The sequence below is a fragment of the Anopheles cruzii genome, chromosome 2, assembly GCF_943734635.1.
Source record: "Anopheles cruzii chromosome 2, idAnoCruzAS_RS32_06, whole genome shotgun sequence".
In the NCBI taxonomy this organism is placed as follows: Eukaryota; Metazoa; Arthropoda; class Insecta; order Diptera; family Culicidae; genus Anopheles; species Anopheles cruzii.
This window is the reverse complement of record NC_069144.1, coordinates 25,403,334-25,464,281: the sequence shown is the minus strand read 5'-3', so window position 1 is coordinate 25,464,281 and position 60,948 is coordinate 25,403,334. Positions and strand designations below refer to the sequence as shown.

The 60,948-nt window shown below is 49.9% G+C and overlaps 4 protein-coding genes across 4 annotated transcripts; 3 read left to right on the top strand and 1 right to left on the bottom strand.

Moving 5' to 3' along the window:
• Positions 1 to 22,677: 22,677 nt before the first annotated feature.
• On the top strand, positions 22,678 to 25,998 carry LOC128268058 (splicing regulator ARVCF). Its single transcript, XM_053005063.1, has 3 exons — positions 22,678 to 24,868; positions 24,961 to 25,818; positions 25,911 to 25,998. The coding sequence occupies exons 1-3, from the start codon at positions 22,678 to 22,680 to the stop codon at positions 25,916 to 25,918; spliced, it is 3,057 nt and encodes a 1,018-aa protein (XP_052861023.1). The 3' UTR covers positions 25,919 to 25,998.
• Positions 25,999 to 31,219: 5,221 nt separating this feature from the next.
• LOC128267587 (phosphatidylinositol N-acetylglucosaminyltransferase subunit A) lies at positions 31,220 to 33,123 on the top strand. The gene is made up of 6 exons (XM_053004464.1): positions 31,220 to 31,234; positions 31,310 to 31,646; positions 31,716 to 31,833; positions 31,901 to 32,023; positions 32,110 to 32,761; positions 32,823 to 33,123. The coding sequence occupies exons 1-6, from the start codon at positions 31,224 to 31,226 to the stop codon at positions 33,085 to 33,087; spliced, it is 1,506 nt and encodes a 501-aa protein (XP_052860424.1). The 5' UTR covers positions 31,220 to 31,223; the 3' UTR covers positions 33,088 to 33,123.
• Positions 33,124 to 33,340: 217 nt separating this feature from the next.
• On the top strand, positions 33,341 to 39,997 carry LOC128278740 (protein split ends). Its single transcript, XM_053017469.1, has 6 exons — positions 33,341 to 33,354; positions 33,848 to 33,927; positions 34,037 to 35,665; positions 35,751 to 36,286; positions 36,356 to 36,499; positions 36,588 to 39,997. Exons 1-6 carry the CDS (start codon positions 33,341 to 33,343, stop codon positions 37,365 to 37,367), a joined length of 3,183 nt encoding a protein of 1,060 aa, XP_052873429.1. The 3' UTR covers positions 37,368 to 39,997.
• Positions 39,998 to 40,737: 740 nt separating this feature from the next.
• Positions 40,738 to 52,031, bottom strand: LOC128268702 (uncharacterized). The gene is made up of 7 exons (XM_053005894.1): positions 50,246 to 52,031; positions 43,121 to 43,563; positions 42,441 to 43,050; positions 42,239 to 42,349; positions 41,940 to 42,170; positions 41,692 to 41,794; positions 40,738 to 41,605 (listed from the first exon to the last, which is right to left on the bottom strand). The coding sequence occupies exons 1-7, from the start codon at positions 51,950 to 51,952 to the stop codon at positions 41,256 to 41,258; spliced, it is 3,555 nt and encodes a 1,184-aa protein (XP_052861854.1). The 5' UTR covers positions 51,953 to 52,031; the 3' UTR covers positions 40,738 to 41,255.
• Positions 52,032 to 60,948: the final 8,917 nt, after the last annotated feature.

The following is a 60,948-nucleotide window of genomic DNA, read 5'->3' as shown; positions in this document are numbered from 1 at the left end:
CTAAATATTTACCTATCCGTTCGGTTGAGCAACGCACGTGAAGCGGCTTCCGGCGCGCGCGTGTCGTGTTTTATGCAAAAGGCTATGCTCTTTTTGAGACGTAATGTTTTAAAACAAAGACACAGACGCGCTGTTGCGTTTCTTGCGTATTAAAAAAACAATGAGGCTAATCACTGGACATTTTTTTACAGACAAATCACTTTGTTAATGTCCCTCTGTCTTGCTAGCATGCAGTTTGTTGTGATTTACTTGGTTTACTGCGCCCACTGACCAAGGGCAAAAGGGCACTGGGAGTCGGCAGTGTCTGGGTCGCTTCCGAATCGATAAGGCCCCGGCCGCTCGGCCTTAATAATTCCGGCCAAGTTCCGTTCGAAGTTCATCACTTTCGTCATTACCGGCCAATCTAATGGATAATTATGCCACCAAAGACGATTAATGCCGTACAGCGTTCGGTGCAAAATCTTTGCTGCTTGTTGCCGAGTTTTACTCTTCGTAACAAGCTTCCGTGTACGGCGACGGACGGGGTATGGTTTCGAGGGCAGAGCCATCCATCCTTTTAATTTTAACAACCACCGTAAACGGTACGAGTAAATCCTCACACACACGGCGTTCCGGCGTTCCGGCGTTCCAAGTTTTCTTTTCCCGCCGATGCAGCCTTCCATTTTGGGGTGGGGTCGGGGCAGGCACTGTGGCTCCAAATGAGATAAACCAGTTACCCGGGATGTCGCATCGTCTCCAACCAGAATGATACCGACGAGCTTCCACTCCTGTGCTGCGAAATAAGCGAATAAAACACCTGATAATAAGATAATCTTTGTCCCTGCTCGGTGCGCTCGCCCTGCTTCCGGTTGCCATCGGTTCGGGGTGTCCTGTGATATTTTGTGTGTGTGCATTTTTCCTCTGCACGGCGCAAGCGGTTGTCGGTCGGGCAGGAAGAAAAAGGGCGCGCGCAAGCAAGGCGCAAGCAAGGCGAACAAGGTCCCTTTCGTTCTGGGTTCGTCCCACGTGCCGTTCGTCGTGCCGCTGTTGGGAAAAATAAGGATCGAGCTTTTTTCGGTGTGTTCCCGTTCGGGGCGAGCGAAAGTTACGCAAGGAAAAACGGCTTGAAACTCGTTGGGATGATGATGGCGCAATGCTGCTCCTGCTCCCAGGACACATCACGTTAATCTTATGAACCGTGAAAGGTAACAAAGTGCACTTGCGCTCTACTACGCCCTTCTTGCGTTCTGCTTTTTCGATTATTTCCGAGAATTGGTCTTATCGTTCTGGTGGCCGGCTCTTATTTTTTTTGCGAAGTTTTGGTCCCTATCAGCGGGGAGCGAACTCATCAGCATCTGTGAGGCAGTGATCATCTATAGCCGACGATAAATCTACCTTCGCGTGACTGGCGGTGCCCTCTGCACGACGATTACGCTGGATCACTACCACCGCCAGACGGTAACCGGTGGTTTTTTGCTTGGAAAATATAGTAAAAATTTAATCTTCTGTTTTCGGGCTCCGAGCACCGGGATCCTCAATATCCCTAGGACCTTGGCGGGGTGTATCCATTGCTATCGCCAATGGAGCTGAACAAAAAGCTCTCTTTCTCTCTCTCTCTCTCTCTACAAAAGTCTCGTCTCGGGCCAACCATTGGGAAAACATGCCGGTGCCAGAACTCCAGTGTCTACGACGACCTAATGGGGGAACGGCTTCGTTTTGGATGGAACACGCTGCTGATGTCCTTCGGGGCAAGCAGTGGCGTCCGAAGAGCGGCCGCTCACCGAGAGACAGAGGGTGGCAATCGTTTGCCTTAACTTCGTTTGCTGGCCCGTGCGGGGAATTATCTCCTACGAGGAATTAGTTAGCTTTCGCTTGGCGGACCGAGGAACATTACGGGCGATCTGGGAAGATAGGGCAAGGAAAAATCGGTCGGTCTCCCCTCAGCAGCTCAGATGGCGGATGGCGGTGGTGTGTTTACCTTCACAGGCGATTTTGTTTTCTCTGTCTCTCACACTCTGTTGTCTTTCGGTTGCCCCGGTTCACTAGCCCGGCAAAGTTCCGGTCGATCGTCGTCAATCCTTCTGTGGCAATCTCTGGCCGGAAGCGAATGGATGAAACATAATTTGCAATCAGGTAATTTGTTAAATAGGATTGTTTAATGGACTTAATAGGATTGAGCGAGAGAGAGAAACGCGGAGAGAGTGAAGGTGGTTCCGACAAAAGTGGGCGAGAGTATGGTAATGCTTTGCGGGATGCACTTCCTGTGATAAATCAATGCAAGGATGTGCTCGGCTGAAAAAAGCTCTGGCGACTCGGGGTTAGTGTGGTACTTTGTTTGATCAATGCTTGAACAGAGGCAACGCATGGCATGGGAGGAGCCTGACTCTATTGGCTATTGATGGCAGTACGTAAATTCAATTATCGGAATTCGGACTCGGTAATCGAATTTAATGCTCGATCGGAAACTGTTGCAATATTTTTGCAACTCAAGACATTGCAATTATAGTTTGAATGGTTTTAGTCTGGTTCGAGTTTTGGTCAAATGTGCACCATTTTGTCCGATACCGCAGGTATCTTTAATTGGATCTTGGATCTTGGAACTAGCTGATCCCGACAACTTCGCTCCAACGTGTATCCTTGGTTTGGAATTATCCTTATCCTTATTATTTGGAGTATCCTTGGAGTGAAATAGGACACAGTTTAACCTACAAAATTAGCAATAAGTGTAGAAAATCATTATATTAGGTAGGTTAAAAAGAAATCCATTATTTTCTCGGTAGATGCCCTTAGTGATCGATATCTCGTAAAGTATCGATCGTACAGTTTCAAGTTTGGGCTCGTTTTAAAGCTGATACTTTACACTTGAAAAAATGCTTCCATTGTTTTTCGTTTGTTACATTCGTTTGTGAGTTACAGGGTGTTAACAATGGAGATCAACGAAGAACAAATTCGGTATATTTTACAGTTTTTGTACGACTAGCCCTTCTACAGGAGAGACATTATTAAGGTATTTTTATAAAGACAACAAATTTTCAACAAAACGGTGGGTATTTGACGCAAATCGAATAATTGAAAGCATCTTTAATAATTTTTTAAAGCATACGCAAAAACTTGATTTCTTTTTAGACTACCTAATATTTTAGAAAAACCAATCGTTATAGTTCAACTACCTACATCAACTTCATATGCAATAAACATAATTCACTTGATTGTGTTTTCCCAGAGACTTGAACTAATCCTTCCCATAAGGTTCACCGTTGCTCTAGAGGCCTCTTAGTTTAAGCAACGTTTCGAGGGCATACTTTCCGGGATATGATTTCAGTGTGTTCACAAATCAGAAAATCAGTCAGATTTTCAAAAATCCAAACATCGCACAGCTCCCTGTTGTGTCCAGAGAGAGAGAGAGAGAGAGTCCAACCACTCGCGTGCGCGTTGCTGGTAATAACTTTACGCAAGAATGATGTATACATTTTCTTCCGCCCGAGAACGTCCGAGCCGGTGGGGTTCCGGTCCGGTCCCGATTCGGCGGTCGGCATGTCTGCTACATATTTCTTCTCGCCCCTAAGCCAGGCTATTAGCACATTGCACAGCACAAAACCATCCCCCCCACGGTGACGGTAGAACGGTGCTTCAAGATTGGCCGTGTAGCGCACATACTCACCACGCTCCCGAAGGACCGGAGGCCCGCGCAGAAACAATGAGAAGAGTGAAACACGGTGGCAACAGCAATAATAAATTAATCAAGAAAATGGACCAACAATGGCAGAACGAACGGGGTGGCGCCCCACGAGGGCGCTCGCGCGCGCACCCCGAAGAAGATGAGCAGATGAGTTACACTTTGCTCGGTTAAATTGTTCCTGGCACATGGCAAGGCAATGGAGTGATTAATGGATGGCGCTGGGCGGCCGCCCGTCTGGCCTTCCATACCCGCGGTGCCTTCGCGGTGATCGCGTTTCATCAGGATCTCCTCTAGGAACCCAAACAAACGCCGTCGGGTGCCGTGCAAAATTGGCCGCAAAACCGTGTGCCTATAGTCGCGAGCGGTGTGTAACAATTTGTGGCAACATAACACACAAAACTGCGCACCGCAATAGTTTTGTTTTCCTCTTTAGATGAGCAAATGCGGCGCCAGACACACCACACATGCGGATGCGCGCGTTGCCCAGGGGCTGAACGCGAAATTGAATGTGGTGTGTGCTTCCGCGGCCGTAGCAGAACGGTGGGATCAACATTAATCCTCTCGCTGGTACACCCCGGGACGGCCTTTTTTTCAATTGCTCGCCACATTCGGCGAAAAGATTGATTGTGTATCATTTAATTATCGGTCTAGCGATTATGGGTGCAACTTAATCACTGCGGCCCGTCATCATACACACACACACGGCCGTCCGCGGCTGCCGCAAATATGTTGGTGGAGTAGCCCGCAGACCAATGGTGGGGAGTGTCCATTTTTCATGTTGTGTCGATATTTTCAATTATTAAATTGTGGTGCATTCCAACTCCAGTTGAAAGCCGGTTACGAAAGGCATCACTCTGGCTGTGCCCGCGGTGGTAGGAACTTAAAGTGCTGCAAGAGTCGCGCTGGTCCACACTGAAAAAAGCCGGACTTCCGGTGTCACGCTTTCTGTGATTAGATTTTCCCTAATGGACAGAGTTATAACTAAACTCCGTGCTCGTTGCAGGCGCATTTCTTCGTCGCCAGACCGCGTCAGGATCAGCGGAAGGAAAGCAATGGCCCGTGTGCCCCGCGAGTTAGCGACATTGCCAATCGAAACTCACCAAGGGCTGGTGCCGGATCAAGTGGGATGCTGGGAGCGTACCAGTCCAGACTCCCTATTTAGTGCAGAGCTTATGATCTTGTTTTCGCTTTTCAGACCATGTTCCGTGTCGGTGACTATCGAGCACGGTTTCTCGACCCGATCCTAATGTGTATGTGTGCGGGGCTGTGGTGGATAGATTCCTAACATCCTGTTTGAAGGGCGCTCGTGTCACTCAAGGCCGAGAAGTACCAGAGAATTGCTGCGTGATGAACGTGTGTCCTGATGCGATACAATGGAAAACGGAACGGCTTGCGAGCGCTGGCTGGCGAACATTGATAAGAAAAGTCAAAGACACCGAACAAGGGACGGATCCCGGCTTTGAATGTGTTCGAACGCCGATGAAGGAGGATGTCGAACTCCGAGGATGCTCCTTTTATTCGAAGCATCTACCAGCCAGGGTCGTCTTCAGTGGCCGTCGTCATTGCCGAGCACATCCGTAGTGGGTTTTTGTGTGGGTCGTCCCGAACAATTGATCCGCACACAGCGCGGAAACCGGCCTGGCGCAAGGATTCACCCGGTCCGTCGAGAAAATGGTGTGCAACCGGGTGGGGGGTAAGACACGACGAGAGTGCGCACGCACGGAAACGTGTCACTGGCATTGGCGTGTTCGGTTCAGTCCACTGCTGTACTCTTTTCCGCCGCTGGACCAGTTCCGGAAGGCACTTCCTTCCCGTCCCGTGTGCCGTACTAGAAACAATGGTGTGTTTCGGGCAAGGTTTCGATTTTTTGCCGCGCACTCTCACTGGCATCATCGGACAAGCAGAAGCAAGGCTCCCGCTTTTCGGTGGACCAATGGTCCGGCGGAGGTGGTTTCGCAAAAGAAGGATGACTTCCGATTCGTTGTCCCTTTTGTGCTATTACTGGCTGCGGAAAAACGAGTTTCTTCTTGTGTGTTGGAGGGTTTCATTTTAAAGGAGTTTCGTTCAGCAAGTTTTCCAACTTTCAATCGCCTTAACCGGCACTAATTGGAAACAATTGTCTATTGTCCGGCGTGTTGTCCGGCTCTTCCACTTGAGCTTAAGGATTAATGCGTTCGAAAACACTTTGGCAATTCGGCCTCATAAAATCGTTTTAAATCGTCGTTCACCGTCGCCGGCATCATCCGCCGGCCGTGTACGGGTCCTTCGGGAATCGGGGAATTAGACTCGCCAGACTTGGCCTCGCGTGTGGAAAAATCGATCTCCATTCCCCTCCGATCTTGTGGGGCTGGTGGTGGTGGTGGTGGGATGCTCCAAGTACGCGCCCCCTGACCCGCGGCCACGATGTCACCATCCGCACCGGGGAACCCCGGAAAAGAGGCAATCCCTCCGTCGGGACTAATTCAAAGACAATATCCGCGCCAACAATCGACATCAGTAACACAAACGCCGGCAAACGAATGGGACGCGACAAGAGACGAAACTTCACCGAAGTGTCGGTCCCCGGGGTGGGACCTGAAATATGCTTCCGACCGACGCCGGAGACAACGACGATGTTTGAGGTTCCTAAAGGTGTGTGTGTGTGTGTGTGCGGCTGTGGGAGGTTTGATTGCTTTTGGAGGAGCCACCCAGCCGTGCGACCGCCGGAGTCTCGCCAGATTCTTTTCGAGCTTTCATTTTTCACCTTCCCCGTTCGAGTCACATCCTTGGAATCGCATCTGTGGGAGGGCCTTTTTAAATGATGTTGCAGTGCGCGGGGGGATTCCCGGGATCCACGGATATTGAATGTTCCTAATTAATTTCTCGAGCAGATGCAGTTTCGAGGGACCATTTATCACATCGTTCAAAAAGTCCCGGGACTAACTATGAAAACAACATTTTATCGGCAAAATTCTTTATTAGTCATCAACATAATCTTCTTAAAGTGTAATACAACCATTCCACACTTCTCTATTTTTTCAATTCCATGTTTGTAGCACGATTTGTTTTTTGTCTCAAAATGAGCCTCAGTAGCAGCGATCAGCTCCTTATTCGAGCCATATCTTTTTCCCTGGAGCATCTTTTTGAGATCCGTAAAGAGCCAGTAGTCGCTAGGCGAGTACGGAGGATGAGGAAGCAGTTGAAAGCCTAATTCGTTGAAGTTAATCATCGTTTTGATTGAACTGTGCTATGATGGCTTTTGTTCCAATGTGCGCAAACGCGGCACCCATTTGAAAAAAACCTTTTTCATATCCAATTTTTGGTGCAAAATAATAAATGCACTACCAGTTGATTGTTCATCATCTTAGCTATCTCGTGCACTTTCATTTTGCGGTCACCCATCACGATTTTCAATACTTACTTGATGTTTTCGGGAGTTACTGCCTCATTTGGCCGCCCCGAACGTTCCGCATCATTTTTATCAGCACGACCGCATAGAAGTCAGCATACCTCCGAAAAATGGTTGGTTTCGACGGAGTAGAGTCCGAATAACGTTTTTCAAGCCATTGCTGAGCTTAAACAGGGTTTTCTCCCCATTAGAAAACAATGTTTTATCAACCCACGAAACTCGCTTTGGTCCATTTTTTCAGGATTGCAAAAGTAGCGTCACTTTAACCACCATAGCTTTCTTGGTTATGCTTCGAATTACACCAAATTTTGACACACCTCATCTGAAGGTTGGTACTTCCGAACCCTGGTATATGAATTGCATTATTAGCGCCATCTCTATGGTAGTCCCGGGACTTTTTGAACGATGTGATAGTGGCGGGCCCTGTAACTCTAACAAGCCCGACCCCGATTGGGAATCTGCGGGTGCGGGTCGGGCACAATTTAATTTGGTTTGCGTGAAGCTTTCGGATATCAGTGTTGGCCCCATCGTTCGCACTTTGCACACGATGGCTGGTGTTTTGAGGAGCGCGAGCGATAAATTTGCCACCATTTTAATAACGTAAGTTTTGTTATGTTTTGTAGCTTCGGCCACATTCAACACCATTAAACTCGCGCGCTTGGGCCTGGAAGCATGCCAGAAATGATGGGAGCTGCCGGGTGCCGAATCCCCCCCGACTTGAAGCTGTCACATAAAAATGTCATAATTTGCCCGATGTCCCAGCGAATAAAGCTGTCGAAAGCCCCGGCGTCGTGGTGGTCCGGACGGCCGCCGTTCTCAATGAGATGGACTCCACTTCCGGTTGACGAGGCGCGCGCGCGCGCCCAGCTTCACTGGAAGCTGGCGAGCGTGGTCATCCATAATCGTTACCGTCGACAAAAAAGGCAGAGCTAGAGAAGACACATAAACGGGGGCAAGATTTATGATTTCTCTATCCCCCCCGCGTGGCACCCGCGTGCCTGCGTGCGGTCGGTCGGACGAATGCGGACGAGCAGCAGCAGCAGCAGCAATGTACGATTTGCATACGAATGGCGGAATGACTGATGACTTCCATGTCGCGCCCATTTGTCACGTGGCACACGATGAATGCATCGGAATTTTCGGTGTGCACTTCAGTTGTTGCATCGTCCGTGTCTCCTCGAGTGTTTGATTCGGAGCCGGATTCAGGAGTGACACAACACCACAACGCGCCTCACCGCGCATTGTTTCTTATTTGGGTTTTTTTTCTCATCTTCCGGTTCACGCGCAATATTCCCATCCGAAGCCACCGGATAAGGGCCAAGAGCAGTCGTGTGGACCACGCTAACTTTTCGAAACGTTGCAATAAATTAAATATAATCAATCCGCTCGAGCCCGGGCGGACAGTGGGAAGCCGCGCGTTGATCGTTAGCCCGATTCGTGCCCGATTGCTTTTTTGCTTTCACTCTCCTTTCCACGAACACAACAGTGACAACAATCGAGGAAAATCAAACTAATTGGTGCGCCACCCCCAGCCTTCGGGTTCGCCAGAAAGTGATGGTTTTCTTCCGTGAGAATTGCGGGTTGTTGTGAGCGCGTAGATGGACGTTTCGTTTGCAGCGAAGGCGGCGGTTGATGGCGTAACGATGTACTGGCAGTTCCAAGAAGCAGGGCCTCCAACTCCTCCGAAAATCGGGTGTGTAATGGTTTCAGCTGAAACCATTCACAGTTATCGCGAATGATTGTGTTTGGAATTGATCAATAGCCGAAAAGATCGAACCGCGTGTAATTAATCTCTGGCGTTTGCACCATTCCCCAGGTAGAGAGAGACTTATTTTGAAGGACAGAAATTTCTCACTCGTTTTTTGTGTTTTGTAGATTGATTGCCACACAGCATACGGTTCGGCTATATTCGAAAGCGCGCGAGAGGTTCCGATCTTTGTGCCCGGTGTTTGCATAGCTATGCGCGCAATGGACGATAAACACAGCCGAATCCGGTGCTGGCGCTGCGATGATAAGACACTACCCACCACAGCTGGGTTTTCGCTTCCCAGCTCGAGCATAAACCGAGCGCCACCCGAGCCCTGGACCGTTTGCGAACTGTTGTTTGCTGTGCCTTCTGTGTCCTGTCTCCTCCGGCCGTTTTTTCCGGGGCTCCCGGGTTTGGATGATGTCCAGCCCGGCGGGGGCGCTTCAGTAACGAAGTAAATTCCGCCGGAACAACAATCAGCCGCGCGGCGCCTTTCGCAGGCGGCTTTTTGTTGCCACTTTCGGTGGCCGTGTTTGGTACGGGTTTTAGGTTGCAGTTCGCACAAGGCACCGCCACCGAGAGCCCAGCGCACCGAGCGGTTTTTGTGGTCCGAGTTTCCGGAAAGTTGCCTCAAAAAATCGCTGGACCACTGGCAGTCGAACATCACACGGCCTGTTTTTTGCGCGCCACGAAATTTAATATTACCGAAACGAGCAATAACGACGGGCTACTATACCGTGTGGGTGGTGTGAACGGGTCCCGCCCCACCGCACACAACACCCACTGCAAATCCGCTTCGGGGTTTGTTTTGGGGGTTTTATCGATTGTTATCAGCGCCGTTTGCCAGCTTTTCGCGCCGCGCCCGGTGTGGCGGATTTTTTGGTCACACCAAAGGGCTACTTCGCACCAAATACCCAACAAACCGACCTGGATCCGACAAACGGTGGTGTGGCGATGTACATATGCGCGGGGTGTTGGCTGCTGCCGACACCAGCAACCAAAGTGTCCTGATGTTATTTTGTTTTTCGGCTATCAAAGCGAAGCAAATTAAGTGCGCACTTCCTTTGGATCCCGCCCGCCTGTCTGTGCGGATGCGATAGGATGAAAATGAATGGAAGTAAAGCATATTAAAGAAGTAAAGCCACACGAGTCCGCACCTTTTGGAACTGAGTTTGATAATAAATAAAGTAAATGGCGTTTGCAGTTCGGCCGTTGTTCAATCGACCACACCACATCGATTGATCAGTTCTAATGAGAAAGACGACGTTTCGAACCTTAACCACGCAACTACTTGACTGAGGAAATTTATGTCCATTATATCAAGGTTTTATTTGTTTTTCGTATTGAGTAAACTATAATAGTAAAATAAGGTAAATGGAGCCAATTACTAACAGTAAACTGTTTATTGGTCCAGATCACCTAGTATAGTCACCAAAATAGTAGAAATTCTACCAGAAGATGCGTCAATTTCGGATGGAAAGTTAAGACGCAACGTAAGGGAATCATTTAAATCAATATTTTCCTTACTAAATTCAAGTGGCCACTAACATTTGGTTCTGCATAGTACACACATATCACTGTGGCCAAAAAAGTAACAAGAATTTGCCTGTAACTCAAAAACTGTTTATTTATTCGTCTAAATTCATTTTATCTCCCTCAAAGTAGTCCCCCCGCGGTTGCATTAAACTTATGCCAACTTGTTTCTTTTCCCAGTTTTCAAAACCTTCCTAAACGTTTCGGTTTCTATCTCTTCTATTGATTCGAAACGGTGCGGCCCGGAGGGTAATTGTGGAAAGATATCGGACGAGTTTGGGGAGAACGTCATGTTTTTGGCACCAATCAACATTTAACTTTTCTGAGGTCCAAATGGTTGCTCAACATGAATTTCACTGATCCTTTCGATATTCCAACAAGGTCATCAGGGTCTGAAAGTGTCAATCAAAGATTTGGGATCACTAATTCTTAGATTTTATTGACGAGCCACATTCATCAGGTGGTGTTGATGGTCGCCCTGGTCGTGTCTCTTTTTTCGACGTTTTTCCGACCCTGTTTGAACATTTTGTACCACTTATAAACTCTTGTTTTCATCAGAGTTTGCTCACCAAAAGCCTTCTGCCACATTTTCAATAATTTTAACAGCAGGAGTTGTTGAATAATTTCTTGATATTATGAAAAATGATGAACAAAATTTTAACTGTTTGCAAAAGGACCCCTAGCGCAAACACTAATTAGAGTTTTGACGTGTAATTTGAAACATTTGCCCCTATTGAAATCACAAAAAAGTGCAAATCAAAATTCTCGTTATTTTTCGGCCACTGTGTTATGTCTTTAAGCACACATAACACCCATTACTCGCTTAATTCCAGCATACAGCTCGCTCGTTGGTTCGTAGTTATGACATATCCCTAGAGAACGCTTTCGGATGGAAACATCATTACCATTTGCGTTTGCCGCTCTTCAAACCGTCCCAGTGCGCGCGGTGAACCGGTTCATATTACTACGATATTACTTTGATATCACTATCGACTGGGCCAGGGGTTCCTAATGCAGTCCTCTATGTGTGTGTGTGTATTTTGGTCGAAATGGATATTTTCACGATTGACTGCTGGCGGCGGCCCTCCCGGACCGGCAGTGCGGCCTCCTGCGGATGAGATTGCTCCCCGACGGTATGCTACGACAAATTGCGTTAAAGTCCCTTTTATGGCACGGTTGAGTACTACTATCAGCGAAAACTCCGCGCCAAACCCACAAGGATGCTCGCCGTGCCGTGTGCTCGTTGGCATGGAGCCACATCGGGGACGGAAGACCTCGAGCGAGCCGGTGGTGCAGCAGGATATTTTTCCATTGCCCCGGAACCGGCCACCGAACCCCAACCGCCGGGCGGGAGAGCGAAACCGCGCTCGGCAGGTATTTTTCTCCGGCACAGACCGTGAGTTGATTGCCACCGAGAGGGGGGGCGGCATATGCTAAGCGGATCGAGCAGAGGCCGTCGATGCTTTTTGATAAACCAAAATATGGCCCCAATTTACGGCCGCAACCGTTACAGCTGCAGTTGGTCAATTTAACAATTCGCGTCGGTAATAGACCAGAAGGACGGTCCAGAAAAGGGGTTTTTCGCTCGCTCGGCTGTGTCACTACTCTCGGGATGTTTCGGTCTATTTACTCTTTTCATCGGGTGGCTGGCAATGAAGCAACCGCAGAAAGTGGATACCCATGACACCCAGCAGACCTCCGCTCGCGTCGTGCATGAAGTCGTCCTGTGCGGTTCCCGCTGGGGAAATTCCAGCAAGAGCCCGCCCCGTTCGAGTTTATTAAAATGGTACAGAATTTATTAACAATGGTCAAAGATTTTATTGCAACGTCCTTCCGCCGGTCCGACCAGCGAAATACGCGTGTGTTGCTCGGAAAGGATAAGAATCTTACTACCTACAATACTCTCCACCCCCCGGCCCGGCGTAGTGTGTCACCTTTTTTATGAGCAACACCGACATAAAGCGAACGCGCTCCGGGGGCATTGTTGTAAACATCATAAAACCACATTTTATTCCCAAAGCCGTTCCCGGGCCGCGCACATAAAACCAGACACCCGGCCAAAAGGGAGGAAAATCATTTCCATCTAGTGGCTGCCACAGTCGGCCTCTTGGTTTTCTGTTTTCGGCCGATAAGTTCCGCGGAACGGGCCGGGAGACACCGCGAAAGCGGGGGACAAAAAGAAGTGCCATTTGTGTGTTATTTTTGTGGATTGTTTTTTCACTCAGTTTCCTTTATTTTGTCGCCTGCCGGCCGCCGGTCCGGTTCGGAAAAATAGGAAAACAATGAATATTTCATGCTCTCCAGTCAATTATGCGCTACTCAAGCAGAGATGGACCATCTCCCGGTCGCGCAGGCGGGACAAAAAGGACATTTGGTGCGAGTGAATAAACCGGAGGCAAAACAGACAACACACCCAGCCACTGCTGCGCGTGCTCCTCGTGCTCCGTGTCGCTGATCCTTGCGATGGATGCCACGGAACAACGCCATTGTGTCCGATGTGGTGATGGTTGCACGTCCATCAGCGGAAGTCATTTATCAAGTCACTCCTGGTCACCCATCGGCTCAAAGGGGTCGGAGTAGGAACGCGGCGGGGGTTGGCGAGGGGTCTATTGGTTTCTGCTACACCTTGTTTCTGGGGGCTGGCAGTGGACCCAGAGCGCACCAGACGAAGATGTCGATGTAGAGTGACTCAAAAAGTCGTTTGGTCTTGGGAGTCAAAGCTTGGGATTTACATTGTTTTGATGCCTGCATCATTCTCTTCCCTTCTTATATTTGTGCCAAACTTCGTCATAGTGCCTACATTTCTGCAATACTTACGCTCGTATTTTGTAAGAGATCGAAAGAGAGTTTTTAATGTTTATAATGACCATGGCTGGGCTCTCGTGAAAAGGTTTGAAGACGAGGAATTCGAGAAGTTGTTGGAACAACTTGGATAAGGATAAGTATAGGATAAGGATAGTGGATAAGTACTACAAAAGCGGGATACTGAAGAGTTAATGCGAAACGATCCCAGAAGAACAATTTTCGTTCTTTCAAGTTCCCGATCCCATTTAGCAAAAAAAAAGAACAATGTTTTAATTATAACCGGAAGAGTGTCTCTATATTTGTTGCGCATAGTAGTGGGCTCTACTGAATTTGCCTGAATATTGTTCAAGTACTTGACAATTTGTAGTATCTTTTTTCCTCTCACTAAAGTACGCCTGGTTTTGCATTAAATTATTATTTGTTCCAAACTTTATGTGCCAACCCAATCGCCTCGCTACGGACTGTGCGGTTCCTCACGCCGTTCACTCGAACTTTCTTCCCGTTTGTGTTTTCCTATTTGGCTTCCAGTGCAAGTCCTGTTCTGTTGACGCTCCTAGACCGTCGGGGGCGGGATATCGCAAGAGGAAACCCGTAAGCTCCCTACCCGTGTTGTGGGGTGTTTGGGAAAGTGATTTCAATCCAGTGGACTCCAGCCAGAGTTCATGTAAGTGAATAGATAGAGTCACAAATAGGGCACCGACAGTGTCCGTTTCTCCTGTCGCTGCACATAGGTGGCGCGCAGTCTGCAGGATTCCTCCGCTACTCTCCGCTCGTCGCTGTGTATCGGCACTGACTAATGTTGTGGATCGGTGGCGCAGCAGCACAATGGCCAAATGCAATAATTTATGGCAGATGTCTTTCACAACGATTGTAGCCGTTCGTCTATTGTTCGTTTGCACAACTTCTTACCGATTGGACGTTGTACGCGGGAAGTGGTAGAGGGATGCCTTTATGCGATTGGACGAAGCCACCCGTAAGTTATGTGAACGGATGTTGCTTCCATGTTGCTTCCATTTGCCATCGGTATGAGCCTCTTCCGGTTCAATTCGTACTTATTGGGGTAGTATCTTGAGAAATGACTGGTCAGTCAATATGTCCTATGCACTTCGGAGCTTGATATAAAACATTCAAATAATATTCAGCGCGATCGACATTATGACTGACTGTCTGAAGGAAGCAAGCTTCCATGTGCCAAGGAAGCTTCGGTTGGTCAAAGGTCAGGGGTTTATACTTCTGCCGATTTTCAACCCACATTCGCTAGCCCTAGCTCGTTTAGGAGTGTGGAGTGTCCTGCTGGCGAGGCTCTTGGTAGGTATTCCATTTCCAAGGGTCTCGGGAGTTTGCCCGCGATCCTAGCGCCGTGCGCAAACGGCCCCTGTTGGATGAGGTTTTAAATTGTTTTATCCTTGCCCGCCAGCAGCCGGCCTCGGCCACGAAAGTTCAACAAGTCCGCCCGGACGCGCAGTATCTGGGGCAACGGGGTGGTGTAGACCTTGCCACCGATACTTACTGTTCCACTGCTTTGCCCATATCTATGCAAATGTCGTCGTCGACGTCGCGTCCCGAACTTGGACAGGGAGTGTTTCCGGTTGCGCGCCAACCGACGGAAGGGGAACCTGATATTAACTGATGGTTGGACATTTCAATAGGAATCCTCTCCACCGCGCCACTGCGGGGGACGGGGCCACCCCACGCTATCAGACGACGGAAGTGCCGGGCTCTCCGGGCACAGAGTGTCAGCTTTCTGCGATGCGATGGAAATGAAATTCAGATAAACTTTTCCAAACACAATTTCAATTCAAATATATATATATCTGGTGGAGCTCTCTCCGCACACAGGGCCTAGGCTGGCTGGTACCGGCCAGAAGCCGGCGAAGGATGCGCTCTGAAGAACGATGCGCAAGGTAGCAATGAAAATCAAATTTCAATAAGGTCAGATTGCCATGTCCTGCTTCATCACTAGCAGCCTGAGAGCCCGGTTCCCGGTTTCATGGCGGTGGTGTGTTGTATCGACCACCACCACCGCCCGATCGGAGGGCGGGTCGTGTCGAGCTCGTGGCGGAAGCCCAGCCGGTAGCCGGCTTCAACTTGGCCAGTTTCTTCCGGGTTGTTTGCCGTGTTTTGCTTTACATCATGCCCGATGACGGCCGCTACCGCGCGTATGGTATTCATGGCGCGCCCTGTTTGCCTGATTTTAATATTGTTTTGAACTTTTCCTAAAACATTCGATGGCCCGGAAACTGTGTCACAGAGCCGGCAAAGTGTAATAACTTTGGAGAGTTTTCGTCCCGCGAACTGCGTCCCAGGGCTGTTCCTTCGACCGGGACGTGCCGGCTAAGTCCATCACGCGTTCGTCGGATTTCAGGTTGGTTTGATTCAACTTTGATCGGACTTTGTGGAGCAAAAGTAATTTTACAGGAAGCAATTTTGGTTGCACACCAGACACGCATCGAATTTTGCGTTTTTAATTTTACACCACCAACGTGAATAAATATGTCGTTACAAACAACCATCCTCCGGGTTGGCAGGTTCTTTGTCGAGACTCACCGTGGGTACCCCATAAAATCGGCCAATTCCGGAGCGGTTTTGCTTTGCGAATTCCACCGCCACACGAGTGTCCTATGCGAAGGGCACCGGGCGGCGACATTCATGTCCTTTTTCGCGCGGTAATTTACGACGCCGCAGTGTCACCGGGTGGCCACCGGTGTGCGTTATGACGACGATGGCTGGGGCGTGCCGTGGCGATCGATGTGACTTTGGGCACATCGAAACAAACAAACAAACAAAACACACGTGCGCTCCGGTGCTCGTCTGGTCTGCGACCCCTTTCCGGGAGGGTCGGTTCTGGTCTGGTGCGAGTTGTGGTTGGCATTTGGGAGCTCCTTAGCGCGTGCCGGGGGCCGCGGTAGGGACCCCAAGATGGTGCTGGGACATAAAATAAAGGTTCCACCAGGGGTGTGTTTCTGTCTCCTTCCGGACATCCCCAGACCCAGACCCACAAAAAGCCCTCTCGCTCGTCGCTCGTCGCTTGCGGTCAGGAATAAATGCTTCGTATCTTTTGTACCACCCCGTGATGTGCCATTTTGTGTCGGTCGTCGTCGTCGTCGCTTGGTCGGTGCCGATGTGATGTACCCTTCGTGGGTCCCTCTCCCGCCCCCCTCCCCGGGGGAATTGCGGTCATGCAATAAATGGTTAACAACGAGACACATTGACCAAAGGGACCCCACGGTCTTCATTTAACGCTGAGGAACCGCAAAACACACCCACGTGCTCTGGTCCGTCCCCCCGCCGGACGCTTCCGTTCGAAGCTCGCGTGCCCCCAATTGAATAGCAAGGTGGTTGTGGTGTGGGTCCCATATAAAGAAGCGAGTTAAGTGTCTGGTCAACCGACACAAATCGTTTTCGTTTAAATCGAGGGCCGGTGAAGCGCGCTTGCGCCTTCGCGTGGTATGGCGTCTGTGCTCTAAACCTTACCTTTTGCATCGAAAGGCGCGCAAGGATAACGAACACGAACGATTTTTATTACACCTATCACAGTCCATTTCATGTTTATTGTTGGAGGAGTATGGAGGCAAGAGGTGGGTTCATTTTACGTAATTGAATTCCACCTTCTTGGCTGTTGATGTTGGATGCCGATCAAATAAGGTCTCTTGTTTTAAAACTGTAATTCATATGACTTTAGTTTTTCTTTTGCAACAGTCACGGGGGGAAATTAGGTCTGAGGTTATAGGTCCTTGGATATAGGTCATAAATCTACCTTACGTATTAAAATTATTTATTTATTTATTTATTTATTTATTTATTTATTTATTTATTTATTTATTTATTTATTTATTTAAAAAACAGTCAACGGGCAACTTAGCCTAATTGGCAATAAATATATTATACGACTTCTGTGATCTCGCTGTTTGAGCTTATGTTTGATTATGAAACAACTATTAAAAATGTCCATTAATTCTTCTATCCTTGTACTTTAAGATTTTAATATGGTGGGACAGAGCTCAGAGCTTTGTTTCGCGACTTGAAATGGTGAACAACCATTAATGCAATGCCGCATGTCGGGCAACCAAATGTAGGATTAGCCATTCGAGATTTCAGAGCGCTTTTCTAGGCGGAACTAGAGAATATTAAGAAGATACAAATCTGTTAGGAATTCACGAATATTCACCGACTTTTGACCGGCATTTTCTAAGCACCAACGAGAGCCCCCAAGCAGCATATTGTAGCAGGTTAGACTGGCCAAAAAAACCTATTTGTACGTGGCCTAGATTTGACCTGGACATCGTTAGTTATGTGTGCATTCGTGATAGCACCGAATTGTACAAAAAGAACCCAACAGCGCTTTGTTCATGGTTTGAAGAAGTCTTGGAGAACTTCAGCCCAGTTTATTGTTTCTGTGCGCACTGGTATTATAATGTTGCGGCATGTTTTAATTCAGATTTATGCTTCAAACGCCCAAATAATTTTTTGAGATGTCACACAATTTTTTCTGTCACAAACTGAAAGCGATCGTCTTGCGATCAATCATTGAGTTTTTAAACGATTTGTTTTCTCTTGCGCCCGGAACAAGAATGTTGCTGCCTTCAGTCAGTGGCGGCCAAATGCCAGCCTTGTCGCGGAACATTGCGCGCACGCGGGCTAATGTACACGCATTTTTTATGGTCCGCGCCCTGTCATTGGATAATCTGTCATTGGTTTGATTTCACAAAACCGCATCAACCGTCGAACGCATCCGGTTTTTGCTGTGTCTCTGTGTGTGTCACCTTCAAACCGTCGGGCGATTAGAGAGCTAGAATTCAATCGAATGCGACATTCCAACGAATTTACGAACCGTTTCAACATTCAGAGCCCGGGCCGACCACGAGATTGCCGTCGGGCCCGTGTCGTGCTCCGTTTTAACCACAGCCAGCAGCATGTGTAGCAAACAGAGTTTTATTTTCCCATTTTTTTTTAACAGCGGAAAGTGCGTCCGGTGCTGCGTCCACCGGAGTATATTTGAAGTGTGCTTCCGGTTTGCGTGATGCGCCATCGCCATGCCGAATCAGCTGTGTATTATTTATCTTTTGCCGCGTTGGCCGAGTGGCAGCGAGAAGAAAAAGGGAAATCGCGAATGCTGAGGCCCAAGGCGGCGCTGCTGAAATGGTCTGGAGCCAGGCCCGGCCCATTGTTCATTAATCGGAAGTGCAAAGTACGGTCGGCGAGACCGGCGGCGGCCAGTTAAGCCACCCGGTCGGTCACCCAGTTAGTAGCCTTCCTATGGAGCGGCGGCGAGAGAGCATAAACGACATAAATCACCCACAAACCGTCACAAATTCAAACGCGCACCCGTCGCACACCCAGGCCGGGACCCAGGTCGGGCGGAATGGGATATGCAGTTATGCTCGAATTCAACGACATGTACGCCACTGCCACACATTCCATTTTCATCGGTTTTCGGTTTTTGTTAATCTAAATATGAAACACAAAAGTGTGTATCACAACGCGGGGCCTCGGTCGGTCGATTCGGGTGGTGATGGCCGACCGAAAGCAGTGCACAGAGCGTAACAAAACTAAAAAAAACACACACAAATACCCCATAAATAGTAGAAACGGTTCAACGGGGGCGAACCTCTCGAACCGGGCGCCGCCCGATCATCGGTTGAATAATTGATTCTCTCTCGGGTTGGTGGGGGCCTATGCGCGCGCCGGAGGACATTTTCGAACATAAAGCGGCATAAAACGCTCGCAATGTCGCATCTCGCACCCCAGTGCCGGCGCAGGGCAGGGCAGGGCAGGGCAGGGCAGGGCTGGTGATTGAAGCTTATGATAAATTATTACTTTTCGCTTGCCTGGGCACAGCACTGCGGACTGTACTGTTGTGGAGCGAGCATTAAAAAACTGTGCCGGCCGGCGCGAAGCGGCAAGGACGTGCCAAATGTGAGTGAGTGCAGAAAATATTTGACTAAATTTGAAAGCGTGCGCTATTCGATTTGTTAAATATTTACGCCTCATCACTATCCGGTACTGTTGAAGGTATTGATACGATTTTCTGGCTAAATAGGATTTTGGAACATTTCCCATTTGCTATAGAATGTATCTTTTTTCTGATCTGCTTTATAGGGTTCCACCGGGCGCGTCCAGGTCACAATCAATCCGTCGGGTATCAGTTGGACGAAGGGGAAACAACGAAAAGCGTCCATTTCTAGTGCGACATCGCGACTCGTGTTAAGTAGTCGAATGTGGAAATCCATCCAGAGGAACGCTTCACCGGAAGGTTGCTGTTGCTCACCGTTAGTCGATGTAGTTCCCATAAACCAAGACATTATAGAGACCCCCATCCGAAGCCAACCAAAACTTGTTGAACTTGAACTGAAGAACGCCTTCTTCGATCGGGCACTACTCTGTTCCGTCGAAACTCCCCAAGTCAAGTTGGCACGTCTCCGGTTGGCGAGAAACCTAAAATGACTAGGGGAAACTCTAGACTTTTCCTCACACTGGCGCTCGTGTGTGTGTGTGTGCGCTTTTTATCGCCATATAATTGTGAATGTGTTCACCACATATATAGTGTGTGTTAGTAGCTGACTGTGCGTGTCACAAAGTCCCGAACAGCACGCCGCCTGCTTGATGTGACTTGTCAAGTGCCTATCGTGCAGCGCGCGTGCAGGCTTTTGACGTTTGGGACTTTTGGGGTGTCATGAGTTTATTACCCGATCACACGGCCCCCATCCGGCAGAACGCATCCGCACACAACACACAAACAATCCCTCTAATCCGCGGCAACTATTTCATTACGGCTCAAGAATTAGTTTCTAATTGGACGCGATGTCGCGATGACTCTCGAGTGGAACGAAACTTCGTAATGAACATCCATTCTAATTGCTTTTCTCTCTTTCTTTGTAGACCTCCTAGTTGGGGGGGGACCTCTGCAGGCAGGGAAGCCTTCCCGAAGACGGTCGCGATAACCGATGGGTGGGGAGCGGCGCAGTTGCACTCAACATTCCAACATGTTCGATCCTCCGAAACCGAACAGTGCAACACGCACGGGGAAACGTCAGGGGCACTATCGGATTCTCCTCGATGTCGGATGGTTTTGGGGGTGAAAGTAGCTAACGTTGAATCACGCTCCGCGTGTCGTGGCACATGCTCAATTAGTCGAGAATGTTGAGAGTGTTGCAGAGAATGTTCCATTTAATGGGGTCGTTTCAGTATCAGCCAACAACAACAACGATTCTCAACTTCCTTATCGCTCAGACGTAACGCCAGGACCACACGCTCTCGCAATAGATGACCCCCACCGGCGGGGGTCACACGTCACATTAGCGGACATGTTATTAAAACATTCACATCTCTCACAGTGTCAACATAATTGTCGCAAGCATGAGCACAAAAATCGCAACACCAGACACTCGCTGCACTCACTGAGGACGCTTTGCATTCTATCGCCACACTTATCGGCAGTGGCAGTGTTGATAAGATTGTGGCGGTATCTCACACTCTCACCGGGCGTGGAGTCCCCGCCGCCGGGCGGTCGTAAGCTGAGCTAATATTGAAAACAGCAAATCTTGGTTTGTTTTCTAAGGGACGCGTCCAAGCAGTAGCCGCCAGAGCGTCGCTCCCCCTGGGCGGGGGCTATACATGTTTATCCTTCCCATATTTACACCCTAATTGGCCCTACTCTTCGTGCTGATGGCGCGTCAATCGGGGTGCTGTTTTTTGCACCTCAAAGAGGGGTCTCAAACACCCGCTTCGCGCCCCTTCACAACGACGAATCCTGACGAGTTCTGAGCTCTCAAGTGTCCTTGCTTTGTTTTTACTCCCCAATTTTGCCGGCTTGTAAGTGTGCGTTTCCACGGGGCCCTACCCCTGGGCACACAATACGCACGTGGCGAAATTGAATTGCCACTGGAAAGACAAGAAAAAAGTGTCCCCGCCAAACTCCAAGCCGCACCGAACGATGAAAAAGTGTCGAACGGATCGTCGGTCGGCCCAATCGCACGGTGGTGGCTGCGGGGTGGCGGTTCACAGCATATGGGCGGTGATAGATAAGATGTGCACACGTCTGCTGCTACTGGGCCTTTCGCCTTATTGCTATTCGTGGTGGTCGTTGAGGGCAAAAAAATTCGTCGCAAAATCCTCCAGATTGGGTCCACAATGTTCAGTTAGCGCAAATGTGACATAGCATAAAACCGGCGGAGGGGTAAACATGTGCCAACAAACGGTGGCCATACTCCTCGTGTGTCGTGTCCTTCGTTTGCTTCTTCGTGGTGGTGGCATCGTCGTCGGGCGGCCGGGGAGGTGCCAACACACGACGGATATGTTCAAATGCATCAGGGGTTAACGGCAACATTGCGGAAGCAGCAGCATGCAACCAGCAAAACGGAACCCACAATCCGTAACGGGGACGGTTGCTGCTGCTGCGCCGTCAGTTTCACTTTGGGTCGTACTCGGCACTATTAACTCGGGCGGGCGAAAGACTCCGGGGGGCATCCGCGAGATGGATCCTGCTCTCGTCGGCGTTGTCACCCGTTGTCACACAACAACAACCCGACCACAGGGCTAGGAATGCGTTCCGCCGGGGCCCGATTCCGCTCGGCAACACCGGGTGGTTGATGGTGATGCTCGACGATGGATAGCATGTAATTAGCGCTAAATGAAAGCATGAATAATGAGAGCGACAGCGGCGTCGAATCTGCGCGCCTCGTTGGGTTGCTGCTGTTGCTGTGTTGGATGGCAAATATTTATTTGCACCGTTTTGTTTTTCCGTAGAAGAAAATGGTTGCAACTCTCAAGCCACAGCCGTGTGGTGCCACGTGGGGATCTACGCCATACGCCATAAAGCTTATCTACTGGATAACGGAGTAGCCCTAACAGCATACGGTGCCCGTGGAGCACGGATCGTTACTGCATTTTCGGTACGATGCACATGTCCCGCATCGCACCGTGAGTATGCTTTCGCAGTGCCACCCAGTGCGCGCAGGTACGCGCGTCCCCCCGTGAGGGTGATAAATTTTATGGATGTAATTTGAATCTGTCCACTGCCGATGACGCGCGCTGCGCTGAAGGAATGTTGCCGAATTTCCGGTTCGTGCGGCTGGTATATTCCTCGTTGTACTTCGTCTTGTCGCTGTCGCTCATCCTTTTTTGGGGGAATTCGGAGAAGTGGATACAATATTTCGGCGCCGGGCCGTCGTGCTGTTATCATAATCATTATTGACCATTCTCAGCCTGTCTTTCTTTGGTCCTTCTTCTTTCGTTGACTGTGTTGATGATTGGCCGCCGATGGTTGGTTATAAAACGTTGCGAACATTATTAAGGAACTATTCAATTCACTGTTCTGGGTCGCAAATCAAATGTCCTGTCAAAAGTGAAAAGCTTCCGTTTGATTGTTTCTACCGTTCAAGACCGTAGATCAAATACTAAATAAAGTTTCTTTTTCTCACTCCGTTTCAGGTCGTGAAGGTGATTTAAGTTTCCGCTAACGCTCGGACTCTGTAGTAGTGGTGTTACGTCAGAGCGAACGAAACTCTGCCTGCCAACACGCCAACCCCCGAAGTACCGTCACCATCAATGCATAGTGAGGATGATCTAATTGGCCGAACATACAATCACCATCACCAGCAGCAGCAGCCGCAGCAGCCGCAGCAGCAGCATCAAACGACACAGCATCAGATCACGACCGTTACGAAGGTCGTGCGCGAGGTGAAGCAGTTGGGCGCGGATGGAACACCGTTCGACTATGTAGCAATGCCTCTGGACATGGGAAGCGACGGTCAACCAATCGACTACGTGTCGATGCCGATGGGTATCTACACCACGCGGACACAGTACTTAAACTACAACCACATGGATCAACCGGACCAGCCCGGGATGGGTGGCCCGGGGGTGGGCGGACAGTCACAAGCGCAACATCTGCCACCCGGCGCCAAGGTGCTCGGTGCGGGTCCGGGTGGTGGTGGTGGTGGTTCCGGTCACTATCAGGACTACGAGCACTACGCACAGTACGCCGACGGCGGTGTTGGTGGCGTCAGCGGTGGCGTCGGCTATGACCTTGGCCAACCGGGTCACCATCAGGCGCATCCGCAGTCGTATCTGGGCGAGTATCCGATGAACGATCGCTCGAACACGCCACACAATTCGAGCGAAAACAGTGACGCCTCCATCCCGATGCCGATGGGCGTCGGACCTTCGGCTGCGGCCGCCGCTGCCGCCAGCTTAATGGCCGGCCCGGGAGGCTACCTGCAGGGGCAGTACGACGAGATGGGCGAGTATGTCATAGCGCCGTCACCGGGTGGACCGGTGGACCGGCTGTACCCGGACAATCCGTCGGCCATGGTGTACGGGTACGTATCGACCCCACCGTACGGTACGCTCAGCTCCCACATGGATCCCCACAATGGGGCGGTGGAACCGACGTACGCCACGAAACAGCAGCTAGCGTACGAGGCGGCTGCGGCCGCGGCAGCCGCTAGCGCGCAACAGCAGCGTGGCGGCGGAGGCGGTGGTGGTGGTGGTGGCGGCGGACCGATGGTAGCTCCGGATGGGTCGTGTTACTACGATGGTGACGAAGACCTGCACCAGCAGATGTCGAACCTGCAGATACATAATCACGTGTTTCTCCAGCACATCATCACCTCGCCCGGTGGCAGTGGTGGCAGAGGCGGGGTGAGTGGCGGAGCGAACGGAGACGGCAGTGGCAGTATTGGCGGTGGCGGCAGCGGCATGGGTATGGTCGATCTGGACGAGCAGCAGCGCCAGATGAAGTGGCGCGACCCGAACCTCACCGAGGTGATCGGTTTCCTCAGTCACCCGAACAACGCCATCAAGGCGAACGCGGCCGCCTACCTGCAGCACCTGTGCTACATGGACGACCCGAACAAACAGCGGACCCGCACGCTCGGTGGCATCCCGCCGCTGGTGAAGCTGCTCGGCCACGAGCACACGGACGTGTTCCGGAATGCGTGCGGTGCGCTGCGCAATCTGTCGTACGGGCGGCAGAACGACGAAAACAAGCGTGCAATTAACAAGGCGGGCGGCATCCAGTCGCTGATACACCTGCTCCGCCGGACGGCCGAGTCCGACATCAAGGAGCTGGTGACGGGCATCATCTGGAACATGTCGTCGTGCGAGGATCTGAAGCGGTTCATCATCGATGACGCGGTCGTCGTGATCGTGTCGTACATCATCATTCCGCACTCGGGCTGGGACCCGGCCAATCCGGGCGAAACGTGCTGGAGCACCGTGTTCCGGAACGCGTCCGGCATCCTGCGCAACGTCAGCTCGGCCGGCGAGTACGCGCGGAAGAAGCTGCGCGAGTGCGAGGGGCTCGTCGATTCGCTGCTGTACGTCATACGGATAGCGATAGAGAAGTCCAACATTGGCAACAAGATCGTCGAGAACTGTGTGTGCATCCTGCGGAATCTCTCGTACCGGTGCCAGGAGGTGGAGGATCCGAACTACGACAAAAATCCCATCCCCCACCACAGCTCGGCCGATGGCGGCAGTGTAGGAGGGAGCGGCGGCGGCGGCGGCGGTGGTGGCGGTGCCATCGTGAGTGCTGCGTCTTCGAAGGGCGAAAATTTAGGTTGCTTTGGGGCGAGCAAAAAGAAAAAGGAACAGCAGGCCGCGGCAGCAGCGGCACAGCAGCAGCAGCAGCAACAACAACAGCAGCAGCAACAGCTAGCCGCCACCGACAAGGACCACTCGGCGGCGAACGGAGATCCGGCGCGAATGGCATACAAAAACACTGCTCACTATAAAGGTAGGACGGTCGGACGGCCGGGCGGTCGCCGTAGCTCCTGATGTACTCACATTCCCCTCTCTATTTTCTTCTCCGTTCCCCCATTTGTACAGGAGCCGAACAGCTGTGGCAACCGGACGTTGTACATTCTTATCTTGCCTTACTGCAGAGCTGTTCGAATCCGGAAACGCTCGAAGCGGCGGCCGGTGCCCTGCAGAACCTGGCCGCCTGCTACTGGCAGCCGAGCATCGAGATCCGGGCGACGGTGCGCAAGGAGAAGGGCCTGCCGATCCTGGTGGAGCTGCTGCGCATGGAGGTGGACCGGGTGGTGTGTGCGGTGGCCACCGCGCTCCGCAATCTAGCAATCGACCAAAGAAACAAGGAGCTGATCGGGAAGTACGCGATGCGCGACCTCGTGCAGAAGCTACCGTCGGGCAACCCGCAGTGTGATCAGGGCACGTCGGACGACACGATAGCGGCGGTGCTGGCCACGCTCAACGAGGTGATCAAGAAGAATGCCGAGTTTGCCCGGTCGCTGCTGGATGCGGGCGGGGTCGAGCGGTTAATGAACATGTCGCGGCAAAAGCTAAAGTACACCCCGCGCGTCCTCAAGTTCGCCAGCCAGCTGTTGTTCACGATGTGGCAGCACCAGGATCTGCGCGACGTGTACAAGAAGCACGGCTGGAAGGAGCAGGACTTTGTGACGAAAACGATTGCCTCGCGGAACCTCAATAGCAGTAATGGTGGTGGCAGTGGTGGCGGTGTCGGTGGCGGCGGTGGCAGTGGGGCCGGTGGCAGCTACAGCGATAACTCACCCAACTCGCCCAACAACACACTCAACCGTCCGATGGCATCGCAGAGCGGTACCAGATACGAGGACCGCACCATGAAGCGGCAACAGGCCTCATCGTCGGCCAACAATGGTGGCCAGGCGATGTCCTTACCACCCGGTGATGGTACGATAAAGATGGGTAAGCTTCTGGGCACCGCGCAGCGTTGGCACAGCCAGCTTGGCGCATATTAACACTGCTATTGAACTCACCCTCATTGCGTCCACTTGCAGGAAGATGAACGAACTCTCAAAAATCCACACAGCGTCCGGATAGCGCCAATGGTGACCTCCTGTGATGATGACCCGACGGTGCGGCCCGAGAGCCACGCATCCGCAGCGTGCTACAAATCGTGGAGATGATCTTGATGAACCATACGACGACGACGACGAGGACGACGACGATACGAGAAAGACAATGACGATCATGACAACGATTAGGTGGTGGAGTGTAGATCGTAGCAGGCCACTCTCAATCTTTCTTTGTGCAGAAGGGAAATCGTAAACGATTCTTCCCTAGTATGCTAATCACTACTACTCGTAAGAGGAGGAAGAGAGAAACTTAGCCCACGACAGAGACACACGGAGAGACAGAGCAAAAGAGAGGCGAGTAAGCTGCCTAGGCTTAGCAATCACGACACAGCAACACAGCTTCTGCTCATCGAGAGAGGACCTCTGACCTTGAATGCTAGAAATTTTATTATTTCCGTTGAAAGTGCACCTCCTTGGCTTTCCATAATCAACTCACACACATGCATGCATGCATATACACACAGCCACACCAGACTTTCCACTACATTTCACCGAACACTCTTTTTCTCATTACTCTCTCTCCCTCTCTCTCTCGCGATCTCGCTCAAGTACGGTTGACGACGAATTCGTCGTCGCCCCAGCAGTCCGTAGTAGCTAGATAGTGTTTCATCCCAGCAGCGATGCATCTTCATCCGATTCGACCGATCGCGGTGATGTGTGTTTGCAAACGCTGCTCAGTAGATTCTATCAAATTCGCATTCTATCGACGAACGAAATGGGGTTTGTGTATAAGTGTAGTAAGAAATTGGACGAAAACAGGTTGCCAGCGATGTCGAGCCGGCGAAGCGAACCGGACGTTGCCAGAAAACCTAACTATCTGGGTTCGAAGTAATGGCGAAGTGGATTGGCTGCTTGTACTACTCCTAACGATGGCCCTTCGTGTTTTTGTGCCCGTTCTTTGACAAAACCTATTTCATGTATTTTTTTAACATTTATTTGCTGGTGGCCAGTACGCTTGGTTGCATTGCAGCGGGCTGGAATGGCATCGTTTTTTTTTTTATTTGGGTATCCTTTTAAAAGGTTGCCATTTCGAAGGCTTCGAAAGCTATACGGGATTAAATTAGTAGGCCACCGGAGCAACTTGATCACGAAAACATTCCATACGTTGGCTGGAAAACTGAATTCATTCGGTAAACGTCGCTTTGTAGTGCGGCATTTTCTACTTTAGAGTATTGACAATTAAAGATACACGGCATGATTTTCCCCATAAATTGCATTTTATGCGTGTGTTAGTATATTGGGAGTTATTAAGAAGGAATGGTGCTTGCGGTTTGAAAAGATAACTCTTGCCAGTGTGCGCACACCGTAACGGGGCCACCTCGTCCATAGACTGATCCTTCTTTTGTCACCATAAATTTTCACCATCTTATTCTGCTCCGTTCTGTCGGTTACACGCACAGCACGCACTTTCCTCGCGCATTCCCAGCGGCCGTAATGTGCGAATAACGGGTATATTCATTTCAGTCCGTATCAAACAAGGCGGGAGTAAACGCAATTCAGCATGGGACGCTTTGCTCTATAAATGTGGCATTCCAACCAAACAATCCTATTGCCGGTAATCAACTAACTTTACAATATATCTAACACTTACTTTATGAAACGAAAAGTATAAAACGAAACGATCGACAGGGTCGGCCGCTCCATGGCATAATAGTCTCGTGGAGGGTGTGACGACAGGTGAGGAACACACAGTTATCAACCTCAGCTAAGTTTAGGAATTACGACCTCTCTCCTGTTAAACGGCAACATACGATACACATTTTTGGATCTAACGATTATAAAGCACACTTTAGAAAGCATCATCACCACATCCCGCATCATCGAGCAGCTCAAGCGCATGCGCAAATAGCGTTAGTCGGGCTACACTCGCGGCGTAGACGGCAGCAGAGTGTAATATAAAATAACCAATAGCAAGTCATTTATCTTACATCTAGTGGCAACAAAGACGAAGTAAAGCGAAAATCGAAAGATCAGTGTAATTCACGTAACGGAAACATATTTATAATTACTTCAGGCATTTACAGAAAGCACACACACGCAGGCATCAGGCATAAACTAAGGGCAAGAGAATCAGTGGATTCAAACATGCAAGATCGGGAGTGTAAAAGTCAGTGTACGTACAGCAGGACAAACATGTCGTTGGCAAGGCGGAACCACTTTTCACGCATCCTCCATCTATATAAAAAGGCATACACTAGACCTCACATTCTAGAACAAAATGGTGACCTACGGAAACCCAATCCATTTTAATCCCTCGCACTAGAACCGACGGTAGGTGCAAAATAGCCACAGGGGCACCCCGTTACACACCACACGTTAAGGTAGGAAAGTTCGCATCGCAAAAGCAAAACAAGGAAGAGGCGAAATATTGTAGCTCAAAGAGAAACGAGACGGCGGAAACACACGACATTACAGGATCAACCAGTAATGTACTCAAAAGCACTAGCAAGCAACATGGGGTAACAAACAATGTAGGATAAAAGTAAACGTAGGGCATGCACCAAGAACCTTAACATGGCAGGAAAGAGTACGGGCTAAGCTGTGGCATAAAGCACACCGATGACAACAGATAGCGCTCAGGCAGCTCATCTTCGGGCACTAATAATGGCACAACGCACGGCAATTGCTGAGTTTCTGAACCACACTTTGCGTACTTGATTTCTTTGCGTTGCTCTTCTTTGTCTGTCTGTTACTTTGCAGTATAGGTCGCGCACGATGATGGTGGCCCAACAACAACGTGTGCTAGTTGAGAACCACCTGTGTCTCTCAGGGGTTGGACGTTGGAGGTCCTGGGTAGGACAAGGAAGGGCAAATCCTTAACCACAGCTAATATACGCATGCAAATGGAAATGAAATTTCTCTGAAAGATTTCTTCGCTCCTTCAATTGAAATGAATCTGAATGTAGAATGTTTATAATATAACGAAACAAAACAAAAATTAAACAAATACAACTCAAAACCAAAACACGAACGTGGACTAGGCGCTGGAACGTGGAACGTAAAACTCCAAAAACATTACTAGGCTTCACGGGTTCGTAAGGAACAAACACTCAATATGAGAAGGAACGAAGATGAGTGAGAGAGAGAGAGATAGAAAGAGGGGGAGAGAGAGTGAAGTAGAGAGCCTGTATTGGGTGGTTGGAACCAATTGCATTAGTAATTGATAATACAAATTACCCGGACGGAAACACAGACACAGAATCGACACAAACGCAGGAAAATGGTAGAAAAAATGTTAGATTAGGAGTAACTATACAAATAACAGGATATCGAATGATTGGCCATTGCGCGCTTGATTCAAACCCCATCTGCGAGGCTAGCAGGGGTAAATGTGACTAACTCCCAAAAACTGCCCAGTGAAGGGAGAAACTGCTCTCGGAACTCGGTTTTCAGCCAGCTCCGGGGAGTGTGTGGTGATGCTAGAATTGGCGCAGGAAAGTGCGAGAAGAATCACACATGAATTGATGGTCAATTTTATCGTAACACTAAAAACTCCCAACCCTGTACGACGACAAATGGAGCAGCATGTGTGTTTTGCTGCTGGGTGATTGCTTTAAAAAGCTGTACACAGACACAGGACAGGACAAAGCGCTCGCGCTACTAGTGTTCGGAACGAATGGGATGAAGCGAACGATTATGCTGCCATAGGAACAAGACACGTGTTGGGGAACAAAGTGGATGTCTGTTAACGGCTCTGTGTTTGTGTACTTTTTATCATCTTCCATCTAGAGAAGGAAAAGCTCATTCTGTAATTGTACTACAAAATACCAAACCTGCATCTCGATGGTATAATATGGATCTCGCGGAAATTTTTGGCGATGGAAAATTGATGGCCTTTTTATTGGCCGTGTCAGTCAATCAGTCAGTAGCATTAAAAAAATTCGATCCGTTTTTCGTGATGGTTTATTTCAACTTTGCGATGTGATTTGGTTGGTTTTTCTGTACTGCAAAAGAATTGACCGATCAGGAAAATCGGCAACGGATTAACGAAAGTGGAGCATAATTGCATAGGACGTGACATCCTCGAAAGCTTTCCTTTCTCGTACGCTCCTCAATTGCGTTGAATTATCTCTAACTGGAAAACGAATAGTACGGATTAAAATTTAACAACAAAAATTGAACACTCTACTGTACACGTGCGTTACGAACGAAATGGCAGCATTTGATAAGGGTTAAGACAAAAGACATGCAAACGCAAACGGTTTGGTAAAAAACAAAAAAACCTAGGATAGACCAGCGAAGAGGACGGGTGTATGAAGACGGTACGTGTTGTGGATGGAACATGACAGGGTAGAAATGAATGGTTGCGGAAGGCGAGGAAGGAATCCACACGACCCCTACGCCCTACTGGTTGAATTAGTGTAATTCCATCTCTGTGTTTACTTCTTATCTCTACCTGCTGCTGTTGCGGCTCCGGATTGATAGTTGCTGATTTTTATTCTATGTTTTCCTTTGCTTTATACTCTCTTCAGCTGGAAGCATGATATTACGGTGTAGTTACAGAACGAATTCCAGAGAGTATATGTGTATGTACGTATTAGGATGTTTATTTTATTTCACGCCCTTACAAGCTTCCGTTTAGGCAATACGACGATAGGTTCAAGTGGTTCTTTCAAAATATTTTGTGTCACGGTGAGCGCAGACCGTGTAAGGTTTGGTTTGAATGGAACAGAGAAATTCACGGTCAGCCCCCAAGAAGGACATCCTTTCACACCATATAAAGACATGGACGCACGTTAACTGCGGGCGCTGGTTAAGAAACAGAAAATCAACCAACCAGTCTCATCAATCTCTCGTAAGAGCCGATTGGAGCAATGGGAAAAAAGTAAAACAATACGCACCGCGAACATCGGATGGAGGGTGTTTGGCCACCGTTCTCCTGTTACAGAAAACACAGGCAAAAAAACAACAAAAAAGGTATATTTTAAACCATGAAGTACGCATTAAAGGGAAACATTTCTTTTTTTTGAAAATGCAATAAAAATAAATTATTGATATTCGAATAAATCAACGGTGTGGTTCGTTATTTAATTAAAAAGTTGTCAGACTGGTGGAAACCAATACACCCAAGGGTTTAGAAAGAAATGTGAGAAGACGTTGCCGTCAGACGAACTAACTCACCACTCCGTTTTGTGGGGAATCCGTCAGGTGGCAAGATGACAGTTTTTGTTGTTGACAAAGCTTCGCAGAAATCACATTCACGTCAGCCGATGCCGATGGACCGCCTGGGCAGAGATGAGAATATGGTAGGCTATATTTGAACAACGCCTTGCAATTCCTCCGATTGTTCGGATTACGAACCCTGTTAATACCGTTTCTAGTATCGCATCGGACTTCTTTTACCCCAACATGGGCGGAGTCGAAGAGCACATCTTCAACCTATCGCAGTGTTTGCTCGCCCGAGGCCACAAAGTGATCATCATAACGCACTCGTACGCTGACCGCAAAGGTGTCCGGTACATGACAAATGGCCTGAAGGTGTACTACGTTCCGATCAAAGTGTTCTACAATCAAGTCGTGCTGCCGACGATGATCTGCAACATTCCACTGCTTCGTTACATTCTTATCCGCGAGCAAATTGAAATCGTTCACGGACATTCCGCTTTCAGCACGCTGGCCCACGAAACGATGAACATAGCGCAATTACTAGGCTTGCGGGTAATCGACGGCGGAAACGCGGCCGCTCTGTCTGAGGTGATATTAATTCTCTTCCCACCTCTCCCACAGTCTGTTTTCACCGACCACAGCCTGTTCGGGTTTGCTGATCTGTCGGCGGTGGTTACGAACAAATTTCTGGAAATTTCTCTCGCCAACTGCAACCATTGTATTTGTGTGTCCCATACCGGTAGGTGGCAAAAGGAGACCGTGGTCCTGTGCGGTTCACTAAGTTATCTTTATATCGAACTTTGCAGGTAAAGAAAATACTGTTCTTCGCGCCAAAGTTCATCAGGACAAGGTATCTGTGATACCGAACGCTGTCGACACGGCCTACTTTACACCGAATCCCTGTCGGAGGCCTAACGACGATGAGACAAGTACAGTAGCAAACAAATTGTGCTTCAAACCAGCGCCATATTGAAAGTAAAATTGTTTGTTTGTTGTTTTCGTGCTTTTCACATAGTTAACGTGGTCGTAGTGTCGCGATTAGTGTATCGCAAGGGGGTCGATTTGTTGGCCGGCATTCTACCGAAACTCAAACACCTGCCCAACGTACACTTCATCATCGGAGGCGATGGACCCAAGCGGGCGCTCTTGGAAGAGATACGCGAGCGAAACAACATTCAGGATCGCGTAGTGATGCTGGGAGCGCTCGAGCACGCCAAGGTGCGGGATGTACTCGTGCAGGGACACATTTTCCTCAATACCTCCCTCACCGAGGCGTACTGTATGGCTATCGTAGAGGCTGCCGCGTGTGGACTTCAGGTGGTTTCGACAAAAGTCGGTGGCATTCCCGAAGTCCTACCTTCGAGTTTGATGATCCTCACCGAACCGACCGTGGAGTCCGTCTACCGGGGCTTAAGAGAAGCGATACGGCGCGAGGTGGAAAAGAAGCAAATTGCTAGCTCACGGTATCTGAATGGCTCGCTCGGGGGACACACGTCAAAATCGCCCCAAACACCACCACCGATGCACAGCCACCGGTCTTGTGCATTCGAACGGAATCAAACCGTTGCCAATCTTTACAACTGGAACAACGTGACGGAGCGCACGGAAAAGGTCTACCGAACGGTGCTACGGGAACCGTCTGCTACGCTGGATATTATGATGAAAAAGTAAGATAATGTTCGCAACGAAAGACGCAATTGATAATCACTGGTTAACCGATTTCTACAGCTGCCTCCGAAGTGGCGTTTGGCCGTTTGTTCTAGTCATCTCACTGTGCCATTTGTTGCTGCGCTTCCTGGACTGGTTCGTTCCGCGCAAATTTATTGATCTCTGCTGCACGGACAATCCGTTCGCCAGCAATGTGGTTCCAGTTGCGCCGCCGCCCCACAACGTTCAGGCGATGAAGCACGAACACGGCGGCGGATCTGTCGCTGCCCGAAGAAAGCGGGAAAGGTTCTCTTGCCGTCAGGTGGCCCTCGCCCTCGACGAGTGACCAGCGACCAGAGGGACATCGCGTAACGGGACATTTTATACGGGATTTTTTGAGTTTGCCAAGACATCGTGAAGTAAACGCACAAAAAATGACTTTTTCGTGTTGATCAAAATATTCACCACCGAAAGGTTTTGTACATAAAATTCGCCCACAAAGTCGACGGACGACCGTTAGACGTCGACGCAATGTCACCCGTATGTCGACTTTTGCCTGACGGCTTTTTGACAGCTCCGTCCAAAACATGCCCTGTAAAATGTCGGAAACAAAGTAAGTTGAAAACGCTTTTCTCGTATTAATTTTATCCGTATTTTGTGCGTTGCTGAATCATCCGAAAGGCAAACGATACTGCGAACGAAACGGGAGGTTCTTGGAAACGCAGCAAGCGTAAATGCACGTAGTTCCTTCGCGCAGAAGTGACGGTAGAGCGAAGTGCAAAATGTCCTCTTTCGGCGAATTGTGCATGCGTTCGCTTGCGGTGCCGAAAAGGGGTTTTGATCGCTTGGGTGTTGAATTCGGTGCAAAGCCTAGTTCTGAAGGACGTTTTTTGCAGAGCTAAAGAATACACATACGAAAGGCCAAGCTTATCGCACTGCCAAGAAGTGGTAGGCGCTTATGTCGTGTCACCAGTTTCATGTGTTTTGCGTTGTGTGGCTGTGTGTGCGCGTGTGTGTGCCTGTTTTAATGTTCCATGCCAATGAATGTTTATCACCACCGTTTGTTCTTGTTTGGTTTCTTCTCCCCCCCGCTCTCCGGTTATCAGTGAGGATTTACTTACCTACGATTTGGGCAACGATGATCCGGCTATGCTCAACGAAGACGAACTGCTGCTGTCCGATGAGGGTGAGCGCGCGCCAACCGATCGATTGCCGCTTCTTCCAAGCGCTGCCGCAGTGCAATAAACGATGTTTTTTTTTCAACTTTTCTTTCCGTGTTTCGGTATTGCGCACAGAGGGCGGCATCAAAATTGACCAGCAGGACGAGGAGTTTCTGTTGAGTGAATCGGAAGAATGGGTAAGCAAACAGCTGTCCACGCGAGAGTGTGATTCGATCGAGACTCCCGCCGGTGAACCTGTGAAGATCGAACATGAGCCGCCGCAGCGTCGAAGGGGAGGACACACGGCTGGTGCAGCTGAGAGCAAAGATGCGGTAACCTGTGAGAACTCGAGCGGCGGTTTACGCGAACCGCACACCTCCGTGGTGGTTGCCAGCGCTGTGCACAAGGAACACCAGGAAGTATCGGATGCACGCACCGAAACCTCGATGGCCTCGACGGCGGAAGATAATGACACCGAAGCGGATTGTGCTGATTCCGTGTTATCACAAGAGACCGCTACAACGGACTCGAAGAGTTTGTCCTCGGTGGCAACGACTGCTGTATCCGAGTCAATGGTGGGCGGGAGTCAAAGGTCATCGGATTCGCGAGTGTTCGTTTCACCGGCCCGTTCGAACGCAGAAAGTATGCGTACCACACTTAGCGGGGGATCGACCCGATCCGAACGGATAGCAGCAAGCCAACAGTGTGATACGACCTCATCGGAAGATGTGAACGATTTATACACGAGTGGGCACAATCCGTCCGACCTGGACCATTCCTATGATACGGATGAATCGAACGAAAAGCGTGGATGGAAGAATGAAACAAAGGGTCAAGATCAGCGGCATACGGCCGTGCAGCAACAGCTTCATCACCACCAGCAACAGCAGCACCACCACCAACAACAGCAACAACAGCAACACCATCAACAGCAACAGCAACAGCATCTACACGGGCCAGGAAACCGACAACCACACCCGGGTGGCTTCGGAAAGCCGGTTCTAAAGCATCCCCTGCTTGCTCCCGGCCAACAGCAACCACATGCTGGTATGGGCAATCCGCTTCTCGGACCGCACGGTGGTCTAGCCGGATTCGGTTTGCCACTCGGCGGTAACCGAATCGACTTCCGCACCGGTGGTAACCGGCCACGGTTTCCGGTGCGGCCCAATTTTCCCCCGGAAATGAACCAGTACCGAGGCATTGGCCGAATGAACTTTCCTCCCGGTGGTCATCCGCCAGGCGTACACCCTCCACCGGGTCCGATGGGTCCTCGGGGTCTTGGAATGCCGATACCGCACCGTGGCTTTCCACAGCGACCACTTCCCTTTGATATGATGCGACCGGTGCGACCAGGAGACCGGGCAGCGTACGAGGGAATGCGTCTAAGACCATTGGTGGCGGCAAATGCCGGTGGTCCTATGTATCGGGGTGCGGCACCGCTGAACGGGCCGACTACTGGTGGTACAGGTGTGCAGCCGGGTGGCCCGAGACCAGCTCCTGGTTCAAATGGCCCCCAGTTTGGACCGCACCCATCGCAAATGCAACCGAACCAATCGGTCCCGGTGGGGCAGATAGGTGGACCAAATGCCGCAGCTGTTGGTGGGGTATCTGTGGCTCCTCCTCAGTCGCTGCTTTCCGGCACTTTCGATCCGATGTCGGTGGGAGGAAAACCGTTGCCAGCAATTGTGACGCCAGCCGTAGCTCCGTTTCCACAAAAAGTCCTGATCAATCCTAATTTTAAGGGGGGCGTCGAAGCCGTGAAGAGTAAGTGCTCAGTTTGACCCGATATTACCTGTAATCCGATACAGTGTGGCACCAACAAGCTCGTCTCGCTATATTCTCTTTGCAGATCAGCTGATGCGCGATGCTGCTCTCAACTCGCAGCAGTTCGTTGCCAGTGTTAGTTCCGTCGGCCGTCAGGTCAGCGATGAGGAACTGTTACGACAGCAGGAAGAGTTCATCAACAAGAATCGTATCGAGGTGGAGAAACGGCGCCAAGAGCGGTCACCGTCGCCGTCGCGAGAGCGCGATCGGGACAGGGAACGTGAACGAGAACGCGAGCGGGATCGCGCTCGATCACGTGAAAGAGAAACGCGGGAACGGGAGCGAGAACGGGAGCGTGATCGCGACCGAGAACGAGAACGAGATGTACGATCGCGCGATCGAGAAACACGGGCACGCTCTCGTGATCGTGAATACTCACCCCGGCGAGCGTATCACAGGGCAGCCCCAGGTGGCGAAAGCCGTGAGCGAGAATTGGCGGGAAGACCGAGACGAAACTTTGGCCGCGGTAGAAATGAGAGTCGCGAACGTGACGATGATCATCGGTTCCCGAAGCGTCGAAAGAGCGGTGATTACGGTGACAACCATCGCGGTAATCACGAGGTAGGTGGCGAGTAGTTAGACAGACAATCTGCTTTCACGGAGTCACGCCAAATCTCCCCTTTCCTACAGCGCAACGACGACGATGAGGATCCGGAAACGAGAGCGTATCGTATCGAGATCGAAAAGCAGAAAGCGACACGGGAGAAGATGCTGCGCGAAAAGGAGATGCGCCGCAAGCGGGCCGCTGAGGAGAAACTGAAGAGTCGCTCAAATGTAAGTTGAAGTGCAGTTGGGCCCGATAAACTCAAAATGTAGTTTCGAAATCTAATTGTTCCGATTTGATTGCCCTTTACCATTCCAGGAGAGTAAGCCACAGGAGAATACTCCACCGAAACTCACGCCACTGGTGGTAACGGAGAAGAAAATTATTACGTTGAAAAAGAAACCTGATCCAACGACGGTACCGGCAACGTCGACCGATGATGAAATGCGTCACCGCCATGCGGACACGGAGCGTGTCGCTCATCATGCGACTAGCAAATCGAATGAACAGCAACACCATGGGCGAGATGGTGGTTCCCGTGGTTCCGGTCGGTCGACTGCAAATGATTTGCACGAATCAAACGAAGCATCGACCACCACTCCCGTGGACAGCTTCCAACGGCAGCGTCAAAATAGCGAGCTAACGTCGGAAGCGATTGAATTGGATCTGCTCGAGGAGCTTCTGTTGCGTGAACCCACTCCCGAACCGATGCCGACGAGGCCGAAAACTGTGGTCACCACCACCACAACCACCAACAGTAGTCAGGTTACGACCACTACCAACACTACATCCGCTCGAGCGGTTATTGCAACTTCTTCAAGCACCGGATCGAGTAACAGCCCCAAGGAGCGCAGCGGCGGAGCGAGGCGGATCGTGCTGAAGCCGATGGCATCGGGAGCGGCGAAAAAGGATCGACAGGAGGCGAGAATCGACCAGCATCATCAGCAGCAGCAGCAGCACCATCATCATCACCATCATCAGCAATCGGCGACCGTCCTCAGTGGCAGCAAGCGACGAATCTTCGATCGGCTGGACAAGCGCATCGGGGTGAATGAGGCTGACAAACAGAAGATTCAAAGGTTAGTCAAGCATAATTAAGCCAACCAAGCAATTATGCGCGCCCCTTTCCAAAATTCCATAAGCAGATTCAGACTACCCGTGACCCGTTTTTGGTCCCACTTTCCCGCAGACGGGAAGAGCCCTTTAAACAAACACATTTTTGAGCACGCGAATCGAACGCTCGGTTCGCGGAGATGTGTATTTAGAACAGTAATATTAGAAGCAAAAGTGAAAGCATTAGTTTACAAGTGACGCGTCGCCTCTTTCCGGGTAACCTTTGGTTTCTCTACGTTTCACTATAGTAAGTTCGCTACTAACGGTAGGCGCCTATTTCTTCTTACTAGTAGAGGGAAACACCGCACGAATTGTGTGCGTTTCTAATGTCGACCTTAGTTTACGCAGAGACATTGCGTAGAAACTGTTTATTACTCTCTTTTCGTAACACAAGCTGCTATGTGGGACACACTAGGTTACGTTTAAGGCATTATTGGACCACTTCTGTGGACTAAGTGGCAGTAGAATTACGATGCGCTTACCCTTTTCGAATCCTTTTACCGAAGATTACGCGAAGATGATGATAAACCGTTTTGAAAGATTGTTGTTTTTGGTTAACTGATCAATCATGTTTTAACGTGGTTCTTATATGTTTGTCCCTCTTTTTAACTCTAATCTGTATTACTTTACTGATAGGGAGCTTTCGTAGCTTCTTTCAATTTTACCTTACTGACTAATGATGTTCGTTTGTTTATTTTAAAATCCATGATACGCATTATACGTTTGTGTATTATTTTATCGATTTTGACCTCTTTGTTTTGTTCCCCCTATTGCTTGCCTGGGCGCTCCAAGGTTTGGCGATGTCAGCCTTACCTTCTAAGCTTAGAAAAGTATTCCAAAAAAAATGTGTGTGTTTGTGTACTAGAATTAGTGCAAACGCGAGTTGTGTAAAGATTCAGATAAAGTTAATTTCTAGCTGTATTAGGAAAAAAACACTTTCAACGTACGCACCTTCAATATTCACACCATCACGTGCAAAGCGTGGTTATCAACTGTTAACGACTGAATGTATTATGTGTCATGGCTTTCGATTTCCGTTTGGAAACGTGAAAAAATGTATCCAAAATCGTGCAAGGAATCGGTGTGTTAGAGGCGGCTAGGAGATCAGTGCTAATGAACCGTGGTAGGATAAAATGGATTGGAAAATTAGGAAAGTGGTCAAAGTTTTTCCCGTTTTCTGTTTCCTCACAATTTTGCGTCAGAAGCGACGTATATTTGCAATTGGAAGGAATAAAACAAAAGCACTTTCGACACATACACACACAAACACACTAATACACATACCTAGAGAGGAGGACAATTCCCTTTCGCTTTAAATATACTAGCTTTCGTCTCTTTCAGCAATGAAGTACGAACTAATTAAGGTGACCAATAAAATAAAGCATAACAAACTGTTCATTCAACGTACACGTATGAGAAAAAAGAACAACTACACAATCTAATGTAGACGTGGTTTTTATTGTGTAAATAATATTAGTGATGCTTTCCTATTTTTTTTTTTTTAAAAGAAGGGAAGCTATTAAGGTATTACTAGAGTGCGCCACGCTGCAAAACGACGCTTGGCTGGTGGCTGTGCGACTGTTATCTATTCTCTCGTTACACTGTCGGTAGTTATAGGTTAGCTTGTTTTCCAGTTTCTAGCTCGTAAGCTCTCGTTATCCAAACTGTCGAATCGTACTGAACACCGCGTGTATGGGTGTAGACATCTTGTACAGTGCTAGGTCGGTGGCTAGAGTAGAACTTTATTTGATTAAATTGTTCTCGCTAAACTGTGAAGAAATGCAGAAAGTAGCTTAGTTGACGCTTTCAAGTAGCGTTCTTGTCCTTTGGAGGTCTTCCATCAGTTGCACAGACCACGAAATGCGCATGGAATCGAATTGAAAGTGACAGAAAAAGAAACAATAGTACAAATGTTGCCTGCGAGAAGCCGAATCTTTCGGGTTCCCTTGGGGGAGAAGAACTGTTAAACACTAGGATAAAACGTACAAAGCCAAACCACCACGAAAGACTGTGACCGGTGTTGCGAAATAACGAATAGTCTAAAGCGGGTTTGAACTGCATTTATTATCGACGGAACTGTGCTCCTGCAGCTTGAGCGCGGCGGCAAGGTTTGTCGGTAGTTTTTATTTCGCATTTTTCGAATCGAAGAACGATCGCTAGAATCGTTCAGAAAGGTCATAAACTACACTAGGGACACGTAGCGCACAGTTGTACGCATCGTGAGTTGTTGTAGAAACGACAAACAGCGGTAAACGTCTTTATTCGTAAGCTTGCCACAAACAAACATTGCCACAGACCGCAGGCCCAAAGGGTCGCAGAGAACAACAATAACAGCACACGGCACAATTTCATTGATTCATGTACAAAGCGTGGTTGCGAGGCTCTTCCCTCAGGCTTGTTTTGCGCCGTGGTTCAGTAGCAGCAGACAGCTACTACGGAGTCGAAGGAACTGCTGGCTTAGTTTTACTATATATAGTGTTCTGCCTTTATCTAATGCGCGCCCCTCAAAGAGAGGCATTTCTCGCTCGGGGTGGTCTCGCTGCTCAGGAAAGGAAGTCGTTTGTGCGTCAATTTTAGTTTTTTTTATAATTTAACGGGAAGGGTTCGTAGCCAGTGCAGCAAACATTGTAGTTAAACCCCAACAAACCTCCTTAACGCAAGTCCTTTCCTCAAATGTCCTTATCACATGCTGTGGGAGGGTACATTTTCCATTGTTTTCCGTCTCCACCACCACCGTTTTATCTTCCCGTGGGATTCTAGCGATATCACTTAACAAATGGGGTGATAAATGGGGATGTGGTTAAAACAAACACTTTCCATCACAAAAAGATGCGCATCTGAAAGCGCCAAGTAAAACAAAATAAATAAATAAACTCATCACAGTATGCCTTTCGTTTTTGCAAAGGCATTTTTAGCAACATTTGTGTTTTTTTTTTACGAAAGAAATCGATGCCGTTGTTTCTGACTGCCGTCGGTCTTATCCTGCACCAGAGACAATGTTAATCTCTGGTGCTCTCTCTAACATTTCATTTTTACGGGCGGGATTGTTAGCCCCGCGCCAACCCCCCTATCACGCCGGTATCGGGAATCGAAACCATGGCCGGTTGAGTTACAACCGATCCCGGGATTCGAACCACGGCCAGCTGCGCTGACAGCGAAGAGCGTTACCGACTGCTCTATCAGCGGGGGTAAAATGTTTCTATGTATTCATAAACAATTCAACAACAGTATGTTTTTAATTTTAAACTGCTTACATGGTTTTATACTCAAAACTATTAAATACTCAATTTTCCGGTTGCTATGCAGATAGAGACGTAACGTCCAAACACAATTGATTTTAGAGTTTTAAATACACAAAATAGTTTTATTCTCTTTCCTTTTGTTACATACACATTTCACATAGCTAAGGTTTGCAAAACAATCGATCGATAACTTATCTACATCGTTTACTTGTTTACTTTTTCTGATTACACCTCCGCCATATTTACACGCCATCTTGCCGTCGCAGATCGCTTTACATCGCGAGCAATACTCAGTGTTAATCCGTTTCGTCGACCGGTCTTTCGACGTCCTTCTTTTGACCGTCTTCATTTTGGCATACCTTTTCGACTTCTGGACTGTTAAGAATTCGAGAGATTGCTTTCGATAATGAGTGCGCGCTTGGTGCCTATCTATGTACTGTCGTGCGGCCGACTTTTCTCGAGATTTGTTGGCGAATTTATGAAACGAACAATTCTTCTCGCCCGTTCTGGTCGGGACGAGCGCCGGTGCTGCTTGAACGCATTTCAGTGGCATTTCCTTTCGTTCATAGACTTCCTTGCATTCCCCTTCTCTATTTACACTGACAAGGATGTGTGTGGGTCCAGTGCCTGGCTACGGTATCTCCTCCACGTAGGTGGCCGGAAAGATGCCAATCTGTCCCCGTAGCGCGCCTAGCCACCAGCCGTCCTCCTGCTTTATGTGCACCTCAAGAATGTCGCCGGGTTGTAGCTCCAGCTCGTCGTATAGCTTTGGTGTGTAGTTGAACAGTGCTCGGTAGCGGCCGAGAACGACCGGAGCAGATGCGGGCGTACCTCCGACGGTGACGGTGTCCGCACTGTGATCGTTCCCGTTCAGGCCACCGTTCACTATCACGGTCGTTGTGTGGCCACCGCTCTGTTCTAGCATTTGTTTCGGTGCCACCGAGCAGCGATCTTCATCTTCGTCCTGGGATGAAAATTCATCTAAAAATTCGCATTCAGTGAAAGAAACGAAAACGTTAGTTGGCTGGAAATTGTCAAAATCACGAAATCGTGCGCGAAAGAGGTACCAAAATCGGAATCTGGTTGGTTCGATACTCCGTCGGCCACGCCTCGGTCCCACACCGGACTGTTCTCTTCGTGAAGCGCCGATTTACCCGCTTTGCTGATGGTCTGTAAGAGGCAAGGGGAACGAAATCTGTTTACGCTGCCAAGTTGATTTGGAAAATGCTGCGCTAAGAAGGGCTTCAAAATTCACAGGAGAACATACTCTTGTCCATTTTGATTACCACTTTAAGGGGTCAAACCGAAAACTCACGTAATGCTCCTGGCTCTCGCCGTTGCAGCCGTTGCTGCGGGCGTAGTTGTGCACGATGTGCTTGATGAGTGCGTCATTTTTGATGTCCAAACAGTTCGCCGCTGGGTCGGGCTCGTCGACCGACGCACTTCCGTTGCTGTGCGCACTTCCGGCGTCATCGTCCTGTTCGTGCTTCAACCAGAGCGGCACCTTCAGTACGCTCGTCTGCAGTCCCGTTCGGTCTCGTGTTATCTGGGTGGGGTGAGGATTTTGGATGTTTCAATTGATGTCCGGTGACCGGAAGTCCGGGCAAAACAAACCTGTATGTGCTGCGCCAACGGATGGCTCGACCGTGGTTTGTGATCAAGCTCGAGGAGTGCCGATTGAAGTTTGTATCGGGCACCTTCCAGGTAGGTGAGCATCGATCGTATCTGGAAAGAGTACAAAACCAGGGCACAATCAGTATCGTGACCGCCGCTCTTCCATCGCTTTCCACCCCCCCCCCCGGGGGGCGCCACCTACGTGGTACAGTTTGTCGGCAATGTTTTGGTTGCTTTCGCCGTTCTTGTCGAGTGTTTGCGAGAAGCCCTTCAGTCCGTTGCGCGACCGTCGCTCCCGGTCCAGGTCTTGGCGGATCAGCTGGAGTAGCTTCACGAGCGACTGCTTGCGCCGTTCCCGGTTCATCGCGAGTGTCGTGTGCTCGCAGTAGAAGTCGGGCAGTAGCTGCTCGCTGGGACCTTCGGTCGCCCGCCGGATGTTCTTCAGCACGTCCAGATCCTTGGCGACACTACAGAGCGCCACCTGCGGTCCGAGCCGGTCGATGGTTTTCGTCAGCAGCGGGCTCATCTCGGCCGACAACTTCAGGTAGTCGGTGACGTGCGTTTTAAACTGCGCCAACCGCTGGCTCTCGAGAGTCTGCAGCATGGAGGAACCGCGCAGGACGGACATTTCCCAGTCGACGCGGGCCCGCTCGGCCCGGATGCACAGCGTGTAGTACTCGACATCCGCCTTCTTCACCGCCTCTTCAGCCTTCTTCCGCTTGCCCTCGAGCTTGCTGCTGTCCTTCTCCGACACCTTCGCGTCCTTCTCGTTCGCCTTGTGCAGCAGCCCGATCGAGGGCGTCCGTTGGAGTCTGTGAAGGGACGGCAAAAGCGGCGCATATTAGAATCTCGCACCCGAAAGTACCCCAACAACTCACTCACTTCACGTCCAGCATGGCGTCCTGCAGCTTCTCGTTTTCGCGGGCTGCCCCGTGGGAGGTCTTTTTTGCCTTTACCTCCGCCGTCCGCCACTCGGCCAGGATGCGCGCCGACTTGTCCACGTTCGTTTCGATCGTTTTGCGCGCCTTGTGCTGATTGTCGATGACGGTCTTCAGCGGCTTCACTACCTCCTCGGCCAGGGAGGCCGAGAACTGTCGGTGCACCTCGGAGCGGCCCTCCAGTTCGGTCGACACGGCGCGCCACGAGTCGGCGATCGTTCCGGGCAGATCGCGGCACGCCTTGTTTAGCTTGTTGGCGATCTTCGAGAGCGACTTGGCGTACAGCTGCTCGAGCTCGGTGCGCTCGTGCAGAATGGCGACCAAGTCCTTACCAAAGTCACCGCCCTGCTTCACGAAACGGCGCACCTCCTCGAACCCATTCTGACCCTGTAGACGAAAGAGAAAAAGTTGAAACGTTTTAGTGGTTGTTTGATATAATTGGGGTTTGAAATTTGAAATGAAATGGAATAACGGTGTACTGATAACTGATCCCCGCAATTTGGTCCCACGACATCCCAGTAACGATAGACAAAATTACGTTTAGATCCGATTTTTGTAACTGTGAAACTGCTCCCATACAAACGTAACATCCAATTCACCATAATTCTGGTTATTATCGCGCCAAAATCGAACCAAATTCGGTAGGTGGCAGTTTTTGCGAAGAGGAAATGTTATGGTGAATGTCTTGCACCTTCACTTGCACACCAAGTAGGAAAGCTGAGCCTTTTCACCAAATTCGAACAGTTTCACCATTCACACAAAGAGTTGGCGATTCCCTCCCAGCATTTTCATGATCATTATGCAACGGAGTGACGGTCGTCATTTAGCTATGTCGCCATCAAAGCCGCGAGGACCCTCTGTTTATGGCTTACCAAATAGGTGAGACCCTCGTTCATAATTCGAGCAGTGAGACAGCACTCCGTTAGACACTGTGCACTGCTGAAAACAACCTGGCCGGTAGTAGACAATCTTTCCTCTAACGCGTCAAACAAGTGCCATTTGGTGAGGGGTGGCCCGAGCACTACCAGCAGCAGGTTTGCCACGCTGCCGTCGCACCGCCGCGATCAATTGTACAATTTTTCCTCCATTAATAAACGCTTCCGGTGGCGATTGTGGCCCCACAACACTCTCGGAGGGTGCATAGTGAATGACGCTTCTTCCTGGTTTGGCCGGCGGCTGGCCAAAGCCTGTGGTTAGGGGCACTATTATTGGGCAGCCCGCAGTACGAGATTGCCAAGCTGCTATCGGAACCATTTGGAAAACCTGAAGTCTACCCGTTACTCTGGACCAACCAGACCACAGCGCAGCGCAACGCGGTGAACGTTCCTCGCGGGACGTTTGTCTTCTTTTAAACGAGGAAGCAATAAAAACTCACTCCGCGGGACTAGCGTCTCCGTGTACGATGAGTATGTTGAGGGACAGATAAAAGAAATTACCACGAGGCGAAGCGAATCCTCGGTCCGGCCCGGTTATGTGTTTTATCACCTGGCAATCGACTAATAAGTGAACAAGACTGGTTGCCGTCACAACATCGATACATTTTATTAAATTCATTGCACCGCTGCGGCATTGGATTGGAAACGAGTTACTTCGGCATACGGCTACTCATTTCCCATTTTCCGGGGCAGGGAACGAGTTTTCGGCCGGTCCCAACCAAACGATGACCGTGTGGACTCGCAACCCGATGCCCGAAGATGGATGATCAATGCCGGTTGACTTGTGTCAATCCGTTGCCCAAGGAAGTCCGTCGAGCATTGCTTCACGTTCACGTACGAAACTCGGCGTCCATTGGCGACATGCTGAGCGCGCGCGCTGAGAGCGGGAATTAATTTTTGGACTTCCGGTGGCCGAAGAAAATGATAAAACAAAACCCACGCACCTTCGTCAGCTCATTAAATTCCAAGTGGCCAGCGGACGACACCGCGAGGAGGTCCATACCATTTCTATTTCCTCTTGCACGGCCTGTTGGCTCGTTGGCCGCGCCCTCAGCGCTTGACGGCGGTAGAGAGTGGAAGGTGGAAGAAAGTGTGGCCGGCGTCGGGGGTCGCGGGCTGGATCGTTAATTAGTGCTTCCGGCGTGTCGAAGGCGCGGCACTTCCTTTTCTTCTCCGATGAAATCAATCAATTTATGCGAGATGATTGCGCTTCGAAACGATCGCTGTCCGGGTCGGGATCACGTTTTGACGATCACTGTTACCGGTTCAGTGATTTTGCTTTGCTTTTGCTGTGGCCGAGTAGTTAGACGAGTCCTTGGTGAATTTGGAAACCGGCACTTGTGCTATTCAAACATCTCGCTTTCCCAAGTTAAAGTTGCATAATGTTTGTTTTGTGGTTCTTTTGTGATTGCGAGGCTTTCATTTAACTCTGAAGTTTAATTCTAGTTTCTTAGAAGCTGAAAAATTGGCCAGAACACACGAAACGATTCCGACAAGTCGTGATTCTTCTGTTTCACCACTGTAAGACATGAAATGGTGGTAAAAAGGCCTTAATGCCTTCATTCCGGAGACTATTGACACGACCGATTATGAAGCAGAACGACGGCTGGAGAAATAAACGAGTTGATGCAATAATGAGAATAAAACCCATTACATTTTCTTTCTTACTCGTAATTTTTGTATGGTAATCTGATAGAGTTAGTGCTTAAACACATTAACATGATTTTAATTTACATTCCTTTAATAGTTCAATGACGTTCAGGTGACGTTCTGATAAAATTGGCTAGTATCCAATGTGAATGCAACACATTTCCGTCGATTGATTCGGCTATCACAAGCACAACTTTAACATCAATTTCGCTGTAGCTTCTTCATGTTAAATTTCCTAAATTGTCGTCAAAACATGCTATCCCTACAACATCAGTATGCTAACCGTACTTAATACTAAGTTCCACTTTTGCTTGGTCCAATCATGGGCCATATTTAGCAAAATCAACGAGACAAGGTTAATCTCTCGATTATTAAAATTACCACGGGCGTCGATCAGACTTTCACAAGTGGAGTTACGAATCCAATCAACCAATGCACGTTTTACATGACTGTGTGTATCGAAATATCCACCGTCCACGAACCACTTTGCTGGCGACGATTTTAAAATTATTGTCTACACATGGCCCGTTATGAGCTTGCTTATTGCCGCCATTGGACGGCCGTATCGATTATGGAACCTGGGAAGAATGCAAACGACGGAGCGATGAAACGTAACGGTTTCCCCCGAAAGAACTTGAAAGAGATTGTGATTTTAATTGGAAGTCCCCCGTCCGGTGGGGTTGCCCGGTACCGTTTTACCACTTCAACCGGTTTCCGATAATCTTATGCGCCTCCCGTGACAGTTGGACCTTAAACTTGGCTCAATTTCGGATGCCGCGTCTATGAGCTGCCTTAGGTTTCTCTTAATACGCTGCCAATTCGCTGAAGCTCGGACAGTCCCCTCGGATTTTGTCCACTCAACATTACGCAGGGGAACAGAGCACACTGCTACGCACCCGCTAGGTAGTCACATTTGCATTCTCTTTACCGATGCATTTTGCTCGTTCAAGGTGCACCCTTCTCACGATGGGCTTTTGGGATTTCGGAGAGAGAAAGCGTGCGCGAGACGGAACCGTGTGGATCGGCGCGAATGACGTTCAATGTCGTTCAAGGTCCCGTTCCCGAGTGACAGGTGCGCGTCCTACAACCGTTTGCCCGGTATCCTCAATCCGCGCTGGGATTTAGGGGCCCCAAAAGGGGGCCACCAGAACACGGGTGGTTTTCACTTTATGCTCGCGTCGCGCGTTATAAATAAATGCGTTCAACTGGCATTCGCAAGCAACTCGTCCGTTTTCTACGTCGTCGTTTCTGGTTGTCGAAAGGAAAGCAAACGAGATCCACAGCGTGCGCGCGAACCACGGACGGGTTTGTGGCCTTGATCTGGGGCCGGCCGGTAAGATGTACTAGGTCTATGCATTGCAAAACGGACTGTTTTTAACCAAAAATAAAAGATTATAACATTTTAATGCGAATTTCTATTTTATTCAAAGTATGTGCCATCACTAGCTATACATTTCCCCTATCTTTCTGCTAAATCTTGAATCCCCATTCGAAAGAATTCTTCGACTTTTTAAGTAAACTAATTAGTCATCCCATTTCGAGTTCCTCGTAGAAAAACGAAGGGCTGCTCAGCCAATACGTGTCCCATCGATGAAAAAGAATGATATTCGGAAAGAACCAAGTCTGGTGAATAACGCGGGGAGGGATAGCAGCTCCCATCCAAGTGATTTGATAGTATCCTCAAACAGTTTGGCTTTTTGGGGCGCCTGGTGCTTGTTGCCACAGGCCACCAGGCGTCTCCATTGAAGCCCACTAGAATTGCATTTTGGTCGTTTTTCGATCAATGCATGGTTCAAATTGATCATTTGTTGTCAGTAGCGACCGGAATTAACGTTTTCATCAGGTTTTAGGAGCTTGTGAAACACCACACCTTTCTGTCCCATCAAAAAGGCCGTTTTTTGAAGTCCTTGGACGCTTTTTTTTTGTAAAGTCAAAATCGCCATTTTGGAATTTTGTAAACCACTTAAAGCACTGCGATCATCCAAACACAAGTCCCAACAAGCATTTGGTGCGATTCCGAAGCAGTTTTCTTTAAAAGGAGCAGAAAAATAATAATCCCCGTAAAACGTCATTTTCAGGCACAAAAGTTGACATGGTCTAACCCTTTCAACGGCCGTTTGCAAACTGATTAAGTTTTTTTGCGACCTGGATTCATTTATCTGATGTCAAAACAAAGTAATGATGAATGAACCGCTAAACTGGGAAGTCCCAATCGACAGGTACAGCCATTTTTTAAAAAGTCCGTTTTGCAACGCATAGACCTAGTAAGTCGCGAAAGTTGTCGCACACTTTCTGGCCGCGAGAAGACGAAGAAACTGGAACCGTGACACGGAACTGCGGCTCCGGTTTCAAGGACGAAACCGCCTGTCGGCGAATGTTGTGTGTGTTGTTTTTTCTTTTGGGAATCCAAAGGCCGATTTAACCAACATTCGGTTGTGCAATCATTGATCGGTCGGTGGGAAGAAGCACGGTAACGTGAATTTCGAGCATATTGTGACCGATTTCGCTGAATGTCACCTGCCACGGGCAGAAGAGGTAAAACACTTGATGAATATTCAATGGGTTTTTAGAGTTTCAATCCTCTTGAAACGAATTTCGTATGTTGACTCTGTTCTGTCCAACTTTGTGCTGTTTGGAACGATCTTATCTATAACAATTATAACAATTTAACAATTATAATCTAAATGATGATCAATGTCGATTGAAGAACTAATAAATTAGAGAAGTTAAATAAACACTACCACAAGAAAATTTCTCCCTTTCATGTGTAACATTACTGGACATCAATTTAATTTGAATAACTATTATTTAATAAAATTTATAAAATTTTTATAAAAATCTCAGATTCAGATTTGGTACTCAGCGAGTACTGGTCGACCTCAAAAGGATACGAGGTACGAGACTTTACTCCGATGAAGAAGTGATGGAAGTAAATGACGAAGAAAACATTTAGCCACTGCTAAGATAAACCCTATCACCCTTGAAGCGGGATGACCTTGATGAACAAAGTATAGTCTGCAGGAAGAATTCATGTTGTTGCATATTGCTGTTGGTGTATGTTGTAAGCTCTTCGTGTCACTGTTTATGGGACCATTTCGCCAACAACCGCAATATTTAATGCCTAACTTTATCTTTTTCGTTCACTATGTTCCTGGCATGAATCGAAATAAATCACTCCATTTCCTAAGGCTGAGAGGATTTAGATTGCCGGGACAAGTCAGTAAGCGGGCAAATAGCAGCCCGCGCGAAACTATTAGGCAGTTAGCACATTCGTCGAGCCACCGGTTGGAAAGTAGAAATATGGTTGACACATTTTATGCTCACCGTCCGCGCTCCCTCTCTGCTGGCCCCGTTCCCATACCTATTCGAGATAAGCCAAATGAGGAGGCAATTCTTTGCGGACTGCTCCCGGTCGCCTGCATGGCGACCAGTCGCGGACCTAAGGGAAACTAGTTTCGGAACCATCAATCTAGAGCCGCGCGAAAGCGAGAGTTGAAAAATGGATTCCGCGGCCACGTTTCACGTTTGTGAGGAACCGAAACACACACAAACAAACAAACAAAGTTACATTTGCCATTTGGCGCTAATTGATATGATTTGTTGAGACCGCGGGCTGCAAACAGCCGCGAACAGTTTATCAGCACGCTCGGTGGCGCAGTTCTTCTTGCGACTTGTTGATGGCAACCTATTGCAGACCAAACGCGGCAGGTACGGCTGGCGAAACTGGCAGCTAAATAGGGAACAACAATTCAGGCCGACGAATGCCTGTGGTTGTGCGGACATTGCAGAGCCATTGGGTGACCGTTGGCTGGTGACGATTAATCATGCTGCTGGTTAAGGACGGACCGCTCACGTAATCCGGTGCGCCCAGTGAAAACAATCGACCATCTTCGGCGAGGTTAATTGTGAGACAATGGGTATGGACAATGAAGGTATGAAAAGGTGGGCTCCAAAATGTATTCCAAGTGACCTTCGCGTTTCGCCACATCTATGTTATCTAACACGATAAAGGCGATCCATTATCTTGTCGCTGTTAATTTGCGAACCTTACTTGGCTGAGATCAAGAGTTTCGCTCAGACGCGCTGTCAAGAAGTTTGCACAAATTAAGGGTGGCCTTAAGCTTCTCCTGCGTCAATCTGGTCAGGCTATCTATCCTAGATCGTCGACTTATGGCAGAAAACTAAAATTCAACATATTTTGAAGAAGCTAGTGGATAGCGTCACATTCTGGAATGCAGGATACGATTCTGGAAGTTACATGAACCGGATCCGTCCGTCGACGCAAGGCACGCGCTATCGATCAGCCTTTTAGCCCTTATTGGAGTCCCTTATCTTCCGCCACTTCAAATCACAGCTGTTACAGCTGGAGATTGAGTGTTATCAGCTGCGAGCCCCTATAAATCGATAAATGCATCCAGCGAACGTTCGTGTCCGTCTTGTCGAACTACTAGCCAAATCTGACACAAACATGCAGCGAACATTACCTCGAGAATTTCCGCGTTGGCACTCTTGCGCCGGATCGTCTTCGAACCGTCGCCTCGATCCTCGGACGATCGCGTCCGGTCCCGCCGCCCAACACTGGACGACTCCGACACCGTGGTTCCGGTGAGCTCGTGCTCTCCCCCCCGCGAATCCTGGTCACTGAGAGTCGTCACCGTCAAATCGCTGTTCTGACGATTCACCTTCACAACGGACGTACCACCGACACCACCGGCGACGGAAGCAGCACTACCACCACCACCACCACTCTCTCCACCGACCCGCTGCAGGGCGGCGTGCTTCTGGACCACCTCCCGTATCCGGTCCTGCTCCTCCCCGATCCAGTTCTTGAACCCACTCCACTTCTTCGTAATCTTCGCCTTCCGCCGATCGAAGTCAATGAAGTGCTTCCCGGGGGCGCTCCGGTTCTTCATTAGCGTCAGGCGCCGCTCGGAGGGATGCAGTTGCTGGCGGTGCTCACAGTACTCGTCGCTGTCCGGAAGTCCGGAAGCTGTGGGCGGCGGCTGGGACAGTTCGGCCAACTCCCCCCGGCGTTGTCCCGCTTCGGCTGCCTCGTTGATCTGACGTGTCAGCTCGTTCAGCTCTTCCATCGACACCACCAGCTGTCCGCCGGTTCCGGCGGCATCGGCCAAACTCTGGAAACTGGCCGATTTCAGGTCAAACTCTTCCTCCTGCGTCGAGTTCGCGGACCCACCACTGCTGCGGCGTGACGCACTGTGGAAGCTTCGACTCATCGAATCGCCCGCTGGGCAGGTCCCAACTCCCACCGGCAGCATATCGTAGCGGCCGTCGGGACTCGGGAGGTTCTGGTAGAGGCCTTCTCGGCCCATCTCCCCGTCGCTGACCAGCGACAGGTTGATCTCGTTCAGCACGTGGTGGGACCGGCTCAGATCGTACCGGGACTCACCGGCCGGTTTCCGGATCCCCTCCGAGCGGGTACTGCGCGGGAAGTCATAGATGCTCTCGACGGCCGGACTGTTCGGTACGCTGGACACGGCACACGGCTTCCTCCCGGGCCGTCCGTCACCGAACGCCGTGCCGTGCGCGGCCGGAGCGGACAGATTCAGGGACGGAGCTTTGGCGAGACTCAGGCGCGCCGTCCCGTCGGTGGACCGATGCAAGTTGTGGGCCGACTTGGACCGACTCTTCTCGAGCGGCCGACTGCCCCCCTCGTGGACGTGCACGTTCTCGTTCCGGAACCCGCACAGGTTGTTGTTGCGCTCGGGCAGGAACGTAAACTTGATGTCACCGAAGTTGGGCAACGAACTGTTCGCGTCCACGTACACGTCGCTGTCCTCGGAGGTGGACGGAGTCGCGACGGAGCGTCCCCGGACCGGCGGTGCGCCCGGGATGCTCGGCAGGGGTAGCTGCTCCATCGAAGAGTCGGTATCGAAGTCAAACTTCATCGTCTTGGAAATCAGAATCGGGGCACCGATTTCGGGCCGAAAGTCGTCCGACCGGTGGCCGCACATGTCGTAGCTCCCGGACAGGGGCTCCGCGACGCCCGCCTTGCGGCCCGGGTTCTTGCGCAGGAGCCGCTGCGTCCCGACGAGCACGCCCGAGTAGCGTTTCGTCAGCTTGTCAAAGAGGTTCGACGATGCGGACGGTGACTTGTGGGTGCTGCGGCCGGAAGGCGACTTGTCCAGTGTCGCCGCCGCCACGTGCTGCACGTCATAGTTTCGCCTCAGCATTGTTCCTCTCACTTGACACTCACTCACCGACAGTATTCAGCCCTTAAGTCCTTAAGCTAGCGTAGAGTCTCTTCGTTGATTTTCCAGGGCGACGACCACCATTTTTTCTGGGTTTCTATTCCAAACTTGGGAAAAAGCACACACATACGTTTATTACACACGCGCGCGCGGGGGAGTTTTGCGCCAAATTTTCGGCTTTTCCAATTTTTTCGAGTTGGTTCGGGGTTCCGCTCTGACTGTCGTCGTCGTCGTCGTTTGATCACGGACCGTCATTAGGTTTCACTTTTTATCAGCCAACACCAGATCATTAAGTCACGGTTTTATTTGCCTCTCAGCCAACCCGATACCAGATCGATCGGCGAGGCGAGGTGTGCCACGCTACAGCGGCCGCTAATCTGGCCAACGCGTGTGCCGGCTGCGTCCATGTTACGTTGGTGGGCAGATTGTAAAATTTCGCCCTGCCGGTAGCACCACCACCTGTCGCACCCAGCGATGCATTGCGAATCGCCGAGCCCCTTCGACGTGGACCGCGTAGAAAAGAAGGTCCACAATTACGTGCAGCAAAACAAACACCATGAGCGGGCCACCAAAAGAGTTGCCCCACCTACCGGGCGCTACCGGCCGGCGGACCCGGCACCGAAAACGAACCGCACCGAAAGTAGAAGCACCGGACGAAAAACCTGGCCGAATGATTTATCGAGTCCCGGAGATGGCCACCGGTGGACGGGCGGGCGACTAATTTGAACACAAGCGGTTCGCGAAGATTTCGCGACGGCCCAACTTTCGATTAATAAACGCCGGTAAACAACATTACTCCACCTTCAGCAGTTGCCAAAAAAATAAACTGGAAAGTTAATAAGATGCGATCAACAAATCGAAAGAGAGAGAGAGAGAGAGAAAAAACAGGAAAACGAATGGCGGTGTCGGATGAAACAATAGCCCGCAGATGTCGGCACGGCGACTCAAAAGGTTGACGGGTTGGTGGTGCCTTATAAACCTTATAAAAAGAAGATCACTTTCGGCATGCGAAACGATCGAAATGAAAGCGAAATTGGCCACCGGCCGCCCACTGGGCTGGGCTGGTGGTCGATGGGCAGTAGTGTTGCATAAATATCGCGGACCGCGATAACGACCGACCGCCAGGATAATAAAGATGTGCGATCGGCAGGATGAGGCGAAGACACCAATCGGTGGGGCACGGGTAACAGTTTAATTCGAGGCTTCGCTTTCGATCTTTTTTCTTTTTCGATGGTTGCCGAATTTTTTTCCTTTCCCTGCAACGATTACATGTTGTAACCTCCTTTTTCCTATGTTTTTCTGCTTACCGCGTTTTTATTTATCAGATTTATCCGTATATGCTTCTTTTGTGCAATAAACATTTTGTCGATCTAACCACCTTCTTTCTCTAAGGTTTCTCTGTATCTTACTGGCATTTTATGGGTTTTTGTTCTCTTGCTCTTGTTTAGAATCGAATCTCCTTTGGAGAAAAAATCTAATTTCTCATATGTTCATATTGAAGAAAATGTTATTTGAACAAGTTACAAGCCTACTTAGCTGCGTCCTATTCCTAAGAATGTCTAAGACCGTTACTAAGAATACAGTTTTTGTCTACTGTTTAGAATTGATGGCGATTTTTATATTATGTTATTGGTTTTATTCTTTACTTTTCTATTTTCACATTTTTTTAACTGACGCAGTTAGGACCACACCACGCAGTTAGGACAACCTTCGTTGGAGCAAAGTTTTGCCAAGAAATGCCATAGAAAAAAAATCTAAGGATCCTGTGACAGTTTTAAAGTGTTTGAAGACAAACTATTCGAATGTTCAACCCTTAACTGATACTTAGACGATACTATGTTCAGTGTATTTTTGCAACGAATTGAAGAAGCGCCGCAGTAGTTTCGAAGGCTAAGCGGGTGCTTTGAGCCATTCAACTCCCATCGAATGTCGGCCGTAAGCGGAACGTCATTACTGGTGGGTACGATTACTAGTACAATGTAGTTTGGACTTTGCCAAACGAGGCTAACAAAATCTCACCAAATAATTGTGGGCCGAAAAAAAAACGGAACCTAATTGCTTTATGACCACGACGCCGACAACGGAGATGACAGCCCAACACCGTCTCCGATAGATCGTTATCGTATCGAAGCATAAAACAACGAACGTGTTGCAACATACCCCACCAATTAGTGGCCGCCTGACCCCGGACGGGGGGGCTTTATGAGAACCCCGCAGAACGTCCCCCAAAAAGGCCCCTGTCTAGGTGCGTTGTAAAGTGTCAAAACAATCCGTCGATAGTTTTATGGCGCGTGGTTGTTGTTGTTCATTTGGCCTGTCAAATGTCTGGGAGGGTTCCCGCGTCAATTACGCCACCACCAAACTTCGTGTACCAGAACGACACCGGAGGTTGCCGCCGTTCCCCTGAGTATTGCGCATCTTGCTGGGGTTACTTTGCGCATTGCGCGGCCACCTTCACTACGACAATGCGAGTCTCCGGTGTGAGTCTGTCCCACGAAAATAACTGCGTGAAAAACAAAATTGTGACTTCAAGATGGTCACCACACACAGAGGGGGGATACGAGACGGACCTGTTATTTTTGGCAACCATGATCGGCGCAGTGTGAGGCCACAGTCTGACGCTATAGTTCCGACGATTTTCGTTTGGGCCGAGAAGGTGAAGAACGTGGTTAATAACTGCGCGCATTCTCTAGTCAAGATCGCACCCAAGGTTATCAACATCGATCGAAAACCTGACACACTCATCTGACCTGGGCGCGTCGTGACCCCTTCATCAGTGGAACTGGAGGGCTTGCTGTTGCAGCATCTCGCGCTGCAGCTGACCCTGCTGGACGTAGTGTCGTATGAGGTTAAAACACAGCACACAGTAGGTGAACAGCTCGAACGCAACGCAGAGCAGGATGTGGATGATCTCGAGCTGATAACCCATTTTTTCGAAGGCTCGTTGAAGGACTTCAGCACACACACTTCAGCGCACTACAGCGAGAGACGCAAAACTTCCGACCCGAAACGGAACGCCACGCACCGACAACGGGACACAACTCTCGACTGTCCTCCCGGTCGGCCATCGGTGACAGTGCCGAGATCCGTGTGAGCGGTTGAGATGCTCCGGACGGAGAGTTCCTCCAACACATGCGGCGCCGCTCGGTCATTGGCATATGCCGCGTCGAGATCGCGAGATGACGGAGACGACAGCAGGGCGGCCAAACCAAAACCAAATGTGTGCGCACACCAACCGAAGCGTGAGAGCAATCCGACCTCCGCTAGGTTGGTGGTTGCTCTTCTCAGCCCTGCTCTGCTACTTTCTTTGAAATCGGCCACCGACCGTATAAGATCGTGCGTGCGCCACTGCCACTTCGCGGCCCCCTCGAGAATTCAGGGCCGGATTCTGGGCCGCTTGACAGCAGGGGATCATCAACGGGGGATTCGGGTCTTCGTGAGTGTGGCCAGTGTGTTGAGCCGGGTGCGCCGAAGTTTCCCTCTAACCTCGTCGGCTGAGGAGCACATTAATTCAAATTCTCAACACTGTGGCCCTGCGGGACTCTCAGCTCAAGAACCCCACGCGTGTTCTAGACGGCCCGGCCGAACAGGTCCCGAAAAGGGTCGGTCAAACGGGAACCGGCTTAGAGTCCGGAGAGAAAGCGGTCTTCAGGCACACCGTAATTTCAATCTTCAGATTTATGGAATGCATCTTGAGACCGCGATTCTAGACGAGTTACCTTCTTCCCGGCGTTCGGCTCGCTGGCGCTTCGGTTGAAGTGCTGTGTGCGTGGTGCCGGAAAGTGGGTTTTTATGTTTTTCAGAGATTGGTGCGAGTGAGTGAGGGAAGAGAAAGAGAAAACAAGATCCGTTCAGATTAGTGACTGTCGAAAGCCGAACTTTTCTGGCTGCTCATCATCACCACGAGTCGAGCGCTAACGAGAACCTCTGGCAAGAAGTCTTGAAAAACTCCTGGATAGTGGCTCCTCCTGGATTTGAAGTGGCTTCCCGTGACGAAGTATTTCCACAATCTGCCAGTCATGCGTGTGAACCGAACCCGGTTCGAATTGCTTCTCCAACCGGCATCGGTGATTGATGTGTCGGAATTGAATGGAGGCGGCAAATCTCAGCTCGACACCCTAAACCATATCTGGTGCAACATCGGCGGGGAAGCCCCCATCCTTGGCCCAGTGTCGCAATCAGTCATAAACCGTATTACCTCACCCGTATGCATCGATCAATGTTGCGGTAACGCCAAATGCATGATTATCTGGTTCCCTCTTTTTTTCGATCCGATTCGATAATCGGTTGACCTTCCAGAACCGTGTGTTCGGTTCGGTGTTTATGGATTGGGAAACGTTGAAGCTAACCCAAGGGTGGAGTAGCTCACATTCCACTTCAAATTCCGAATTCGGCACCGATTCGTAAACATCCGCAATTCGGTTTCGTCGTACGAAACACACCTGTGGAAAGGTCCACCACATTCCGGCGGTTCCGGACGAAAAAAGAGAAATGCAGAACTGCAACACGTGTCAATCCGTCACGCGGAGTGTAGTGGGATTCGGGGCCGTATTTGGTTCATCGGAGAGAGGTTATTTATAAGTCTTGACGACACACGTCGTACGCCTCATCGGTCTCATCAAAACATAGGAAAACTAGATCTCGAACGAACGAAGATGCTGCGATGGGGAAATTTAGTACGCTCCCGTCCCAGATTCGTCGTCCCAGACGGACGGCCCACAGAGGTTCATTACGCGCATCACCATTCCATTAGCAAAAATACCTGGCGCAACCGAAAACGAATCAATCTCGCGGCGGCGGCGGCGGTGGAAGCGCCCCATTGGTAACGGAACTGACGAGCGAGTGGCTCTCCGGAAGGGATTTGCTGATTAAAAAACAATCATTGTTGACGCATTTACCAGCACCGCATGGAGATGAAAATTAAATTAAATGAAGCGTAATGCGTGTATCCCCGAAACATCGTTCGCCGTTCCTTACCGGCTAATGATGTAATCCGCGGCCTAGCCTCGGCCGCGCTCATTACGCGGTGCGGCGAGAGCACATCTCTCGAGGAATCCCACAACCCCCTGGGCCTGGCGGAAAACTATTGCCCAAAAAAACTCGTTGGCTGGCTGGGTGTTTCCCAGGCTCACCCAGGCCGACCGAGCGACTGAGATCATGTTGTGGGAACGCCTCGCTGGGCGGACGGATATCGGTCACGGATGCGTGCGCTCCCGGTCACGGATGCTGTTGGTTCCAAACCAACATCTGGCAATTTGCGGTGGGGCGCGAAAAACATAAAATCTATCAAAATGCCGCTGCTGGCTGGCAGTCTTCGTGCAGTCCCCAGAACCTTCCGGAACCGCGCAATGTGCGTCTGTCGTACCTAATCGCGGGTCTTTTTTCCGACGAAAAAGCAGAAAAATCATTTAAGCAATGTTTTCCCCGATCGGGCCAAATATTTATAGCTTTTTCCCCGCGGCCCTGGCCGTTGTTCCCCGTGAACGGACACGGCAATCGGTTACATTGTGTAGCCCACCTCCTCCCCACAGGAATATCCGCGCGATAGGTTACCGTTACCGGTGGTTGTTTCTTTGGCCAATTCTGCCACCATTTTCGGGCCACTCTCTATCGAGCCTGCGTGCGTATTGATTCTTGAGCGAAAAAAAGGCGTTATTTTCTATTGCAAACAACGGGACCTTTTTAATTGTTCTCCTCCAGGTCCATTGTGTGTGTTGGGTTGGGTTATCAAGCTAGGGGCGCAGTGCGTAGAGTTCCGCCCAGTAAAACTACCGGACCCCTCGGGCACACCAAACAACAAAATTCATCGGAATGGCGCAAAAATTTTGGGCAAAAGTGCAATTAGACGGAGAAGGTGTTTGGGGCTTTTTAACTGGACCCAGCCGACGCTGAACGCCAAACCCGGTCGAACGCGGCCAGACGCTGAACTACATTTCCTTTTGCGGCACCTTTCAGGCTCGGACCGGGATGGGATGGGCGCCGCTTAATGAACGTGCAAACAGAGAGCACCGAGAGGGTGCGGCCTTAAGATGGGCCGTGCATAAATGGAAGGTCGGCGCCGCCGCCCAAAAAGAGAGTGATTCGCTGTGAAGAAGATGTAATCATTTTCGGCTTAGCCCTGCCAAGCTGATTGTCTCCTGGTAAACAGCCCCTAAAAAGAAATGGACCAAGCAAACCTCCCGAGCAGGTGGCGATTGACCCCAAAAAGGCCCGCAGGAACGCTGAGCTTAATGGGCCAAAGCCGAACGCTGGTCACTAGACAGCGAGCTTAAGCGAAAACTCCACTCCAGTTTCGGAAGAACCTGGACTTGGAGTTGGGTCCGACGCCACCGACGAAGCCGTTGCCGTTCCCTACTATGCGGAGGGAGATGATTAATAATTCAAACAAAGTGCGCACCTCGCGTCCCGATCGACAGGTTGAAGTCTCGGCCTCGGCCCAGCCAAAAAAACAACGAACGCTCTGAAGGCCACTCGAAAGGGGCACACCCACCACTGGTGGGATTTTCACCCCGCCTGGAGGGCCCCATTCCTGGACCACACATAAATGGAGAGGCATCAAAAAGGCATCACACAAGCGGGAATCGATTCGATGTGATAATGATAGTCTGGCGGGGGAATAATAATTAGCTGTCGGGGCTAAGCGATTTCCGATTTCCTCTCATCGGCCGGCGGCGATGATGTTGATGGTCGCCGAAGGCTGAAGAACCGAGCGGGCCGGATCAGAATGAACGCGCCGGCCGAAAGAATCCAGCCAGCAGCGCCCGGCTAGAGCGGAAGCCACGGACGGGGATCGTTTCTCGAGCGATCGGGAAACGATGGCGCCCTGGAGGGCTCCGCGAGACAGCGGGCCATCGTAATGATCCACATCCGGAAGGCACGGGGAAAGCAATTATACGGCCCAGGGTCCACCACTCAGTGCGTGTGTGTGTGTGTGTGTGTGGGTCTTTTGAGATTAATTTCTTTCATCGTCTCTCCCATTCATAAGGATTTGATGAGGAAATCAACAAACAGTTAAATGGAATCGTGATGTATCGACCCATCAATGGATGGTACAATGGAATTAAAAGAGTGGCAAGTGGAGAAATTCAACTTCAAATATACGTGGACTCTGCGGGAGGATTTGAATCAGCGCATGTGGAGTATTCTGCTCATCCCAGTTTTGAAGACCTCACTTGGGTACTCTGGTTGGCCTTTAGGACCAACAAGTACAGAGACACCCAGATATTATGATAGACTCTAGAACTGTTTCAAACCTAGCATAGTCAACTATCTGCGGCCTGTGAAACACCAATAAGTGAAAACCATCGTTGGACCTAAATGATGTGTCCGTTGTCTAACGCTGCCCGCCGGCCTGGTGCATATCATTTACAGAGTAATACCATTTGTCACGAGCAATGAGCAGCCGGAATGCTCGTCAAGTTTGATCTGGTGTTAATGTTGGGGTACCGCCTCCGTCCCATTTGCGAAGGGTCGCGAGATCACATCAAGACCACTTGGCTCCGGAACGAACGAAAACAAAAACATTAATCGAGTTGAGCGAGCAGTTTCGGGGGCCATTTTAACTGCTTCATTATTTCCGTATTACGGCTCACAAAGGCAAGTCATTAGGAGCCACAAAAAACGGGACCCGCCCTTAACCGCACAAGAAATCCTACGATTGAGCGGCCAGTCGATTAAATATCGCGCAAAATAGCCCCCCTTTTTGGCGTAGCAAATTGCGATCCTCTTTTGATCGCTAGTCAATCGAACCCAACCTAAACCTGGAGGCCAAACCGAGAAATGCCTTTCATCTCTCTGGCTCTCTGTCTTTCGATCGATTAAGGATTACCGCATTCTAGTTTCTCGTGATCGGTAACCGTAACGGATAAGACTTTAGTTTGGAGCCCGCCGCCCAGCAGGGGTCACCAGTCTAGACGTATCCATTCGCTTCTGAGGAGAGTGGAATCGGCTGCCAGTGGTCACGCCGGTGCTAACGATACTAATCCCGCACCCGTGCTGGTACATTCTGGTGGCCTGGTAATCTGCGGATTAACTTTGCGCCAACGGGGCACGGGTATTGGGGGAGGGGGGGCCCGGGTTCGGGTTTCGTAACGCAATCGATACCGTCGGGACGTCTGGAGTGTAATGGTATTTGTTGTGCCTAGGGAAAGTGTCCATGTTTTGCATTCTAGCGACAGACTCTCGGGCAGAAGCGACAAGAGCAATGGCCCCTGCTAGACATTCTCGTTATGCAGAATGCTAATCAGTGGCCTAGGCTTGCCGCAGGAAAGGCAAATGTGGAACAAACTGAGCCAAGCGGATCGATGTCGCTCTTGTCGCTTAAAAGGTGGTTCTGGTGTTCTGGTTTTTGATCGATCTCTCTCTCTCTCTCTCTGTTGACGCCTGACACTGCTACGTGCCACAAGTGGCAACATTTTCAGGCATCATGGAGGATCGAAGTACAGTGTGTGGTGGTGATTGCACATACTAGTTCCCACACACAAGGAACCACCGCATCGAATCCTCGAGATGTATCCCCGGATAGTCACGTTCTGAAAATCGACCCATTTTCGCTAATCACAGGCGCACTGCGTTGCCTCCGCCTTCGTTGGGGTGTGCATTTTGGTGTCCTGCTGCACGCGCGAAGCAAGATGGCACTTGATAAAGACCGGGTCGAGTGACGCAAGCCCATCAGGCGACCGTCTGGCGTGTAGCTCTGCGACATTTTCTGCGGCGTAACGCGAGAGGTGAGCAAAAAAAGGCCTGGCAAAAACACTGTCCAACACACAAATTAAAATATTGCCCGATCTCGGCGGCGCGTAGAGATAACACACTTTTCTGTGGCTGTGGCTTGCGTCAGTTTGCACTACGATAGCGGCGGCACTGACTGACCGCTATCTGTCGCCTGACGACGACGACGACGACGGTCTGAGGACGAACACAGGGACTTTGCTCGGTAACCTTGTGATTACGAAACGAACACTCTTCACACGCCAAGG

What these genes read in the sequence shown, in the direction of transcription:
- LOC128268058 (XM_053005063.1), top strand. Translation starts at nt 22,678, where the DNA reads ATGCATAGTGAGGATGATCTAATTGGCCGAACATACAATCACCATCAC. An exon ending in AAACACTGCTCACTATAAAG is followed by an intron (nt 24,869 to 24,960) that starts GTAGGACGGTCG and finishes CCATTTGTACAG; the next exon opens with GAGCCGAACAGCTGTGGCAA.
- LOC128267587 (XM_053004464.1), top strand. An exon ending in TATTTGTGTGTCCCATACCG is followed by an intron (nt 31,834 to 31,900) that starts GTAGGTGGCAAA and finishes CGAACTTTGCAG; the next exon opens with GTAAAGAAAATACTGTTCTT. An exon ending in GCCTAACGACGATGAGACAA is followed by an intron (nt 32,024 to 32,109) that starts GTACAGTAGCAA and finishes CTTTTCACATAG; the next exon opens with TTAACGTGGTCGTAGTGTCG.
- LOC128278740 (XM_053017469.1), top strand. An exon ending in ACCATCGCGGTAATCACGAG is followed by an intron (nt 36,287 to 36,355) that starts GTAGGTGGCGAG and finishes CCTTTCCTACAG; the next exon opens with CGCAACGACGACGATGAGGA. An exon ending in AACTGAAGAGTCGCTCAAAT is followed by an intron (nt 36,500 to 36,587) that starts GTAAGTTGAAGT and finishes TTACCATTCCAG; the next exon opens with GAGAGTAAGCCACAGGAGAA.
- LOC128268702 (XM_053005894.1), bottom strand. Translation starts at nt 51,952, where the DNA reads ATGCTGAGGCGAAACTATGACGTGCAGCACGTGGCGGCGGCGACACTG. An exon ending in CGTTGGCGCAGCACATACAG is followed by an intron (nt 42,171 to 42,238) that starts GTTTGTTTTGCC and finishes CACCCCACCCAG; the next exon opens with ATAACACGAGACCGAACGGG. An exon ending in GCGAGAGCCAGGAGCATTAC is followed by an intron (nt 41,795 to 41,939) that starts GTGAGTTTTCGG and finishes TGCCTCTTACAG; the next exon opens with ACCATCAGCAAAGCGGGTAA.